General features: G+C 45.4%; 1 protein-coding gene across 1 annotated transcript; it reads left to right on the top strand.

Moving 5' to 3' along the window:
• The first annotated feature begins 34,995 nt into the window (after positions 1-34,995).
• On the top strand, positions 34,996-46,859 carry SCRT2 (scratch family transcriptional repressor 2). The gene is made up of 2 exons (XM_063959120.1): positions 34,996-35,234; positions 43,955-46,859. Exons 1-2 carry the CDS (start codon positions 35,093-35,095, stop codon positions 44,659-44,661), a joined length of 849 nt encoding a protein of 282 aa, XP_063815190.1. The 5' UTR covers positions 34,996-35,092; the 3' UTR covers positions 44,662-46,859.
• Positions 46,860-72,089: the final 25,230 nt, after the last annotated feature.

Genomic DNA, 72,089 nt, shown 5'->3' with positions numbered 1-72,089 from the left:
AACGATTAGGACGCTTCCAAGTTTAGTATAGCCAAGTTGTTGGCTTTTCTTCAGCAGGGCCTGAACTTAGGCCTGCGTCTGGCCTCCCTCAAGGTTCAAATATCTGCCTTGTCGGTGTGGTTTCAGAGAAAGATTGCGACCTTACCTGATGTGCATACCTTTACTCAGGGCATTTTGCGTATCCAACCTCCCTATGTCCCGCCTGTGGCTCCTTGGGACTTGTCGGTGGTTTTGGAGGCATTACAAGAGTCTTTGTTTGAACCTCTTGGTTCAGCTGACCTTAAGTGGCTTTCTGCGAGGTACACTGGGCTACACAAGGCGCCCACCCTGACGCACTTAGCTTCTTTGGGATGGTATGGCATTAGCCGCTGACACTTCTCCTGTCGGGAGAGTGTGGTGTTTGTGGCAACTGGCAGTTGTCGTCTCTTTTACTTGCTACTGCATTGGGCTGGTTAACAAAACTGAGCTCCTGTGCACGGAGGCGGGGTAATATAGGAGGCGGCACTATGCATCTTGGGAAGAAGGTCAAAGCTTTTGAGCCTGTTGGTGCTTCGGATCAAGATCCTACTCTACACCTCTATGTCTATCCTTGTGGAGCCTAGTGTACCTCGCAGAAAGAGTTTTAACAAAGGTAAGTTCTTACCATAAAACTCGTTTTTTACTGCATTTTCACTTTAGTACATCCTGCCCTATATATAAAATAATTCTAATGATTATAAAAAGGCATTCAGCTCTATTTCAATATTTAGACCTAAGGGTTGTAATGTTTTTAATTCATAGATCCATTTTGTTTCCTGCTGGTTTAAGCTCATTACTAGACTTCCTCCTCTCCAATTCTGCACCAAGTTTTTGGATGGCAACACATCGGAGTCCTGTGGGATTCTTGTTATGTTTTTCTAGAAAATGTTTTAAAACACTGTGGGTTGAAAGGCCTCTCTTTATGTTATATGTATTCTCCGCCAGGCGTGTTTTTACTTTCCTCGTTGTCCAGCCTATGTATTGGTAGCCGTAATCACACCCCATTAGATAAATGGCTCCCTCTGTTTCACACGAGATGTGATCTTTCATTTGATAGGTTCTTTTAGTTTGATTTGATTTGAATTCAGTTATCGGTTTGGTATTATTTTTTCCTAATTTTTTGGCCCAATTGACACTATTACCGCTTACAGACCAAGCCTCCAATCTGGGATATTGCTGGGGAAACCCGGGTCCTAGCTTGGTGTGAAGGGGTTGTGTGTCCCGGGATCGATCCGGGTAGTCTTCAGTGTGAAAACGCAACCCAGGTCATCCAACACAGGTCATGCAAAAGCTATGCAGAGAGCCAGAGCACCAGCACATGGAGATTGTGGGGTGTATTCAATAAGATTCGGATCCATTCCGACATGCATTTGTCGGAATGGATCCGACAACCCCTATTCAATGGACGACCAAGGTGCCTCTCATCCCCTTAGCCCACTGGGGTGTGTCAGCACATTCAACTATGTAAAGAACAAAGTATTTAATAAGAATATTTCATTCATTCAGATCTAGGATGTGGTATTTTAGTGTTCCCTTTAGTTTTTTGAGCAGTGTATATATATATATATATATATATATATATATATATATATAGTGCCTTGCTAAAGTATTCACCACCCGTTGCATTTTTCATGTTTTGTTGCCTCACCACCTGGAATTAAAATGGATTGTTTGAAGGTTTGCATCATTTCATTCACAGATCATGCCTACAGCTTTGAATATGTTTTTTTTTTTTTATTGTGAAGCAAACAACAAGTAGGACAAAATAACAGAAAACTTCAGCGTGCATAACTATTCACCCCCCTAAAGTCAGTACTTTGTAGAGCAGGGGTGGGCAATTATTTCAGCTGAGGGGCCACTTGACATTTCCTGTCAGTATCCGAGGGCCACATACAAAATAGCAGCTCCCCCCACTTGCCAAAAATATAGGGACATGGCTTCATGTGGAAGGGGTGTGGGCAAAAAAATAATACAGATTCATATTAGGCTGCACAATAGTCTCCATTATTCAAATTGCGCCACACAGCGTCACTTACACACATTACACCAGGTAGAGCCCCTTTTACACACATTACGGCAGGTAGAGCCCCCTTTTACACATTAACATTTTATTTAGGCTAATTATTGTGCAGCAAGCAAATTATTCAGTGTCTAATGGCCCCTGGGGAAAGGTGGGACACGATGACAGAACACGGGGGGGGGGGGGGGGGGGGTGACACAGTGACAGAACACGGGGTGTGTGGTGACACAGTGACAGAACACGGGGTGTGTGGTGACACAGTGACAGAATACGGTGGGGGTGACACAGTGACAGATCACGGGGGGTGTGACACAGTGACAAAACAAGGGGAGGGGGGGTGACAGTGACAGAACACGGGGGGTGTGACACAGTGACAGAATACGGTGGGTGTGACACAGTGACAGAACACGGGGGTGTGACACAGTGACAGAACACGGGGAGGGGGGGGTGACAGTGACAGAACACGGAGGGTGTGACACAGTGACAGAATACGGTGGGTGTGACACAGTGACAGAACACGGGGGGTGTGACACAGTGACAGAACACGGGGAGGGGGGGTGACAGTGACAGAACACGGTGTGTGTGACACAGTGACAGAATACGGTGGGGGTGACACAGTGACAGAACACGGGGGATGTGACACAGTGACAGAACATGGGGGGGGTTACAGTGACAGAACACGGGGTGTGTGACAGTGACAGAATACGGTGGGGGTGACACAGTGACAGAACACGAGGGGGTGACACAGTGACAGAACACGAGGGGGTGACACAGTGACAGAACACGAGGGGGTGACACAGTGACAGAACACTGGGAGGGTTGGGGACAGTGACAGAACATGGGGTGTGTGACACAGTGACAGAACACGGGGGGTGTGACACAGTGACAGAACACGGGGGGGTGACACAGTGACAGAACACGGGGGGTGTGACACTGTGACAGAACACGGTGGGGGTGACACGGTGACAGAACACGGGGGGGGGTGACACGGTGACAGAACACGGGGGGTGTGACACAGTGACAGAACACGTGGGGGGGTGACACAGTGACAGAACACGGGGGGGGGGGTGACACAGTGACAGAACACGGGGGGTGACACGTGACAGAACTCGGGGGTGACATGGTGACAGAACACGGGAGGGGTTGGTACAGCGAGAGCTAAAGATCTCTCCCCCAAACCTAAAAACAGTCTGACGCCACTGCCCGCACACACAAATATACACACACACACACACACACTTTCTTTCTCTCACTCACTTTTCCCATTAACTTAACTGATCTGGCTGGCAGTGGCAGGAAGGATGGATCTGTAGCAGTCTGGCTCTTGTCCCGTGTAGCCCCGCCTCCTGAGGTCCCGTGTAGCCCCGCCCCTCGACACGTAGCTCCGCCCCTTTTCGGCTGAACACAGCCGTGTCACTGGGGACTCTGGAGGCGGGAGGAGGAGGCTGCTACAACGCAGGCGCCGTGCAGCAGTAGCAGGGGAGAGAGGCGCCGCTGGCAGCTTGGAGGTACTGCAGTACAGAGCAATGACAAGCAGCTCAGCCAGTCGGGCCGCTTGTCATTGCTCGCTGGTGGGATCCGGCCCGCGGGATCCGGACATCCGGCCCACGGGCCGTATTTTGCCCACCCCTATTGTAGAGTCACCTTTTGCAGCAATTACAGCTGCAAGTCGCTTTGGATAAGTCTCTATGAGCTTGCCACATCTTGCCACTGGGATTTTTGCCCATTCCTCAAGGCAAAACTGCTCCAGCTTGTTCATGTTGGATGGTTTCTGTTTGTAAACAGAAATCTTCAAGTCTGACCACAGATTCTCAATTGGATTGAGATCTGGGCTTTGACTAGGCCATTCCAACACATTTAAATGTTTCCCCTTAAACCACCAGTGTTGCTTTAGCAGTATGCTTCAGGTCATTGTCCTGCTGGAAGGTGAACCTCCGTCCCAGTCTCAAATCACAGGCAGACTGAAACAGGTTTTGCTCAAGAATATCCCTGTATTTAGCACCATCCCTCTTTACCTCGACTCGAAACAGTTTATTAGTCCCTGCTGCTGAAAAACATCCCCACAGCATGATGCTGCCACCACCATGTTTCACTGTGGGGATGGTGTTCTTGGAGTGATGGGATGTGTTGGGTTTGTTTGCGCCAGGCATAGCGTTTTCCTTGGTTGCCGAAAAGTTAAATTTTAGTCTCATCTGACCAGATCACCTTCCTCCATACATTTGGGGAGTCATCCACATGCCTTTTGGCAAACTCAAAACGTGCCTTCTTATTTTTAACACTAAGTAATGTATTTTTTCTGCCCACTCTTCCATAAAGCCCAGCTCTATGGAGTGTATGGCATATTGTGGTCACATGGGCAGATAAACCAGTCTCTGCTGTGAAACTCTGCAGCTCCTTCAGGGTTACCTTTGGTCTCTGTGCTGCCTCTCTGATTAATGCCCTCCTTGCCCGGTCTGTGAGTTTTGGTGGCCGGCCCTCTCTTGGCAGGTTTGTTGTGGTACCATGTTCTTTCCATTTGAAGATGATGGGTTTGATGGTGCTTTGGGGGATCATCAAAGACAGAACACGGGGGGGTGACAGTGACAGAACACGGGGTGTGTGACAAAGTGACAGAATACGGTGGGGGTGACACAGTGACAGAACACGAGGGGGTGACACAGTGACAGAACACGAGGGGGTGACACAGTGACAGAACACTGGGAGAGGTGGGGACAGTGACAGAACATGGAGTGTGTGACACAGTGACAGAACATGGGGGGGTGACAGAACACGGGGGGTGTGACACTGTGACAGAACACGGTGGGGGTGACACAGTGACAGAACACGGGGGGGTGACACAGTGACAGAACACGGGGGTGTGACACGGTGACAGAACACGGGGGTGTGACACAGTGACAGAACACGGGGGTGTGACACAGTGACAGAACACGGGGGGGTGACACAGTGACAGAACACGGTGGGGTGACACGTGACAGAACTCGGGGGTGACAGAACACGGGAGGGGTTGGTACAGCGAGAGCTAAAGATCTCTCCCCCAAACCTAAAAACAGTCTGACGCCACTGCCCGCACACACAAATATATATACACACACACACACACACACACACACACACACACACACTTTCTCTCTCTCACTCACTTTTCCCATTAACTTAACTGATCTGGCTGGCAGTGGCAGGAAGGATGGATCTGTAGCAGTCTGGCTCTTGTCCCGTGTAGCTCCGCCCCCTGAGGTCCCGTGTAGCCCCGCCCGCTCGTCGACACGTAGCTCCGCCCCCTTTTCGGCTGAACACAGCCGTGTCACTGGGGACTCTGGAGGCGGGAGGAGGAGGCTGCTACAACGCAGGCGCCGTGCAGCAGTAGCAGGGGAGTGAGGCGCCGCTGGCAGCTTGGAGGTACTGCAGTACAGAGCAATGACAAGCAGCTCAGCCAGTCGGGCCGCTTGTCATTGCTCGCTGGTGGGAGGCAGTGGGCCGGGCAGAATCGGTTTGCGGGCCGCATCCGGCCCGCGGGCTGTATTTTGCCCACCCCTATTGTAGAGTCACCTTTTGCAGCAATTACAGCTGCAAGTCGCTTTGGATAAGTCTCTATGAGCTTGCCACATCTTGCCACTGGGATTTTTGCCCATTCCTCAAGGCAAAACTGCTCCAGCTTGTTCATGTTGGATGGTTTCTGCTTGTAAACAGAAATCTTCAAGTCTGACCACAGATTCTCAATTAGATTGAGATCTGGGCTTTGACTAGGCCATTCCAACACATTTAAATGTTTCCCCTTAAACCACCAGTGTTGCTTTAGCAGTATGCTTCAGGTCATTGTCCTGCTGGAAGGTGAACCTCCGTCCCAGTCTCAAATCACAGGCAGACTGAAACAGGTTGTGCTCAAGAATATCCCTGTATTTAGCACCATCCCTCTTTACCTCGACTCGAAACAGTTTATTAGTCCCTGCTGCTGAAAAACATCCCCACAGCATGATGCTGCCACCACCATGTTTCACTGTGGGGATGGTGTTCTTGGAGTGATGGGATGTGTTGGGTTTGTTTGCGCCAGGCATAGCGTTTTCCTTGGTGGCCGAAAAGTTAAATTTTAGTCTCATCTGACCAGATCACCTTCCTCCATACATTTGGGGAGTCATCCACATGCCTTTTGGCAAACTCAAAACGTGCCTTCTTATTTTTAACACTAAGTAATGTATTTTTTCTGCCCATTCTTCCATAAAGCCCAGCTCTATGGAGTGTATGGCTTATTGTGGTCACATGGGCAGATAAACCAGTCTCTGCTGTGAAACTCTGCAGCTCCTTCAGGGTTACCTTTGGTCTCTGTGCTGCCTCTCTGATTAATGCCCTCCTTGCCCGGTCTGTGAGTTTTGGTGGCCGGCCCTCTCTTGGCAGGTTTGTTGTGGTACCATGTTCTTTCCATTTGAAGATGATGGGTTTGATGGTGCTTTGGGGGATCATCAAAGATTTGAAAATTTTTCTATAACCCAACTCTGACTTGTACTTCTCAACATCTTTGTCCCTGACTTGTTTTGAGAGCTCCTTGGTCGTCATGGTGTGATGCCTCTTTCTTAGTGGTGTTGCAGCCTCTGGGGCCTTTCAGAAAAGGTGTGTTTATACTGACAGATCATGTGACACTTAGATTGCACACAGGTGGACTTCATTTCACTAATTATGTGACTTCTGAAGGTAATTGGTTGCACCAGAACTTTTGAAGGGCTTCATAGCAAAGGGGGTGAATACATATGCACATGGCAATTTTCAATTTTTTATTTATAAAAATTATTTTTTATATAACTTTTTCTCATTTCACTTCACCAACTTAGACTATTTTGTGCAGATCCATCACAAAAAAATTCAGATAAAAAAATAAAATAAAATTACAGGTTGTAATGTAACAAAATAGGTTAAAAGCCAAGGGGGATGAATACTTTAGCAAGGCACTGCATATATATATATATATATATATATATATATATATATATATATATATATATATATAATTATTTGGGAAAGTCCACACTCCAGGCTTCATATACAACAACGATGCGGTGCTCCACAAAGGCCAGACGGCCAGTATACAGAAATTGGAAATGCAGGCACTCACCAGTAAATTCCAACAGGTATTTTTTAATGCTAACTCACAAAGGCATTTAGACGGTGTGTCGATGTTTCGGTCATCGCATGACCTTCTTCAGGACATCATACAAGGACATCAGGAAGGCAATTGTCCAATGGTGTCACATTGGACAATTGCCTTCCTGATGTCCTTGTATGATGTCCTGAAGAAGGTCATGCGATAACCGAAAAGTTGACACACCGTCTATATGCCTTTGTGAGTTATCATTAAAAAATACCTGTTGGAATTTACTGGTGAGTGCCTGCATTTCCTATATATATAGATAGATAGATAGATAGATAGTGTTCTGAAAAAAAAAGTATATATACATTTCATTGCCATTTATCTTAAATCACACATTTCTTAGCAGTCATACACAGGATTAGAACCCATGATCTGTTACATGGAAGGCAGATACCTTACTGATCAAACTGTTTGCTCCTGCGTAGCAAGCCTGCAGATTCTAATTATATGAAGCTACTTAGAATTGTCAATTCAAAACCATTGCAATTAGGCAGATCTATGTAGTGTGCAGTCACACACTACACAGATAGAGTGCTGATTATTACGCTGATAATTATTTTACAAGCGTCATACCCAGGATTACTCATGACTTATTACTCCGCAATTAGGCACCTTACTGATGGAGCTATTTGCTCCTGCATAGGGAGTATGAGAATTTTAAGTATATGACGTTATATGTAAATGTCAGAGAAGTAACTTCATATAGCTAGAATTCTCGTGCTTCCTATACAGCTCCATCAGTAAGGTGCCTGCTTCCAGTGTAATAGGTTGTGGGTTCTAATCCTGAATATTACACTTTTAAAATGTGCATCTATAATAAAGAGAGTGTGACTTGTAAGGTGCAGAGACTAGTGGGGGAGGGGAGTCAGCCACGGCAGAGATAGTGGCGGCTGTCAATTAACTTAATTGAATGGTGTCACAGAATGGGAGGAGAGGTGCCCCCCTACAGAGCAGGAGCCCAGCGGCAGCCGACTCCATTGCCTCCCACAGTTACGCCTCTGGTTATATTGTTTCTGTGCAGGGTAAATACTGGCTGCTTTGATTTTACACTGCAATTTTGATTTCAGTTTGAACATACCTCACCACACCTCTCTGGGGGTCATTCCGAGACGATCGTAGCTGTGCTAAATTTAGCACAGGTCCGATCATTCACACTGGCATGCACAGGGCTATCCCGCCCCGCATGTCAGTGACGCCCCACCCCCACCCCCCGCAGAAGTGCAAAGGCATCGCACAGCGGCGGCCTTTGCACATCAAGAGTAGCTCCCGACCTGCCCCCCATTCGTTCCGGCCACGCCTGCATTGGCCGGCCCGTGCCCCTCCCGCCCAACGACCGCCTCTGCCTGTCAATCACGCAGAGGCGATCGCAGAGCCCGATGGCCTTCGGCCGTCTGGCATGCGCCGGCACACTGCAGCGCCGGCGCATGCGCAGTTCTGACCTGATCGCATCGCTGCGATAAACTGCAGCGTGCGATCAGGTCAGAATGACCCCCTCTGCGCGTTACATCAACCCCACCTGCACTGCAATATTGTTTTGCCCACTTGTGTGCTTTTTTGCTTTGTTAACAAACCTGAATAACCCCCACAGTTTGAACCCGTGTTCAATAACCCAGGTTGGACCCGTGACTTTGGTACATACTGTATAGTCAAACAAAACTATTAAAATACTACTATACAGTATTTTGTCAGGCAGTGAGAGCCCTTGGTTTTTTGACAATCTATATATTGTATATCTGTGTTGGTAAAACTGTGTCAATAATCTGCAGCAGATGCTGGCGAGGGAGGAACCTTCTGAGAGACCCCAGAATAAGGGTTATTTCAGAGGTTCTCAAACGCGGTCCTCAAGGCAGCCCAATGGTCCAGGGGGTATAGTTACTAAAATTCCGAGTTTTTTTTTTTTTTCTAAGTGGCAACACGGGAATTTACTAAGTACAAATCTCGGCAGTGTTGGGTCTATTCGTAATGGTTTTGACGGCAATGTTCAGAAATACGAATGAATAGACCATCGGTCAAATGCGACTGTTTGTTCATACAACACGGGAATTTACTATTCATTCGTATTTGGGTGTTAGTCTCTGAATGCTCAATTGCGGGTGTATTTTTTTGCAATTCGTTAAAAAAAGCAGCAAAAAAATAGACCTGCTTTTTCCAGGCGAGTTTGGATAATCATGCACGAATCAGTGAGATCTGTGCATGGTTATTTATGGGAAAGGGTCTGTTTAGTGTAAAAATAAAAATAAAAAATTGCGTGGGGTCCCCCCTCCTATGCGTAACCAGCCTCGGGCTCTTTGAGCCGGTCCTGGTTGTAAAAATACAGGGAAAAAATTGACAGGGGTTCCCCCATATTTAAACAACCAGCACCGGGCTCTGCACCTGGTCCTGGTGCCAAAAATACGGGGGACAAAAAATGTAGGGGTCCCCCATATTTTTACCACCAGCACCGGGCTCCACTAGTCAGAGAGATAATGATACAGCCGGGGGACACTTTTATATTGGTCCCTGCGGCCCTGGCATTAAATCCCCAACTAGCCTTCCCCGCAAGCTGGTACTTGGAGAACCACAAGTACCAGCATGCGGGGGGGGAAACGGGCCCGCTGGTACCTGTAGATCTACTACAAAAAAAAAACAAAAAAAAACAAAACACAGACACCATGAAAGTAAAAGTTTAATGCACATACATGCACACTTACATACACACATACTTACCTATGTTGACACGGAGTACTCGGTCCCCTTGACCAGTAGAATCCAGGGGTACCTGTAAATAAAATTATACTTACAAAGAATCCGGTGTAGATCGGTCCTCTTCTTAAAAGTTATAATCTACGTACTTGGCAAAACAACAAACCGCTCACCCGAACCACGAACTGAAAGGGGATCCATGTGAATGTCGGAACTCCCCGTGACTCCTGTCAAAGAGGGTCCCTTCAGCCAAACAGGGAGTGCCATGTCATGGCACTCTCCTGATTGGCTGTGCGCGCCTGCACTGTCAGTCAGGCGGAGCACTATGGATACAATGTAGCGCAGCAGCGCTACATTATATCCAATGATGGGAACTTTGCGGTCTGCGGTAGACCATGAGGTTAAGTGGGGTCACTCTTGTGGTTGGCCCCACTTAACCTCGCGGTCTACCGCAGACCGCAAAGTTCCCACCATTGGATATAATGTAGCGCCGCTGCGCTACATTGTATCCATAGTGCTCCGCCTGACTGACAGTGCAGGCGTGCACAGCCAATCAGGAGAGTGCCATGACGTGGCGCTTCCTGATTGGCTGAAGGGACCCTGGACCATTGGGGTGCTTTAAGGACCACGTTTAACCTTTGGGCTATTTCATTCATGTTTATTGCTTAATGGAGGAAGCTAGTATATGGGGTGTATTCAATAACTGTCTGAAACGGCACCGTTACCGACAGCTTTCCATTTCCGACAGGACCCAACAGTTGGAATCAGTAATGCGCGTCATTGATTCCGGTCTATTCAATGCATTTGCATTCCAACACTCCCCTTTGTCGGAATGCAGCCAATCAGTCGGATTGTGGTCAGATTGCTGTCGGATTTCAGCCATTGGGGATCTGTTAAAAGGGCTGTTTGCTGCGTGCTCTGCCACCATTTTGGTAACCTGCAGAGTGGAGAGAGGTGCTGCAGTAGTGCTCATTTGGATACTTTTGCTGTGGTACAGTGCACCTTTTTTTTTTTCCACCTAAAAAATATTTGACAGCAGACTGCTTCCGACAATCTTCTATTGAATAGAGTTCTGTCGGAAAGCTGTTGGAAAGCTGTCGGATTGCCATTTACTATACATTACAGCAATCCGACAGTCGGAAACGAACGGTTCCGACAAGCTTGCTGTCGGAAACCGGGGTTTTGAATAGTCGGAATCCGACAAACTTTGTCAGAAAAGCCCCGGTTTCCAACAGTCAGATCAAATCAGACAGCTATTGAATACACCCCTATGTATCCATATGTAGTCAATAAACAGGTTCTCGCCACTTGTGTCATTAAATGCCATGTAGATGAATTCATGAGAGCCGAGGAAAACTACATACAAATCACTGTTTGTTCCTTTGTTCCTAGAACCTATGATCCAGTATAAAGAAAAAACAGATGTCTGCCTCTACCAGGAGTATATAACAAGTGAGTAAATATTCTGCGGCCACAGATGCTTGTGAGATGCTGCATCTCTAAGGGGTTAAATTATACTAGTGATTCTCAGCTGTGCGCAATTAAGGTACTAATTGCATATGAACAATTGTTCATTTTGATACTCATTGATTTTAATAGGCTATGCCAGGGGTTCCCAAACTGTGTGCCTAGGCACCCTGGGGTGCCTCAGGACACTAGCAGGGGTGCCTTGGATTGGTGGTCCAGGGCCAATTCAAACTATTTTTGGTCAAAGTAATAGACAAAACCAGTGCTTGTGGCGGCCAATTATAAAATATGAGGACAAACAGAAGCAAATATTGTCCTGCAACACACTAAAGAAACTAAGGACACATAAACATAATTTACTTATTGTTTTCTAAAATTCTCAAAGAAACTTTTGGCCTAGGGGTGCCCTGAAAAAATTCTGATAGTCTAGGGCGCCATGATTAAAAAAAGTTTGGGAACCACTGGGCTATGCTATACAAATGATTGTGAATTTAGCCCACCAGAGAACCTGTTAAAATGATGTGTCCCAGCTTAAAGAGATATTATGGTAACCTTATTCCATCTGTGCACAAGCATGGATATCCTTACAACCTGGACTGCTAAGCATGCCATACACCAGACCAACTTTCCTCACACCATCCAACTAGTTGACTGGCTGGAATGAAAATCTTGTCATGTATAGGAGCAATTGACACAGAAATTTGCTTCCAAACTATGGAAAACAGAAATAAATGGTCTTTCTTTCAAGTTGGTTAAATCTGTTTGATTTAAATGAATGCCAATTTTTTGTCCATTTTCTGGTGTTTTGGGAGTAAATGGCTGGGATACATTACTAGATTTTCATTCCAACTAGCCAACTAGTTTGATGAAGGTTGGTCTGGTGTATGGCCAGCCTTACGGTACACTGAGAACCAAGTTTCAAAAACTGGATTATATGATTATTCACTTGATCCCAGCAAATGTTGGACCTTTCTTGGCAGGAATCAGTGGTGAAACTAGTGTTGGTGCACATTTATCTCTATTGGGCCCAAAACTGAAAGCCAAATGCATGTGTTTGCTCCTGTGCATGCTCAGAAAAGCAGAGCAATGGCCACTGGTGGGCCAAACTGTTTTTGAATGTGACCGTAAGATGGAATATTACACCTCTGGCACAAAATATTAAGCCAAAAAATATATACAGAAAATACTTTACTAACTTATTCCTTTCTTTTGTCTAGTTCTGCTACAAGCTGGTGTTTTCCCAGGGCTGCTGTATTTCTCTTACAGCCATAACAGTAAGTGGGGACACATTAGGCTGTTTTTTAGTGACCTGGAATACAATATCGGTTTTGATACATAAGCCCCAGACCAGCACCACCCCAGTAGGAAGCATCACCAAATGAAATTTGAGGTAGAGGCAGTTCCACATAGTTTTTTTAAAATGTTAATATAAAGCACTGTAATCCCTGGCACTGTATGAGCCATACAAAGAAGAAATAATGGATTGCGTAAACCATCTATAATATTGATAGATGCTCGATGGCCAGTTGCTCACTCGTGTAATAATTCATGTCTTAAGCATGAATTGTTTTAGACTATCTAGAGCAGGGGTGGCCAACCTGCGGCTCTTTCATCCGCCGCATGCGGCTCAGCCGGATCCTGGCCACCGCTGCCCTGGCCCCCCTTCCCCCGTGCTCACTGCGCTGCTGCTGTCTGTGAGGGGAGGAGAGCGCAGCGTGCGCCTCTCCTGCCCCTCACTCTCCGGCGGCGGTCCGTGAGCCAATCAGAGCTCGCGGACCGGCAGCTAAGGCTGCCAGACCGCAAGCTCTGATTGGCTCACGGACCGGCGTCTAATTGAAGAGACACAGCCGCCGGAGAGTGAAGGGCAGGAGACGCGCACGCTGCGCTCTCCTCCCCTCACAGACAGCAGCAGCGCGGTGAGCAGCACGGGGGAAGGGGGGGGGGTCATGTATATCTGGCACTGGGGGCATTGCTGGCACTGTGGGGACATATATATCTGGCACTGGGGTCATAGTTGGCACTGGGGAGACATGTATATCTGGCACGGTGGGGTCACTGGCATTGGGGGCATAGCTGGCACTGTGGGGACATATATATCTGGCACTTGGGGGACATGTATATCTGGCACTGGGGGGACATATATATCTGGCACTAGGAGCATAGCTGGCACTGTGGGGGCATATATATCTGGCACTGGGGGCATATCTGGCACTGTGGGGACATGTATACCTGGCACTGGGGTCATAGTTGGCACTGGGAAGACATGTATATCTGGCACTTTGGGGTCACTGGCATTGGGGGCATAGATGGCACTGTGGGGACATATATATCTGGCACTTGGGGGACATGTATATCTGGCACTGTGGGGACATATATATATCTGGCACTAGGAGCATAGCTGGCACTGTGGGGGCATATATATCTGGTACTGGGGGCATATCTGGCATGGGGGCATAGCTGGCACTGAGGGGAAATGTATATCTGGCACTGGGGGCAGAGCTGGCACTGTGTGGGGACATGTATATCTGGCACTGGGGGCAGAGCTGGCACTGTGTGGGGACATGTATATCTGGCACTGGGGGCAGAGCTGGAACTGTGTGATGACATGTATATCTGGCACTGGGGGCAGAGCTGGCTCTGTGTAGGGACATGTATATCTGGCACTGGGAGCAGAGCTGGCACTGTGTGGGGACATGTATATCTGGCACTGGGGGCAGAGCTGGCACTGTGGGGACACTGCATTGGGGGCATAGCTGGCACTTTGGGGACATATATATCTGGCACTGGGGGCATATCTGGCACTGGGGGGACATATATATCTGGCACTAGGAGCATAACTGGCACTGTGGGGGCATATATATCTGGCACTGGGGGCATATCTGGCACTGTGGGGACATGTATACCTGGCACTGGGGTCATAGTTGGCACTGGAAAGACATGTATATCAGGCACTGTGGGGTCACTGGCATTGGGGGCATAGATGGCACTGTGGGGACATATATATCTGGCACTTGGGGGACATGTATATCTGGCACTGGGGGCATATCTGGCACTGTGGGGACATATATATATCTGGCACTAGGAGCATAGCTGGCACTGTGGGGGCATATATATCTAGCACTGGGGGCATATCTGGCATGGGGGCATAGCTGGCACTGAGGGGAAATGTATATCTGGCACTGGGGGCAGAGCTGGCACTGTGTGGGGACATGTATATCTGGCACTGGGGGAAGAGCTGGCACTATGTGGGGACATGTATATTTGGCACTGGAGGCAGAGCTGGCACTGTGTGGGGACATGTATATCTGGCACTGGGGGCAGAGCTGGAACTGTGTGGGGACATGTATATCTGGCACTGGGGGCAGAGCTGGCACTGTGTGGGGACATGTATATCTGGCACTGGGAGCAGAGCTGGCACTGTGTGGGGACATGTATATCTGGCACTGGGGGCAGAGCTGGCACTGTGGGGACACTGCATTGGGGGCATAGCTGGCACTTTGGGGACATATATATCTGGCACTGGGGGCATATCTGGCACTGGGGGGAAATGTATATCTGGCAACGGGGGGACATGTATATCTGGCACTGTGAGGCATATATGTATCTGGCACTGTGGGGACATATGTGTATGTGGCACTGTGGGGACATATGTTTCTGGCAGTGTGGAGGCACCCATTTTTTGACACTTTTATATGTATGTGGCACTGTACTGGGACATTATATGTATTTGGCACTGTACAACATGACTAAAAATGGAGTTATGACACAAGGTCATGCTCCTACAAACGTCATAACGAAAGGTGTGCGCACAAAATGGGGTGTGGCTTTGGGAAAACTAGGCCACACCCCCATTTTTGCACGCGCGCTTTCGGCGCGCGCATGATACTGGCTCTTGCCCTTGACTTCAGATCTTTTCTGGCTCTTTGCCTCTGACTGGTTGGCCACCCCTGATCTAGAGGATATCAGAAAAAAATAATAATAAGGAAGACAGACTATAGTGTATTACTTATGTCCAAAGCATTTAGTGTTCCTTTTAGCACCCTACACCTGTCATCACAAGTGCAGTTCCTCTTTCCTGCATGGGGTGTCGCTCTCTACTATGGTGCTTCTAGCACACTCTGGTCTGTATCTCAGTGTTGGGATGCAAACCAGTGTGTCCTAGAAGCACCATAAAAGAGAACGGCAACCCAGGCAGAAAAGAAGAACTGCACAGGTTGTGACAGGTGCAGGGTGGCTCACATTTGACTGATTAGTACTGGGTTTGTAATCTATAATTTCATCAGAAATAACTTGGAGAAAGATAAAGTACCAACCAATAAGATCCTGTAATTTTTTAAACACAGCCTGTAACACTGTAACATGGCAGTTAGGTGCTGATGGGTTGGAACTTTATCTCTCTCCACTTTATATCTCTGCAAGCTTTGACAAATCTACCCCCCAAGTCACTGATTACAAGCCATCTACTAACCAATCAAATGGGAGTATCACCACTCAAAGAACAATTAACAGTTTATACATAAGTACTACACTGTGGTCTGTCTAATTTCTTCTTTTTCATGACGTCCTAAAGAGAGAATGACTCAGTTTAACACTTTTGCTACAGGGACAGGTGAGCAACTGACTATCTCCTGAGGAATGATCAATTTTATAGATGGTTCACACAATCTATTACAGTATTTCCGTTTCTTTGCATGGTGTGCCAGGGGATATTATAACATAATACAAAATCAAATTCTGTTGTGTTCTCTACCTTGTGATTAATTGTATCCAGAAAACAGCTATATGTCCTATCCCAGGGTAATACACATGAATATCTCTGCCTTATGGTATTATTTTATGACCAAACTCCCATTTTATAGTGTTAAAGTGAAAATATATAATTTGTATAGTAAGGGTCATTTTTATTTCATTATATTCTTCTTCAAGGTGTCAGCTGAAGTTAAGAATATGTGCATGATTCATAGATGGGCACCAATGCATTCACAGCAGCTAATGTGCAAAAATATGCCAATTCTGCAGCAGCTAGGATTTGTATAGAGATACCCACTGGTGGCTTAGCGAGTCCCAGCGTGGCGTATATAGTAGAGATGAGCGGGTTCGGTTTCTCTGAATCCGAACCCGCCAGAACTTCATGTTTTTTTTCACGGGTCCGAGCGACTCGGATCTTCCCGCCTTGCTCGGTTAACCCGAGCGCGCCCGAACGTCATCATGACGCTGTCGGATTCTCGCGAGGCTCGGATTCTATCGCGAGACTCGGATTCTATATAAGGAGCCGCGCGTCGCCGCCATTTTCACACGTGCATTGAGATTGATAGGGAGAGGACGTGGCTGGCGTCCTCTCCGTTTAGAATAGATTAGAGAGACACTTGATTTACTAATTTTGGGGAGCATTAGGAGTACTCAGTACAGTGCAGAGTTTTGCTGATAGTGACCAGTGACCACCAGTTTTATTTATAATCCGTTCTCTGCCTGAAAAAAGCGATACACAGCACACAGTGACTCAGTCACATACCATATCTGTGTGCACTGCTCAGACTCAGGCCAGTGTGCTGCATCATCTATTATCTATATATAAATAATATTATATATATCTGTCTGACTGCTCAGCTCACACAGCTTATAATTGTGGGGGAGACTGGGGAGCACTACTGCAGTGCCAGTTATAGGTTATAGCAGGAGCCAGGAGTACATAATATATTATATAGTGAGTGACCACCAGACACACAGTGCAGTTTATTTAATATATCCGTTCTCTGCCTGAAAAAAGCGATACACACAGTGACTCAGTCAGTCACATACCATATCTGTGTGCACTGCTCAGGCTCAGGCCAGTGTGCTGCATCATCTATATATATTATATATCTGTCTGACTGCTCAGCTCACACAGCTTATAATTGTGGGGGAGACTGGGGAGCACTACTGCAGTGCCAGTTATAGGTTATAGCAGGAGCCAGGAGTACATAATATTATATTAAAATTAAACAGTGCACACTTTTGCTGCAGGAGTGCCACTGCCAGTGTGACTAGTGACCAGTGACCTGACCACCAGTATATATAATATTAGTAGTATACTATCTCTTTATCAACCAGTCTATATTAGCAGCAGACACAGTACAGTGCGGTAGTTCACGGCTGTGGCTACCTCTGTGTCGGCACTCGGCAGCCCGTCCATAATTGTATATACCACCTAACCGTGGTTTTTTTTTCTTTCTTTATACATACATACTAGTTACGAGTATACTATCTCTTTATCAACCAGTCTATATATTAGCAGCAGACACAGTACAGTGCGGTAGTTCACGGCTGTGGCTACCTCTGTGTCGGCACTCGGCAGCCCGTCCATAATTGTATATACCACCTAACCGTGGTTTTTTTTTCTTTCTTTATACATACATACTAGTTACGAGTATACTATCTCTTTATCAACCAGTCTATATATTAGCAGCAGACACAGTACAGTGCGGTAGTTCACGGCTGTGGCTACCTCTGTGTCGGCACTCGGCAGCCCGTCCATAATTGTATATACCACCTAACCGTGGTTTTTTTTTCTTTCTTTATACATACATACTAGTTACGAGTATACTATCTCTTTATCAACCAGTCTATATATTAGCAGCAGACACAGTACAGTGCGGTAGTTCACGGCTGTGGCTACCTCTGTGTCGGCACTCGGCAGCCCGTCCATAATTGTATATACCACCTAACCGTGGTTTTTTTTTCTTTCTTTATACATACATACTAGTTACGAGTATACTATCTCTTTATCAACCAGTCTATATATTAGCAGCAGACACAGTACAGTGCGGTAGTTCACGGCTGTGGCTACCTCTGTGTCGGCACTCGGCAGCCCGTCCATAATTGTATATACCACCTAACCGTGGTTTTTTTTTCTTTCTTTATACATACATACTAGTTACGAGTATACTATCTCTTTATCAACCAGTCTATATTAGCAGCAGACACAGTACAGTGCGGTAGTTCACGGCTGTGGCTACCTCTGTGTCGGCACTCGGCAGCCCGTCCATAATTGTATATACCACCTAACCGTGGTTTTTTTTTCTTTCTTTATACATACATACTAGTTACGAGTATACTATCTCTTTATCAACCAGTCTATATATTAGCAGCAGACACAGTACAGTGCGGTAGTTCACGGCTGTGGCTACCTCTGTGTCGGCACTCGGCAGCCCGTCCATAATTGTATATACCACCTAACCGTGGTTTTTTTTTCTTTCTTTATACATACATACTAGTTACGAGTATACTATCTCTTTATCAACCAGTCTATATATTAGCAGCAGACACAGTACAGTGCGGTAGTTCACGGCTGTGGCTACCTCTGTGTCGGCACTCGGCAGCCCGTCCATAATTGTATACTAGTATCCAATCCATCCATCTCCATTGTTTACCTGAGGTGCCTTTTAGTTGTGCCTATTAAAATATGGAGAACAAAAATGTTGAGGTTCCAAAATTAGGGAAAGATCAAGATCCACTTCCACCTCGTGCTGAAGCTGCTGCCACTAGTCATGGCCGAGACGATGAAATGCCAGCAACGTCGTCTGCCAAGGCCGATGCCCAATGTCATAGTACAGAGCATGTCAAATCCAAAACACCAAATATCAGTAAAAAAAGGACTCCAAAACCTAAAATAAAATTGTCGGAGGAGAAGCGTAAACTTGCCAATATGCCATTTACCACACGGAGTGGCAAGGAACGGCTGAGGCCCTGGCCTATGTTCATGGCTAGTGGTTCAGCTTCACATGAGGATGGAAGCACTCAGCCTCTCGCTAGAAAAATGAAAAGACTCAAGCTGGCAAAAGCAGCACAGCAAAGAACTGTGCATTCTTCGAAATCCCAAATCCACAAGGAGAGTCCAATTGTGTCGGTTGCGATGCCTGACCTTCCCAACACTGGACGTGAAGAGCATGCGCCTTCCACCATTTGCACGCCCCCTGCAAGTGCTGGAAGGAGCACCCGCAGTCCAGTTCCTGATAGTCAGATTGAAGATGTCAGTGTTGAAGTACACCAGGATGAGGAGGATATGGGTGTTGCTGGCGCTGGGGAGGAAATTGACCAGGAGGATTCTGATGGTGAGGTGGTTTGTTTAAGTCAGGCACCCGGGGAGACACCTGTTGTCCGTGGGAGGAATATGGCCGTTGACATGCCAGGTGAAAATACCAAAAAAATCAGCTCTTCGGTGTGGAGGTATTTCACCAGAAATGCGGACAACAGGTGTCAAGCCGTGTGTTCCCTTTGTCAAGCTGTAATAAGTAGGGGTAAGGACGTTAACCACCTCGGAACATCCTCCCTTATACGTCACCTGCAGCGCATTCATAATAAGTCAGTGACAAGTTCAAAAACTTTGGGTGACAGCGGAAGCAGTCCACTGACCAGTAAATCCCTTCCTCTTGTAACCAAGCTCACGCAAACCACCCCACCAACTCCCTCAGTGTCAATTTCCTCCTTCCCCAGGAATGCCAATAGTCCTGCAGGCCATGTCACTGGCAATTCTGACGAGTCCTCTCCTGCCTGGGATTCCTCCGATGCATCCTTGCGTGTAACGCCTACTGCTGCTGGCGCTGCTGTTGTTGCCGCTGGGAGTCGATGGTCATCCCAGAGGGGAAGTCGTAAGCCCACTTGTACTACTTCCAGTAAGCAATTGACTGTTCAACAGTCCTTTGCGAGGAAGATGAAATATCACAGCAGTCATCCTACTGCAAAGCGGATAACTGAGTCCTTGACAACTATGTTGGTGTTAGACGTGCGTCCGGTATCCGCCGTTAGTTCACAGGGAACTAGACAATTTATTGAGGCAGTGTGCCCCCGTTACCAAATACCATCTAGGTTCCACTTCTCTAGGCAGGCGATACCGAGAATGTACACGGACGTCAGAAAAAGACTCACCAGTGTCCTAAAAAATGCAGTTGTACCCAATGTCCACTTAACCACGGACATGTGGACAAGTGGAGCAGGGCAGGGTCAGGACTATATGACTGTGACAGCCCACTGGGTAGATGTATGGACTCCCGCCGCAAGAACAGCAGCGGCGGCACCAGTAGCAGCATCTCGCAAACGCCAACTCTTTCCTAGGCAGGCTACGCTTTGTATCACCGCTTTCCAGAATACGCACACAGCTGAAAACCTCTTACGGCAACTGAGGAAGATCATCGCGGAATGGCTTACCCCAATTGGACTCTCCTGTGGATTTGTGGCATCGGACAACGCCAGCAATATTGTGTGTGCATTAAATATGGGCAAATTCCAGCACGTCCCATGTTTTGCACATACCTTGAATTTGGTGGTGCAGAATTTTTTAAAAAACGACAGGGGCGTGCAAGAGATGCTGTCGGTGGCCAGAAAAATTGCGGGACACTTTCGGCGTACAGGCACCACGTACAGAAGACTGGAGCACCACCAAAAACTACTGAACCTGCCCTGCCATCATCTGAAGCAAGAAGTGGTAACGAGGTGGAATTCAACCCTCTATATGCTTCAGAGGTTGGAGGAGCAGCAAAAGGCCATTCAAGCCTATACAATTGAGCACGATATAGTAGGTGGAATGCACCTGTCTCAAGTGCAGTGGAGAATGATTTCAACGTTGTGCAAGGTTCTGATGCCCTTTGAACTTGCCACACGTGAAGTCAGTTCAGACACTGCCAGCCTGAGTCAGGTCATTCCCCTCATCAGGCTTTTGCAGAAGAAGCTGGAGGCATTGAAGAAGGAGCTAAAAGGGAGCGATTCCGCTAGGCATGTGGGACTTGTGGATGCAGCCCTTAATTCGCTTAACAAGGATTCACGGGTGGTCAATCTGTTGAAATCAGAGCACTACATTTTGGCCACCGTGCTCGATCCTAGATTTAAAGCCTACCTTGGATCTCTCTTTCCGGCAGACACAGGTCTGCTGGGGTTGAAAGACCTGCTGGTGACAAAATTGTCAAGTCAAGCGGAACGCGACCTGCCAACATCTCCTCCTTCACATTCTCCCGCAACTGGGGGTGCGAGGAAAAGGCTCAGAATTCCGAGCCCACCCGCTGGCGGTGATGCAGGGCAGTCTGGAGCGACTGCTGATGCTGACATCTGGTCCGGACTGAAGGACCTGACAACGATTACGGACATGTCGTCTACTGTCACTGCATATGATTCTCTCAACATTGATAGAATGGTGGAGGATTATATGAGTGACCGCATCCAAGTAGGCACGTCACACAGTCCGTACTTATACTGGCAGGAAAAAGAGGCAATTTGGAGGCCCTTGCACAAACTGGCTTTATTCTACCTAAGTTGCCCTCCCACAAGTGTGTACTCCGAAAGAGTGTTTAGTGCCGCCGCTCACCTTGTCAGCAATCGGCGTACGAGGTTACATCCAGAAAATGTGGAGAAGATCATGTTCATTAAAATGAATTATAATCAATTCCTCCGCGGAGACATTGACCAGCAGCAATTGCCTCCACAAAGTACACAGGGAGCTGAGATGGTGGATTCCAGTGGGGACGAATTGATAATCTGTGAGGAGGGGGATGTACACGGTGATATATCGGAGGGTGAAGATGAGGTGGACATCTTGCCTCTGTAGAGCCAGTTTGTGCAAGGAGAGATTAATTGCTTCTTTTTTGGGGGGGGTCCAAACCAACCCGTCATATCAGTCACAGTCGTGTGGCAGACCCTGTCACTGAAATGATGGGTTGGTTAAAGTGTGCATGTCCTGTTTTGTTTATACAACATAAGGGTGGGTGGGAGGGCCCAAGGACAATTCCATCTTGCACCTCTTTTTTCTTTTCTTTTTCTTTGCATCATGTGCTGATTGGGGAGGGTTTTTTGGAAGGGACATCCTGCGTGACACTGCAGTGCCACTCCTAGATGGGCCCGGTGTTTGTGTCGGCCACTAGGGTCGCTAATCTTACTCACACAGTCAGCTACCTCATTGCGCCTCTTTTTTTCTTTGCGTCATGTGCTGTTTGGGGAGGGTTTTTTGGAAGGGCCATCCTGCGTGACACTGCAGTGCCACTCCTAGATGGGCCCGGTGTTTGTGTCGGCCACTAGGGTCGCTAATCTTACTCACACAGCTACCTCATTGCGCCTCTTTTTTTCTTTGCGTCATGTGCTGTTTGGGGAGGGTTTTTTGGAAGGGACATCCTGCGTGACACTGCAGTGCCACTCCTAGATGGGCCCGGTGTTTGTGTCGGCCACTAGGGTCGCTAATCTTACTCACACAGCTACCTCATTGCGCCTCTTTTTTTCTTTGCGTCATGTGCTGTTTGGGGAGGGTTTTTTGGAAGGGCCATCCTGCGTGACACTGCAGTGCCACTCCTAGATGGGCCCGGTGTTTGTGTCGGCCACTAGGGTCGCTAATCTTACTCACACAGCTACCTCATTGCGCCTCTTTTTTTCTTTGCGTCATGTGCTGTTTGGGGAGGGTTTTTTGGAAGGGACATCCTGCGTGACACTGCAGTGCCACTCCTAGATGGGCCCGGTGTTTGTGTCGGCCACTAGGGTCGCTTATCTTACTCACACAGCGACCTCGGTGCAAATTTTAGGACTAAAAATAATATTGTGAGGTGTGAGGTATTCAGAATAGACTGAAAATGAGTGTAAATTATGGTTTTTGAGGTTAATAATACTTTGGGATCAAAATGACCCCCAAATTCTATGATTTAAGCTGTTTTTTAGTGTTTTTTGAAAAAAACACCCGAATCCAAAACACACCCGAATCCGACAAAAAAAATTCGGTGAGGTTTTGCCAAAACGCGTTCGAACCCAAAACACGGCCGCGGAACCGAACCCAAAACCAAAACACAAAACCCGAAAAATTTCAGGCGCTCATCTCTAGTATATAGACGCAGTGTCACTCATAGATCAGTCGATTATCAAACATCTGAATAGACCCCATGGTCGCACAGCATGGCTGCAGAAAGTGGGACAGTAGTAGACACCAGAGTAATTTTTCCTGCGCACAGGATCGCAGACACAGGTTGAGACACGCACCCAAACACAGTCACAACACCCCTGCATTTTTGCTGCCACACCCCGTTACGTCCCCCAAGCCCTCCCTGACTATCAATCACTTTGCAAATAAATACTAATTGCTCAGCTGCGAAAACATGGGGTTTGCGTACAACTGTGAATCAGGCACTATCTACTAATGCATACAAAACTTGTTTCCCTGCATACTTGCATTTAATAATATCTGTACATCGGGGAGTACTATTTTTTTTTTTTTGCAATCTAATCTTCTTATTTGCTTACTTGTGGCAATTGTACCTTTACTTTATAAGGGAGGGGGGGAGAAGAGTTTGCACAACAATAATGTTAATATCACGCTAGTACATTGGTGGTTTCCTTCCCAGAGACCACCGCCATTTCCTCAGTGCAGCTGGGACCCAGACTGTTTAGGACAGGTTATGCAAAGCTGTAGGAGGGCCAAATCATATCCCAGATGTTTAGACTGAAGCAACGTGAGGCAGTTGGACTAATGTACTTCACTGTGGTAGGAGTGTTGTAAGTGTGTGCGCTATCAATGCGGGGCTCCTTACCGGAGGCCATTGCATGCATACAAACAGAAGCCACCTGGCATTCCGGTCTGTGTGTCTGAAACCTTTCTCCCGGAGTCCTCACACATTGATTGCAGCTGAAGGGGCCAAGGAAAGGTTCCAAATCACAGCAGGTACTGAGTTCCTGCTATGCTGAACAAACCATGTGGTTCCCGAGAAAGGTGTCCTTGCTGAGTGTAGAGCACAGGTTCTCAAACTCGATCCTCAGTACCCCAAACAGTTCATATTTTCCAAGTCCCCTCACAGAATCACAAGTGAGATAATTAGCTCCACCTGTGGATCTTTTAAAATGTGTCAGTGAGTAATGAGTACACCTGTGCACCTGCTAGGTGACTTGGAAAATGTGAACTGTTTGGGGTCCTGAGAACCATGTTTGAGAACCTCTGGTGTAGAGCATGGGTCGTAAAATTTGTGGCCCTCCAGCTGCTGCAGAACTACACAACCCAGCATGCCCTGCCTCAGTTTTACTCTACCTTAATAGCAAAACTGTGTCAGAGCATGATGGGATGTGTAGTTCTGCAGCAGCTGGAGGGCCACAGGTTGAAGACCCATGGTGTAGAAAAACGGAAAATGTTGTGCAAAACCCCCAGTTATGGAAAACCACTCAATAAGCACTGTTTAATAGAGTATGCTTTAATCACACAGTCTCAAAATCATATATCTCATAAAATGCTGTTTTGCGTGATCTTCCCATCAATGTGTTGGGGCATATTTGTGTCACAGTTCTCCTTTTATTTCTGACTGATGCACATAGAGGGCTTCTACTATCAGCCTGAATAACACCTGATAGAACAAGAGAGAAATTATTTCCATACAGCTGTCTACAGACGCATTTATAGATCACCAAAGCTCTGTGTAAAGGGGCCATATCCAGTACACTTCTGTGGGTTTTTTATTTGGTGGGTGAAGAAATACTGAGTTAACATTATTAGCCCAGCTTAGTGAGGATGATTGCAGGTTATTATCATGCATTATCTCACCCACATGTCTCTAAAAGGGTCTCCAGTCTTCTGTGTTTTTTTCCCATACTGGCTATTTTTTTTTCCTGAGACCCGAGGACCTAATTAGTAATTACCTCACTTATTATAACATGCCAGCTTGTTAGGAGACAGAGAGGGGGAAAGAGAGTATGTACAGGACTATGGGCTGACAAACCCTTCACAACTAGGGCGTGAGTAATATCCTATCTTGCTAATGCCTGCAAGAAAAGAACTGTTTCCCCGGCACACGCACATACTGACAGAGGGAGACGAATCCTGCCAGCAGAATGATCCTTTAGTGTTTAGTCTAAGAGAAGAAACTGAAAGAGGTGTTTTGCAGATAAAGTGCACAACCTTACAAAGAGGAGATTGAGCATTTAATGTGTGCATCACTGATGGTGAATTAGTTTATCATTCCTATCCCTGACCTACATCCACAGCGCCTGAAATCACTGAATGGCTGCCCAAGAACTGCATGCAGTGTAACTGACATGTGCATTCACAATGACAGATTTCAGCAGTTCTCCTGTAGTCCTATGGAATTGGTGCGATGACAGTCTGAGGTAGACATAATTGGGGAAGTTGTATTTATTATTAAAAATAATAGATCAGGCAAGCTGGAATGAGAATGCACAAATGCATCATGACTGAAACAATGTTTGCATCTGAATGCTGCCTGTTGCCCAAGATCCTCTTCTGTAGATTGGAAATGATTTCTACCAGGACACACTTGCTGATGTGTCATTAATTATATATATTCCCGTCACAGCAATCCAGCTCCAAATCCTCTTGCATAATGGGAAGTTATAAACACTACTTCATACCTCCCAACATGACCCTCTCCAGGAGGGACACAATGCTCTGCTTCTGGACTTTTCTCCTAATTTATTATTGCCGGCACCTGTATTGAACAGGTTAATGGATAAGAAAGGTGTTTCAGCACAGGTGATGGCAATCATAGAGTAAGAGGGAAGTCCAGGAGCAGAGCATTCTGTCCCTCCTGGAGAGGGTCATGTTGGGAGGTATGCTACTTTGTTTGTTTTTTTCACTTAATATCACCATAAATAAATGTGATTGTTTAAACTATTCTTACCACCACATGCCAATTGTATTATTGTTTTAAATACATTCTGCAGCAAGTACATACCAAAGGGCACAGCAACAACATTTCCAGAAATATAAGGCCAGTTATAAACAGTAACGGACATCATGGTTGACTGTTTTTGTGCCAGGAAAGAATACTATCCCCTTTCTCCCACATGCAGGTTAATGTGTGACCATCAAGTGGTTTTATATTGCATTCCTTTATATTAAAGCAAAGATTTATGAAATGAATGGACCTGTGTCTTTTCTCTACTAACTTTGTAAACAGAGTCGGCCCTAACCAATATGATGCCCTAGGCAAGATTTTGGCTGGTGCCCCCTAGCACCACCGCTGGTTCTGCCTCTGACCTTGCACCTCTTTCCCAGGACCATCACCCCTCACCGATAGCAGTCCTTGTACCCCCTATATTTTAAATAGGGACAGTTCGCACATAGGGTGTGATTCCGAGTTGTTCGCTCGCTAGCTGCTTTTAGCAGCATTGCACACGCTAAGCCGCCGCCCCCTGGGAGTGTTTCTTAGCTTAGCAGAATAGCGAACGAAAGATTAGCAGAATTGCGAATAGGAAATTCTTAGCAGTTTCTGAGTAGCTTCAGACCTACTCATAGATTGCGACCAGCTCAGACCTTTTCGTTCCTGGTTTGACATCACAAACACACCCAGCGTTCGCCCAGCCACTCCCCCATTTCTCCAGCCACTCCCGCGTTTTTCTCTGAAACGCCTGCGTTTTTCCGCACACTCCCAGAAAACTGACAGTTTCCGCCCAGAAACACCCACTTCCTGTCAATCATACTCCGATCAGCAGAACGATTAAAAAACTTTGTTACGCCGTGAGTAAAATACCAAACTTTTGTGCTAATTTACTTGGCGCAGGCGCACTGCGAACACTGCGCATGCGCAGTTTGCGACTAATCGCTCCGTAGTGGGAAAAAATAATGAGTGATCAACTCAGAATGACCCCCATTTGACGCACAGCCCAAAAAGGGGCATCTTCTTGCTGGGAAGGGGCATGGCCACACAATAGTAACCCCAATTCCAATTACGCCACACAGTACTGCAACTTTATTCACATTTTATCTTGCGATAGTGTCCATAATTCATATTACATCCCACAGTAGTATCACTTTACCTTATAAACGTTACTCCTCACAGTAGAGCCCCTTATTCACATTACATCACACTGAATTGATCCTTATTCACATTACATCACACCTTATTGCTCTTTTTTCACATTAGACGACACAGTAGTGCCCTTTCTATTTGCAACGCCACATAGTAGAGCACCTTATACACATAATGCCACACATTAGTAATGCATTTATACACAATTCCACACAGTAATGCCCCTTACACATATGAGACACATTAATGTCCTTATAAACATAATGCACCTTACACATTATGACAACCTTTATTAATGCCCTTTTACACATAATGGCCCTTACACATATGCCGCACATTATTAATGCCCTTATACACATAATGACACACATAGTGCCCCCTACACATTTGCTGCACATTATTAGTGCCCCTATACACATAATGACACACATACAGTAGTACCCTGTTACACATATGCCGCACATTATTAATGCCCTTATACACATAATGACACACACAGTGGCCCTTTACACATATGTTGCACATTATTAATGCATTTTTACATGACACACATAATGCTCCTTACACATATTCTGAACACTACTGCACAACGAACCTACTCACATGCACACAGCACTCACACTTCCACTAACACTGTGACCTCTGCCTCTGCTTGGATACAGATGTGTCCTCACAAATCTTGCATCAATGCTAACGTTGGGCACTTTTTTTTTAAATGAAAATGCATATTATTTGCATTGCTATGTGGCTAGGATGCACAAGCAGCTACTGCTGATTAAACTGATATGCAGCATGCCAATATACTATGTGAGACTGTGGCTGTATCTGCATATGAAATGCTACATACAGAATATAGACATGCCGCATATCATTTTAATCAGCAGAAGCTGCTGATGCCCCTAGGCATACCAAATGCCCTTGGCAATTGCCTAGTTTGCCTATGCCTATGGCCGGCTCTGTTTGTAAACATATATTAATTAGGTGGAACTTTCTTGATTTCTGGCAAGTGGATTATCATAGACCAGGGGTTGGCCCCAAGTTCGTGTCCAGGTGGGCCACAGAGACTACCCATTTCCTGTTTTTTTTCTTGGCAGGCTGCCTCCTCTCTTCTCCATCTGTTCCCTCCACCAGCTCTCTGCTCTGCCCACCTCCACTCTGGTCCCAACCACCTCCTCTACTCCTCCTGCCCACCTCCACTCTGGTCCCAACCACCTCCTCTACTTCTCCTGCCCACCTCCACTCTGGTCCCAAACGCCTCCTCTACTACTCCTGCCCACCTCCACTCTGGTCCCAACCGCCTCCTCTTCTCCTCCTGCCCGCCTCCTCTCTGGTCCCAGCAGCCTCCTCTACTCCTCCTGCCCACCTCCACTCTGGTCCCAACTGCCTCCTCTACTCCTCCTGCCCTCCTCCTCTCTGATCCCAGCAGCCTCCTCTGCTCCTCCTACCTGCCTCCTCCCTGATCCCAGCCGCCGCCTCTACTCCTCCTACACACCTTCACTCTGGTCCTAACCGCCTCCTCTACTCCTCCTGCCCGCCTCCTCTCTGGTCCCAGCAGCCTCCTCTACTCCTCCTGCCCACCTCCACTCTGGTCCCAACTGCCTCCTCTACTCCTCCTGCCCGCCTCCTCTCTGGTCCCAGCAGCCTCCTCTACTCCTCCTGCCTGCCTCCTCTCTGATACCAGCCACCACCTCTACTCCTCCTGCCCACCTCCACTCTGAGGGGGCTGGGCAGCATATCGCCTCACAGTGCGGCATATACTGGTATAAAATATACTACAGCAACGTGGGTTTGGTAACTGCAGCACAGGTTGAAGATAAATGTGCTCATTAGCAATATAAGCTGCTGTCCAATGAAAACATGGTTCTTTTTATGTGCAATCCCATGCTTACAATCCCTACAAAGTTTTGTTTTCACAAAGAAATTAAAATGAGAAATATTGTTTCATTAATACTTTTAAATGTAACTAAGTTGTAAAAAAAAAAAAAAAAAAGTCAATAAGAACTACATTTGCTCAGCTATGATCCCCACGAGGTAAGAATTTACCAGATCAACAGCCAACTGGGACACCTGGCAGGATTGGAGGGAAGGGGGAAGGGGAAGGGGAAGGGGAAGGGGGGGATAATTCCTGTCATAGACAGACCAAAAAAATAAAATAAATAAATAACACTTGCACCATGGCACACAGTGACTTTGATTGCATCCTATTTGCAGATCACCTCACAATCCTTCTGACTTCTTGGGATTTAAGTCGGAGGTGGCAGGAAAGTTACTTATATAACTTTACTTTCACATAACTTTATTAAGCAATCAGTTTGGCTAACGTATCTAACAGGCTTGGGAAAAATCTGTTTTCAGGCACCAAAATATTATATATAAAACATGCCAAGTATTTCCACTTTACATACTTCTTCTAGCACCCTACACACATGTGGCACTGTATAACAGCTATACATGCATCCATGCAGCAACAGTTGTCTGAAGCATCAGTCAACATCACTTGTTAACGTGTATAATGATCAGGGCTGAATTGTCCCAGAAGCATCACAACTGAAACCTGCCTTGCACTATAGCAGGAGGTGACATGATGTAGAGCATGGGTCTTCAACCTTTGGCACTTGCTGCAGTAAAACTACATATCCCAGCATACCCTGCCATAGTTTTGCTTTTAAGGCATGCTAAAACTGAGGTAGGGCATGCTGGGACGTGTAGTTCCACAACAGCTGGAGGGCCGAGGTTGAAAACCCATGATTTTAGAGGGTGGTTGATGCCCAGCTACCTGGTACACTAGCCTTCTTCCTACTACAGCAATACTCTTGTGCTAGCAGATATAATACAACTGTTAAATATGTCCTAATACACCTGTACAATGTGTCAAGTCACCCATTCCTGCATGTTATATCTAGAAAAATAGGGCCTGACTGATATCTATATCTAGAGAAATTGGGCCTGACTGATATCTGCAGACTGCACATGTGCCATACCATGCATATGCACATGGATGGACATTGAAAGTGTGGATGGATGGATGGATGGATAGATCCATTCATTGACGGATCTTTCTTTGTGTGAAATGGACATTTCTGGATGGTAATTGGCCAGTTACCCTGTTGATACATGGAATAGAGCCATCATTTATTGCCACAGGTGTGTACACTGACTTGTGTGCTTGTTTGGAGCATGCAGACTGTCACAACTGAGGGTTGGGGCTGACGGGAGGAAGCCTCAGTTGCAGAGGAAGAGGCATAGTGAAACCTGGGTGGTGGTATGGGACTCTTGGACATGCAGTATCCCAGCCCGAAGGTTTGACCACGACAACAGGAGTAAAGTTTAAAAAGTTTATTTCAAGCACTGTTCAGGTGGTACACCAACAGAAACATGGGATATGGTAAAATTATATGCAATACACAGTTCCTGTGAATACAACAGAGATGCAGATGGTACTGGGTGTGGTAATATTAGGTACTCGTCTAGATAGACTTTAGGAGATGGAATGTCCTTAACCTACACCCAGTTGCTGAGTGGGGTAATGAAGACAGGAACTGACCAGCAGATGGTTCTCTGGAAGCTGGTTGTATTGTCGGAAAGGTGAGTTAGTTGCTGGGTAGGCCGGACGGAACCGGACTGAATGATGAAGTGAACAGAATGTTTGATGATCCAAAGTAGCTGGAGAATAGCTAGATGCACAGGTGATGCTAGAGGTCGTTGGAATTGAGTAGACGGTGACAGAGCACCGATGATGGCTGGTATTCGATGGCAGAGCACCGATGATTACTGGTATTCGATGACGGAGCACCGATGATTACTGGTATTCTATGGCGGAGCACCGATGATTGCTGGTATTCGATGGCGGAGCACCGATGATTGCTGGTATTCGATGGCGGAGCACCGATGAGGGTTGAAGACAGAACACCGCTGGAAGCACACTGCTGGAAGCCGGTGTTTGGGCACTGCCAATTGCAGCGGACAGTGTAAGGACACTGCGGAGTCAGGCTGCACTGCTTGATGTTGAACTGGTGCGGGTCTCTAGTGGAGCTGGAAGCAGGCTGGAATACCTGGAATAGCAAACAACCACAAGCAAGGAGACTGGTAACACTGGGTTGACAACCAAATCACTGACAACTTCCTGGTTCAGGAACAGGACCTTTTACCTGCAGCAGTGCAGGGATTGGATGGTCAATCAGGCAGAGTTCAGCGGTGCTGTGGATTGGTGGAGATAGTGTCATGTGACTAGAACCAACATGGCTGCGCCCATACTAGCATTTGGAGGGAAATCAAGCTTGTTGCACCATGTGAGGATTTGCAGTAATGGCGGCGGAGGACAGCGGACGCCAACTTGCGCCCCTGATTCACAGAGCTGGCGGCAGAGGCCGCAGCGGGCGAGAGACGCCATGCAGACTTGTTTGCGCATTTGAATTATAAGGATTCTGGCAGAGGCCGCAGCAGACAGGAGACGCCATGCAGACCCATCTGAGTACTGGAAGTGCAGTAATGGCGGCGGAGGCCGCGCGGAGGGCTAGAAACACCAATCTAACTACACAAGTTCATTGTGACAGCATCTGCGGACTGGCAGAGAGGAGATGTGAAGTGAGGATGTCAGAAGCATGATTGATACCCGGGCCTGGAACGCTGAGCCAGCCTCAGGAGACACCTGAAAGGTAGATAATGGCGTCCAGTAACCCGGATCGTGACAGCGACTGAAAAGGGATGGCTGTTTCTGACAGATGTTTTGCACACAGCATGGAGTGGGTGTTACTTTTGATGACAGATGTGGACAAAAACCAGTGGGCAGGGTTAGCTGTACAATAATTACCAAAGATTGCTGCCATTTTCTGACTATTGAGATTCCATACCCAAACCAATCCAACAAGTCCTAATCATAAGTGTTACTTGCACATCCCTGTAGCAAGCGCATCCTCACAGGCATATTTGCCATGTGTTTGCATGAATATGCCATCACTGACATTTGCCTACAGGAGAACGCCTCTTAGGTTGTAAGGATCGATGTGCCAAAATTACACACAACTTTGCATAAACTAATATATATGTGCTTGTTTCCTGTGCAAACAGGCAGCCCTGTATTGGGGATGGTATTGGGATTCCGGCATTTGGGATGCCAGCTTTCATTATACCAACAGCAGCTTCCCGACACTCAGGAGCCTGACACCTAGTAGGAAAGTATTATATTCCTTACCCCCAAGCCCCCTAACCCTATCCCTCCTATTCTGCAAAATGACTGAAACCCCCTTCCCTGCAGATTAACCCTCACCGTTGGTGCCTAACCCTAACCACCCCATCCCTCAAACTAAACCTAACCCAACCTCCCCCCACAGCATAACCCTCCTCGAGAGTGCCTAACCCTAAGTCCCACTCCCTGCAGCCTAACCCCTCCCCCGCGCAGCCTAACCAAAACCCACCCCCGCAGCCTAAATCTAACCTCCACACACACACAGCTTACCTCTCCGCAGCCGCGGCAAAATCTTGCTCAGGATTATTGCGCCGGGATAGTGATCAATGTAGGGATCCTGGCACCAGCATTCCGAGTAGTGTCGGGATTCTGGCGTCTGTATTTCGACTGTCGGGATCCCGACTGCCAGGATCCTAACCGGATCCCTTGTATTACATCACATGTACGGTGACTGATCTGGAGTCTGATATCACAAAATAATGGTATTGGGATTCTGCCATTTGGGATGCCAGCATTCATAATACCAGCAGCAGCATCCCGACACTCAGGATTCTGACATCTAGTAGGAAAGTACTATGGAGGACATGTACTAAACAGTGCTAAAAGTGGAGAAGTGAACCAGTGGAGAAGCTGCCCATCGCAACCAATCAGCTGCTCTGTATACATTTATGGTATGCAAAATGTTACATCAATGCTGATTGGTTGCCATGGGCAACTTCTCCACTGGCTCACTTCTCCACTTTTATCACTGCTTAGTACATGTCCCCCTAAATTCCTTATCCCTAAGCCCCCTAACCCTCCTATTCTGCTAAATAATCCAACCCCCTCCCCCCCCACCCCCACCCCCGCAGCCTAACCCTAACCACCCCAGTGGTGCCTAACCTAACCCTAACCACCTTTTGTAGGTCATTTCTCTAAACTCACCTGAGCAGCCCCTCCCTGGTGTTTAATGGTCTAGCTGGCTTCTTCCACAACTTGTTGCCCTTAATAATGCATTTTTGTGCCCATCCCCTGACAATTAATAATAATAAATCAATGAGTTCAGGCATATTGCATTCCTTGGATCGGGGAGACACTTGGTCAGGAAAGGGTTGAAAAACACCCAATAACAATAACTTTGGAGCCCTGCGCAAGCCACAGAAGTGTATATATTTCTAAAAACCTATATATGAAAATATATATTGACAAATCAGTGAATTCTTACCACTACATTTTGTATAAGTAAATAAAAATGATTTGCTAAAACATAAAAAACAGAAATGGAATTGTTGAATGACCAATAACGGACACTGATACATGTGATGTTGCTCTCACCTGTGCAATAGCATACGTGATTTTAATATATGTATAAATTCCTATGAATAGCATTTATATAAGGGAGATTATTGATCAAATAGTGCACATTAGCAATTATTAGAGATATGCCTTCTGCAATCATTTTTGTACATTATCCAGGAATAAACATGCTCCTTGTTTTAGTTTATAAGGATACTATAAATAATACTGTATGAAAACTCCTGCCTGTGACCTCATTCTTCATATAGTCAAAGAACTCCTCAATGACCTACTATAAGAGACTAGAGGGAAAATCATACAATACAGAAAAAAACAAATTAACTGCACAAAATATAGTCAAGCAAATGAGCTTCATAAATTCACATATGTATTTTTATATACATATACACACATTACATATATATATATATAGGTTATATAATAAATATATATATATATATATATATATATATATATGTTACTAGCTGTGTGTGTGTGTGTATATATATATATACACACACACACACACACACACACACACACACATAACTGTGTAGGAAATGTTACATTGTCTGTGGTATGACAGACAGGACCAGACCTAAGTTGCCAGCTATACTCTGCTCCTCTTTGTATAATATAGAGATGGAGAGGCTCTCTTCTTTTGTTGCAGAATTGCAAGGGTCACTGTTTATTGCCCACCTTGGTGGATGTGGGATATTAAAATGCTCCCTCCCCCTCCCCCGTCACCATATGGACTTTCCCTGTATGATTCACAGGCTGTTAAAACACACTGGTTGCATCAAGACAAAGGAATCAGAGTTCATCTACACAATGCCAGTCTTCCTGATCTTGGTGGCCGTCTCCCCTTCTCACCTCTTCACGTGTTGTATAATGCTTGCTGATCTATAGCAAGAATGCAGAAATAACACAAAAATGCAATTGTTATGGTAAAGCAGCACAATGACAACATCACTTCATATCCTATTATCCACTCTCTAAGAGCCTCTTGCAGCCTACAAGAACTCTCAGCAGCAGATGATTTCTCACAGGGCATTGTTCTTGCGCTATAAGTTTCTCACTGATCCTTACATGCAGGACATACCACAACTTAGTTGCAGGGTGCAAGTATGGACTGTATTTAGATAAAATAGCTTCCCTTTCCTCCAGCCATGCTGCACTGCATTACTTCTTTCCCCTGCATTGTCTATAAGTAAGTAGGCAGGAGGCAGTCTCTTTCTCTATGTCTGCACAGCCGGTTCACTGGTAATGTGATGATTGTCCTGGGGGACATTTGATGGATTAGGGAGCTAAACAGCTCCATTGCAAAGCACCACCTGATCTCAGGCCTGCGTCCCATATAAAGACAGCATGAGTGCTGAGCTCAGCTATTGCTGCCAGATTCCCCCCTCCCTCCTTCCCAGCTCCCTTCATCTCCTTTCTCTCACTCTCTCTCCACACTGCAGAAAGTAGGAGCTGTCCAGTGCTGAATGTGACACACAGTCCCCTTCTCTTTAAAGACTGTAGCTAAACAAAAGGAGATCCTTGTAGAGCTCACCATGCCACGCTCCTTCCTTGTCAAGAAGATAAAACTAGATGACTTTTCCACATCAAATTACCACCACTTTGATGATCCCTGTGTCCTGGGGAAGTCGCTTACCAGCACTGTGGGAAGCTTGGTGGTCCCTGTTGCTGAAGACGGTAAGTCGACACCATAGATACAAATGGATAGATGATTTAGGCATACATTAGTATTGTTTTACAGAATAACATAATACATATTCACCTTATTCTCTATAGGATAACATTACTACAGTAATCTCACGCACCCTTCGGAAAGGTTATATCCAGTATATATATATATATATATATATATATATAACATTTTCTGTACTTTCTTACTGGTGGTTAGGTGTGTACTACTGGACTGAGATGTCAGAGATGGCTGTTATGTGCATGTATATGTGGGACAGGCTGCTTGTACAGAGCCTTTGTGTCCTGCTGACTTGTGGAATATGTTGTCTCTGCTAGGGGCAGGATGCTACATCTATTAACCATAAAGTATGGTTTTATCCCAGCCTTTCTGAGTGGCCCTGGGTTTAAACTTAGATTAGCTTTGCAGTGCACCAGAAAAAGCTCCTGTCATGAAGCGCAATATTAAACACTATAACATTTTGAACACAAAGCAATTAACAGAAAAACTATGTAAAAGTTAATCAATCTTGAGGCATAGCTAATGTCAACACAACAATTGCGGTGTACTACAAAAGGCATATGTTACTACTATATTAGCACTTTCACCTGTGGAATAGGAGTTATATTAACCATGTTTTCCTGTATTTATAGTACTTTGCTTCCTCTATTAATTCCTGTGCTATCAGGCCCTTGATGTCTTTTAGAGGAATGAATACCAGAGCTTTACAGATGGGAGGACAGAAAGGGTGGGGGGAGGGGATCTAAGCTTTCTCCGGGGACATCATTGTTCATGCGGCAGCCAAAAGACTCTCTCTGAAGCCTTTTAAGAGGCACCATCCTGAGGTCTGCTTGGTATCAGGGAAGAAACTGCAAGACGGTCTTTACTGAAATTGTCATTCATTTGGGAATCATTTTTGAAAATGTATACTGTATTGGGATCATTCGGAGAAGCAGATGTGTGTGTCAGCATCGTGGTTGTGTTTGGCTCATTGTGTACACTTTATAGAATAGCCTTGTACTTCTGTTCCAGAGATATAAGTTGCAGTCCCAGGGCAGGAAATTAGCAAGCTAAGCACATCTTGCTCTAAGATTAGAATCTAAAACACAAATCTTTCTGCGCTGCAGCCAGAACTGATGCCTCTTTAGTAAAGGAAGACATGCTGACACTAGCATGCTCTGGGAAGGGGCAGCCACTGTAGTCATGTATCCCTGGCACGGCACAGAATCTGCTTACAGCAAGTTTGGGCTACCTGTAGCTTTACCACCAGAAGGGAACTACAAATCCCATCACATGGAAGGATGACAGGCTATAGGTTGTCCACCTAAAAGCTACACTGACCAGCACTAGCAGGAGAACAGTCTCCTAGCTGAAGTGGATCCTGGTACCAAACAAAACAAAAATAATAATAAAAATCCAAAATTCAAATATAGAATTTACAAAACAAATGTATAATGATCATTCTCGTACAGAGCACATTGCAGTAAGATTAATGATGGAAAGTCAACCAAATGTATAAAGATAAATAGAGCACAATAAATGCAATGAGGGTCAATAACTAATTTTGAGAATGAATTCCATGACTTTAGATAACAAGTGCAGTCATTTATACTTTTCCACAATTGTAAGCAATAACTGTATGGTGGACCTGGAAAGCACACACATGAGGCTATCAGGGAAAAGCAGAGGTGAACCATGCACAACTAAGCCTCTTAGTCCAAATAAAGTCAATAGCGCTTATATTAAATCACATAACACATTTTAGTAAACTCCTGATATTCCCAATTTCTATTTCCGGGCACAAATCTGGTTCTGGTATCAACGTTAAAAAGTTTTATGTTCTGGTACAGCCTTTGTAATGGAGGCTGTTATAGATAAATTTGTGTTGTAAGATGAAAAGAGGCATCTTAAAAAAGGTATATATTTAAATGGCTTCAGATGAATTCAGTGGTTGTGGAAGCCTCTTATTGTACCATCAAATGTTATTACAGCTCTAACATTGGGCCCTGCACTCGCAGTGTCTAATCAAGTTTTTTCACCATGTATCCCAGCTTTACTATTATGTTTATTATTGCTACAGCATTCAGCATAATGCGCTACAGTAGCAAACAGACATTTACCAAGACACCACCTAAATTCAAACAGGTGTCACGAGGACCTCTGAGTAGAGATTAATGATACAGTTACAAAGATAAGGGAGCAGGAAGGAAGGTGTTGTGCCTCAAAGTCATGTTCTTGAAAATAACCTTGCTATGTGCTTTGAGAGGTGTGAAATATTGCTGAGGAAAGCTTTTTGTACCTGAAGCATGTGACTGCACATTCTGCAACCAAGGAGGCAGGAAGATGACTGTTATAGGACGAAAAATAACAGGTTGTGAGCAGAGATGGATAGACTGTGAAAGCATTGTCTCTTTATTACAGCAGTGGTGTGCTTCTGAATGTACTATGCCTTTACAAAATTGCTGCCAAAAGCAGTGTCATTTGCATTTTTCAAGCCTAAGGCAACATATGTAATTGAGCAACAAGATGTATACTATCATGGATGATATACAGTAGCACAGGGCACTATCAAACTGCATATGGTAATATAGAACAGTATAAGACATAAAATGTAAAAAAAAAAAAAAAACATTTTAGGACATCACACGGCATGGGCCCACAATAGAGAGTGATAGCTGTTGCACCACTCAGCAGTCTGTAAACCTAATACAGAAATATGTATAAAAGCATTGTAGCATAGGGTGGGAAATGCAATTGGTATAAAATTAAATAGTGACAAGAGTCCTTACTGCATACAGAAATCCAGCTATTGATGATGCAGATTTCTAAATCTAATCCTTAGAGTCTATAAATTCTGTAATGTCCAAACTGATTATAGCTTTCCATGTTAAAAGTGTCCTTCAGAAGGCAAGGCTTAGCAAAACAAAAATGAATAGTAAAATCGATCTTGCACTCCAAAACCTACGTTGAGAAAACAGGTTTAACATTCAGGGATGTTAATTTTCTAAAGAACCCACAGACAATGAGCTGCTAGATGTACTTTACTTTGGATACATGAAATCAGCATGAGCCAAGATTTGTTCGCAGGAGATTGGTCCACTTATCTGCAATCCTTATCTATTATGGCTGGAGCAGCAGATCTGGGAAGAGTAAAATCCTCTCCAACGCACAGTGCTGCAGGCCAGCAAGCAGAGATTGTCTATCCATGTGTCCCCTAGTGTCACCTTGCTACCATGAATTGAGCATCACTCGGTCACTAATAAACCACATGTGCTGAGGGAGGGCAGCAAGCATGCCTGTAGTACATTTACATCAATGGCACAATATTGAGCATCAGCATGCACACACAGACTGGGTGAAAGGCATTATTAATGGTAGAAAGTCATGTTTGTGCATTGTGGTGGAGTCGTTGCGTTTGCTATGAAGGTACAGGTTTATATGAAAGCTTATAAGAAGACTACAACAAGATTTAACTAGTGATGTATTTATGAATACAAATGACAGGATGACAGGCAGCGCCAGACCTTTATCTATGAAGAAGATGTGCTGTAACTAGTGAAAGAAAACTGAGTGGACAGCACATTTGAAATGCCTGACCCCAGCTAATGCTTGCATTAAATAGAGTATTGACTACACACTAATGGTTTAAGTCAGAGATGCAAGAAGATAAAGGGTCACTTTGCCCAGTGCTGAAATATTCCACAGTAGAGAATGTACCTCCTACTGCACTGCTGCCTCGTTGCTAAATATGAATGGGAACCAGGGGCCTTGACATCTAAAATGTGGGCAGTGCCCATTTAAGGGGCCATACACACAAAGAAAGCAAACTGCATCTCAACAGAGATTATCATTCTGCGCTGTTCTTGAAAAGGGCTCATCTTGCAGATCAATAGATCACTCTTATCGACACAACAGTCCAGTAAATAATGTCACAGCTGGGAGGACAAAGGGAACAGGTGTCATGGAAGTGTTGCTGAGAAAGAACGTTACTTAGAAAGATAAAATTGGAGAAGCTAAGCCTTAAAATATTATGCTTACTGTGTTTTTCTGTTTATAGATTTGACATTAAGACTAGTTTACCCTGTACAACAATGTATTGAAAGACAAGTGACTAATCATAAAATATAATGCAAAATCTTTACTTCATTTTGGGCTCTGGATCACATTAAGTCAGTGGTTCTTAAACTTGGACCTCAGGACCCAACCAGTTCACATGTTCCAGGTCACATAGCAGGCACACAGGTGCAGTCACTGACACATTTTAAAAGATCCACAGGTGGTGCAAATAATTTCACGTGTATGAGTCTGTGAGGAGACCTAGAAAACATGAAGTTTGTGGTCCTGAGGACAGATTTTGAGAACCTTTGAATTAAGAAATACCTTTTACCTGTATTTACTTTACCTGCCTTTGGAGATGCAACCCATAAAGGGGCAACACCTCTTGCAGCTCCCTTACATGTTATACCATAATATACTGCTTGATGACACTTTACACTAACTTGTGCCTTTATATAATGTGGTTGTTCTGTTACCATAGGCCAAAATGTAAATTGTGTGCTATTCTCTAGTACACAAGTCTTATGGTGTGTACACCCAGCGCTATTTGCCGTAAGCCCGAAATTGACTATTCGTCGGGGCTGGAGCCCGGCTCTGCCGATATAGTCAATGTTGGGCTACCTGCACAGTCTATTTTTCCTTGTGATGCCGATCCCGCGGGACTGCGCATCGGCATCGCAAGGACTATACACACGGTGCTATATGCACTAACTTTCCTTACGATTTTGACTACATAGTCAAAATCGTAAGGAAAGTTAAGTGTATATCGCACTGTGTGTACACACCTTAAGTTACACTAGTAAACTGGGGTTATACAATTGATTGTACAAGACTATTAATATGCTACATTCTGCAGTAGGGTGTTTAGTCATTATAGGAATAGCTAAACAAGGTAACAGGATAACTCATTTTGTTGAAAATAAAGATTTATGTAACATGAATCATGATGATTTTCTTAATGAAAGATATTTTCTGGATGGCCGTTCATTTACAGGAAGGTGGTATCACATTTGGCACACTCATAAACATATTATTTAAATCATAGGGTTTACTGTTAGGATGACACATTACTGTTACATTTTCAGAATGAGCTTAACTTTATGCCCTGGAAATTTGTGATGATATTACTAGAAAGCAGTGACATCACACTCCATCTTTCACTAAACAGAGTCTCATGAGCTTCCCTTTCAAAATCATGGTGAGATTGTGTAGAGAAGTCCAGGTATGTTCTCAGTTCCACTGTATAGTAGCATCTCTCACGACGTCCAGGAGACTACCGACTCTTGGGTGGAGCTCTTAGACTCCCATAAATCTGGGTAAATCTCTGAGGTCCCCCTCCCCTTCAAATTTCCTGAGTAAAGTAAGCAGTCTAGCCGTCTTAATGACGCAATCCATGTTGAATTGGGTATCGCAGACCTGTCCCCAATTTACAATGCCCTTAGTCATGGCACTGTTAAGCAGGGGCAGGGTCACATTGATGCCTCATGCACCACCCACTTGGTTGCACCACGCCCCACCCGGTCTGTCGACCTGGTTGCCCCTTCTCTTTCTTTCTACTTTTTCTGTAAGACTTGTTTTGGTTGCTTGTGGTAGCTCTCCTAATCAAATCTCAGGAGAAAAATGGTATCCAGAACTGTAAATGACGACTTTGGGTTATAAACACTATACAGATTTGAAATCTCTGCCTTGTGCATGAAGTCACTTGATAGATATGGTACAATCCTCCTGGTGGTGGGCAACCAAAAAGTTGACAGGCATGAGTAAGTTTACAAATGTCAATTTTGACCTTGTTTATAGACACATCATATTCTTGTCACTGACACTACAAAAATCAAATGGGCAGATGTATTAACCTGGAGAAGGCATAAGGAAGTGATAAACCAGTGATATGTGCAAGGTGATAAACGTACCAGCCAATCGGCTCCTAATTGTTAATTTACATATTGGAGATGATTGGCTGGTGTGTTTATCACCTTGTACATATCACTGGTTTATCACTTCCTTATGCCTTCTCCAGGTTAATACATCTGCCCCAAAGTTCCAAAGAAATTTCATAGAAGACTTGTTATTTCCTAACACCAAACAATCAGCACTCTAGAATAATTAATAAACATGCTATATACACAGAAAACTTCATATATCTGAAACTTTACATTCTCTTTTTATTAGTATGAGTTAAACAGTGTTTAATTAATTTTCTGATGCTATTGTCTGATAATGTTAGTGATCATACATGAACCCTATGTCTTGTCACTACTCCCTAGTGAATTGGTCAAGCCCACAAAATGTCTGCCTTCAGTATACTGTATGAATTCTACTACGTAGGTTTGCCAAGAGTTCTTTTATTTGGAAGCAATTGGCTATAAGATATTGCCTACATTTACAAAAAAACTCTTTTTCATTTATACATTAAAATACATTCTCTATATTTTTTTAAGCAGTTAAATGAGTAGCCCATTGTCCTGATTCCTCAGCTCAGTGGTAGAGGTAACATGAGGATTCTTTATGTAAGATTAAACTTGATGGTCCCAGCATAGTGCACCCACAATTCCATGAGAAATACTGACTGCACTACCTGCTTTCACCTCTGAATATGTGATACCTCTTTCACACCACACAAATAACCTGGATCGCTGTGCTGTGTGAAAGGGGTCACTACCAAATTCTCGGTTCACCTGACCCCGTAATTCAACCCAGGAATAAAGAAGGGTTATTCCCGGGTTATTATCGGGTCAGGTGCAGTGTGAACGGGTTTTCGGGTCAGTGCAACACGAGGCCCATTCACAGTATAGGCAGAGGCAGCATGGAGATGATCTCATCTACCAGCGCCTCCTCCTGATCCACCCCCAATGCCGCTGCAGTTCCTGCCCCCAATGGCATATTGCCAGGTCGGGAAGCCAGTTTGTAAGGGTCCAATGCCGGGGCGCACCCAGGAAAGACTCGTTTCCAATTCCCGGGTGCGACCCGGCATTGCGATCAGGGACGGATTATGGCTTCGGGGGACCCAGCGCACTTAAAACATGTGGGCCCTCCCCCCCCCTTTGCCAGTGACTCCACACACAGCTGAACGTTTCAGGGGTGTGGCCTAATCACGGACGGCATGGTCACGCCCCTTATGCAAATGACCGAGAACTACATTTTTTTCATAGATGTGGCCCCCCAGCCAGGGTCAAATCCACAGGGGGGAAAGCGATCAGTGTGATCGCTTCCCCCTGGCCCCTGCACAGGCAGAAGAGGCTGCTGCTGATAAGCTGCAGCAGCCTCCCTGCACTATCACAGACTAGCCAGCACACAGCAGCGTGTACTGGCTGGAGCACAATACTGCTGCTGGCACGAGGAGGGGGGGAGACTGAGTACCTACACCATGCTCACTGAGAGATAACTTCTCCTTCCAAGCCTCCCCGGCGCACCACGTGACACTGCTGCGCTCCTATTGGCCGCTGAGCCCCGGTCACCACTCACTTATTCATGAGCTCTTCCTCGCTGCGCTTTACCAGGCGGACACGTGTCCTCCCGCTCCATCCCATCTCTTCTGCGCTGCAGTGTGTGCAGAATTTCTCTCCCCCTCCATCTCAGGTAGCGAGGAGATTCACTGATTCTGTCATCTCCAGCCTCCGCTGCCGCTGGAGATTACAGAATCATTGAGTCCCTGCGCTGTGACATAGCTGCTCCATCGGGAGGCCCCCTAAAATAGGAGGGCCCAGGAAACTTACCCCCTGGACCCCCCCCTTATTCCGGCTCTGATTGCGATGTGAAAGTGGCATTACTTTCCCACTTAGGAAATCCAGATCAGCCTGTCTTAGGTCTGGTCCTTAAGGTCATTATCTTTGTAATGTTCGTAAAACTATATGAACAGAGAGCCATATTTTACAGACAATAAGGCATAATAGTAAAAAACATTAAAAAAAGGATGTACATTAAGTTATCCTTACATTTTATACCACAGCAGTGCTAGGCAATAATATGCTGCTTCCTGATTGTATCCCCTATCTTTCAGATACAGAAGTATCAGTTCTCAATCCAGAACATATTCATTTCATAATGTAATACATGGCTGTTTCTGTTATGGCAGTCATTCATTTTGGATACAGTGCACAAGGTAAAAGTGTAAAATTCCACATCACTCCCTTTAAACACACAGCAATATTATCATATTTTATTTATATGGTGCCAGTACAGTGGAAAATTACAGTGAAATACAAACAATTCAATATAAAAAGGTACAGGCAGACAGTATAAGGGAGACAAGCAGTAAAATATGTAGACAAATGAGTGAAAATCAGTAGCACAGTGACCTCGTGCTCTGGGAAGGGTGGACAGTAAGGATGAGAGTCACTGACAGTGAGTAAGGTCTCACTGGGGACAGGGGTACTGCAGAGAGAGAAAGGGAGGGCGGAGGCCCCTGCTCGTGAGAGCTTACAATCTAGTGTTTATCCCAATGGTCTTTCTTGTGGCCCCTGACAGAGTGATATAAAGCGCATTCTTACTGGACTTAAACATGAGCATAAGAGTGAGGGTCCAGCCATTGAGGATGATAACATGTTCCTTTATGTGCTCATACAAACAAGTCATTTTTCTGCATTGATATTCCTTTAAGTTAGAACACTTTTCTTTATATACTACAACAATGTACTAAAACACTGTTCCCATTTATATGTTGTCCCTGTCATAGGTTATACACCACATTGTATTACATCTTCTGACTACCAGGATGGAAAGAAAAAAAAAATCAGGAAAAACAGCCCACCATCGGAAGCGGAGTACACACCATTGCAGGATGATTACAGTGAACCTGACAGCCCCCAGTCTAGCCTCTCTGCTGGATATTTCAGTGGGGAAGCCGCAGTCACAGACAGCTACTCAATAGATGCTTTCTTCATCACAGATGGACGTTCCCGAAGAGGCAGTGAAAGCCGCGGCAACCAGCGCCACACGTGCAGTGAGTGTGGTAAAACCTATGCCACCTCCTCAAATCTTAGCAGGCACAAACAAACACACCGGAGCCTGGACAGTAAGATGGCAAGGAAATGTCCCACCTGTGGCAAAACATATGTGTCTATGCCAGCACTCGCCATGCATCTCCTCACACACAACCTGAAACACAAGTGCAATGTATGTGGAAAGGCCTTCAGTCGTCCCTGGCTACTACAAGGCCACATGCGCTCCCATACTGGTGAGAAGCCCTTTGGTTGTGCCCACTGTGGCAAAGCCTTTGCTGATCGATCCAACCTTCGAGCACACATGCAGACACACTCTGCCTTCAAACACTACAAGTGCAAACGGTGCGAGAAAACATTCGCTCTCAAATCCTATCTTAACAAGCATTATGAGTCAGCTTGTTTCAAGGGCTCGGAGCATGAGTGTGCCATACAAAGTTAAAGCCATGTGCATGGAGAAAAACTGTACACGAGGAAACAAGGCACAAAGCGTTGTGCCTTCCCGCTCTCTTGGATGGCACAAGGCACCAGAAACTGAAAAATCAGGGTACTTGGCATAAAACAGTGTTATACTTGGTTACACTTCACCTGTCTGTGAGAGCAGCATCTTCAGATTCCACAGCATCAAGTTCCTTTTTTAAATATGAGTTGACATTATTTATTTTAAACAGTGCAATATGAATCTTACAACGGAGAGTTCTGACTTTTTTTCAAATAATCCTTCCATCTCTCTTTTCAAGCTCTTAATGAACTTTTATGTGCAAAGCCAAGCTTTCTGTGGATAAAACACATGAAATGTGACGTGTCATTAGTACAAAAGGGAATTCATCTTGAACAGAGGCCCACTTCAACACAGACTCAGGTGCCACGTCTCTGTCCTGCATTATGCATTGTCTTGTCATTTTATGGCTTTGCTGCTGAAGCAGTGTTTTCCTTTTCTATTTTGTGCCATGCTTCTTCACGTCTATGTACCATGCAGAGGAGGAGACTGATCATCATTTATGCAGCACAATAGATTTCATGCTGGCTACGCAGCAAACACATGAATGTCCCAAAAATGGATTTCCAGTGCATTAATCTGCCTGTAGCAGTAGGGTTTGCAGTGTCTTGTTTTAATATTTGGAAGCACATAAATATATATATTTAAAAACTGTGGTGAAAAAAACTGTGCCAACACCTTACAAGAAGGGAGATAAGAAAATGGCATCCTTCTTCAATGAACTTGTTGCAATTTCCCAGGAAACAGTGTTACCTCTAGTGTTTTCTAAAACTATGAGAATATGCACTATGTTGAGATGACTGATACACATATTTATTACCCACGCGACACTGAGAGGGGTAATTTCATGACTATTATTATTTATTAACCTCTGCATCATGGACATACTGAACATTTCTTTCAAATCTGACCTTCCCCATTAAGGGACAGGGAACTATGAGATTCAAAGCAATTGGTATTACGAACTGCTTATTTAAGTGATGTAATTTATACAATTTGTTATTTATTATATTTATTTGCCATTTACTTTTTTTATTATTGACATGATATTGCGAATGAAAATGAATGGATAGGGTGTAGTTTAATGGAGAGAAAGGTATAGTGTTTACATGCACGTTACAGCGGAAGTCCACAACAAATATTTTCTGTCAAATTTCAGTGTGTTGAACAGTCTTCCTCCTAAGTTCTGCTACAGCCAGAGAAAACACATGCGCCTTCTTCAGGCTGCATGTCTGTTCTTCCAGGAGATCCTGGGTATTATTGGAAAAGCCTATGCAATTTCTCATTGATTTCTTACCTCAGAACAACTCAGAGGAAGCCCATGTATAATGTCACAGCTTGATCAAGCACTTTTTTCAAAGTGGGGGGCTGTGTTTACTTTGTGACTAATGTCTGCTCATGGGCAAAGCCATGGATCCTGAAGTACAATTTATTAATGGCTGCCCAGGCCGGAACTACTTCTAGGCGACAATTGTGACAGGAACCTGGGTCAAAGTCAGTCAGTGATCATGAACAGAAAATAGAGACAAAAAAGAGAAAAAAGTGTCACTTATGATCGTACTGAGGCAAATGTTCTCTGTGAAAGTGTGCAAAAAACAAACTTATTGAAGTTTACAGAGTTATGTATTAAAATGTGACAAAATGAGCCTTGCAACTACATTATGCATAGACAGCACTTGTTTGGGAATACTGGGTTATCTCAATGTTACGAATAATGCAGTATATTTATACACATCACACATTATAATGCAAAAATCTGGCAAATGAGAATTCATTTCTTTACTCTCGCTGTGTTTTTCATAGGACCTACTAATAGACAGTAGTAGTAATAGTAGGAGCAAATGTTATACAGGGTGCAAGGGCACTTTATGTACAATACTTGCCTACAAAATGAACCTAGACAATGCTCAGTGTTGCTTTCTGTTTACTGCATGCCAGAACTAAGCAAGCCTTGTGTTAAGAAACAATAGAAGCCTTAATTGCATCATCAGTATTAATAAATTGCAAGAAAGAATGTATCATATGGGTAACATAATCTTTGCAATGGCCTCAGGTGGTTATTGTATACAGGCATTTTAGTAACAATTCCCAGTAACAAAAATAAACAGTGTGCATGGGGATACCTCATTATTCTAATAAAATTTTTTTTTTTGCTGTACAGCCATAGAAATACCAGTACTTGCACTTCATGATCAAGCAGACCATATATAATGATATAACAAAACTATTAGCCACTAGTATGTACATTTTCTAGGGCATACAAGGGAGGGGGGAAAAGTTGATTAACTGATCTGTAATAAGCTGGTTCCTTTGTTATTTATGCAAATATTGGCATTTCTAATGAATGGCTGACTGATTTAGCAATTTGATTACATGCAACTAACAGGATACACATACCTGTATCCTGATAAATATACCTGTCTGTGATGGTCAGACTTCCTGCTCAATTCCAACACACTTAAACATATTTCCAAGCAGATGCAGCCATAAGCAATGCCGATGATTAAAATGCTTGTGACTGATTCCAAATAATCATTACTTTGCATCATTATGACACCTAACACCATGATAATGACAACCAAAAGCAGTGCTTTCATATCCAATTAGCTCATTCCTATAATCATCCAGCACATTCTTGCAAGGTGACAACAGAAGTCTTGGACTATGTAATAAGATGTTCCCCTGCAATTCCTTCTTTCATCCTGCCTCTCTTACTTGCTTTTGTTTTGCAGCAATAGAAGGCTACTGAATCTGCCTGCAGAATTTTAAACCTGTTAGCACAAATCCTGAAACATGTTTCATTGGGCTCACACATTTCACAAGACCCTGAGGGCTGGCACCTGAATGGGTTAATTCCTCGTAGTAAATCATGAGTGCAGATTGGAAAAACTGCAAAATAATAAATAACTTCCTTTCATTACTTAATTCAGAGACATACATTTGCAAAGGACGGCAATCGCCGGTTCATCACACTGTAAGCTGCCTTGGTACCTTCCAAACAATCCTGTATGATGCATTTTTAAATGTAGATGTAGTAAACTCGCCGTTCTTTGGTATTTATACTGTAATTAGAAAGAAACAGCAATAATTTTAAGTGCATGTCAGATTTTCTGGGGTTTTATTTTCCAAAAGGTTTTGTAACTGAAGCTGACAAAGCCAGTTCTACATGTCACCTTTACTGTATTAATTCTCATGCAAATCAGGGAAATTAAAGAGTTTATGATTAACTATATCTGTGTTGTTGTCTGTTTTATTCTTCAAGCTATTAAGCAACCAGAATACTACAATATCATTACTCATTGCTATAGATGGGAAACATATTCTGTCTGCACCTGTTCTGCCTGATCAGTCAACTAGGGGGTTGAGAATATGAAGTAACTAACCAGTTTATCACACAGACTCCTTTAAGACCTACATTTACATGACAAAGCTGTCCGCATATGGTGGCCTGTCTACAGTAGGGTGAGCTTGTCCTCTGTGTAAGTCACTCTGTAATAATAAGCAGCCACTTTGCCTAATTGGGCTCCACGAGACTCAGCTGCACTACCTTCCCCCAGCTCGCTGTATCACGCTTCAGGGGTCGCAGGGGTAAAATATCTAAGGCCTATCTAAAAAAAATCAGATTGGGAATAAAGTCCTTTGTGCACAACAGAAGCAGCAGCAGCAGCTATTTCTAGCAGTAAAATAAATGCAGACAGAAGCAGCTGCGGTGACTTGTGAGCTCTGATTGGCTGCTCTGCGGACAGAATGTGCCACCTGCAGTCCTTTGTGTGATGTGACTGAATTACATTACAAGACGCTTGGCTTTGATGGGCTCCTACAAAATTGTATGTTCCTTCTGCAGAGAAATGCAGAGCAGGGAACACAAAAGCAGACAGATTATTAAATGGGCCTACTGGACAAAGACTGTGCAAGTTTCATTTCAGAATATGCGCAGTCAACAGAAGGACAAACCCTTATAAAAATGCAGCACCCTGCAGGGGATTAAAGGTCTTTTGCTGCGCTGAATGAAAAGATCTGACAGATTTCACCTGTCAAGAAAGATGATCACACATTTTGACCTGGCTATATTTTTGTGTATGCAATCCACCACAACAGTCTGCAACCTCACACCCTGAAACTTGCTGAATTTATTTATCTAAATGATGATCTTGCATTTCCTGCAACAACAAAAAAAGATGCTTCAGCATTACAGCAATGTTGATCCACATTCTGAGGGTAATAAGCCCCTGGGTAGAGCCCTACAGGTTACAGTCGCTGGCAAACCCATTATTAGGATGTCCTGTTCTTTTATATAAAAGGCTGAGTGTAATTTACTGAATCAATCACAAATACTAGTAAAGCAACAAACAACATATGTGTGTCTAGAAAAAATATTTTATAAAATGTGATAAATCTGTTTTAGAAAAAGCATCTAATCGCCACATAAACCATATAGGTGGCTTTAATAACAAAAATTATTTATCTACAACAGTGGTTCTCTAATCTGACCAGAGCAGAAAATGTTACTGTGCCACCAATACATACCGAAGAACTGCTTCACACTAAGAACTGGAGGGCGGCTAATGCTATGACTGGAAGAAACGTAGTTTTCATCTCCATAATCTCCATAAAGATTTCATCAAGTGCTGGTGAAGATCACAAAGAGATAGTGTAGAGATTATGAGTATAATTACAGTACTGTTAGGTTAATTCTGCCCCACACAGATCAATAGAATGTCCATCTCACTCAAGAAGCCTTAAAGGAGGCTTGGTATACTTTCATCAGTACACATGTGCCCAGGGCTGGTGCTAGGGTGTTCGGCGCCCCCCTGCAAACTATAAATTTGCGCCCTCCCATACTTTACAGAGGGATGGCACGCAACGGAAAAGGGTGTGTGGTCTCACAAAGATGGGGCGTGGACACACAATAGTATCTCCATTTCAAATTACTCCACACAGTAGCACAATCTTATTCACATTACACCGCACGCAGTAGCGCCTCTTATACGCATAGTGCCCCTAGTAGTACGCCGATTACACGCATAATGCCCCCAGTAGTACGCCGATTACACGCATAATGCCCCCAGTAGTAGCGTTGCTTACATGCATAGTGCCCCCAGTAGTAGCGCCACTTATACGCATAGTGCCTCCAGTAGTAGCACTGCTTATATGCATAGTGCCTCCAGTAGTAGCGCCACTTATACGCATAGTGCCTCCAGTAGTTGCACCGCTTATATGCATAGTGCCCCCAGTAGTAACACCACTTATACGCATAGTGCCCCCAGTAGTAGCACCGCTTATATGCATAGTGCCCCCAGTAGTAGCGCAGATAACATGCGTAGTGCCCCGAGGAGTAGCGCTGCTTATATGCATAGTGCTCCAGTAGGAGTGCCGCTGACATGCATAGTGCCCCCAGTAGTAGCGCACTTATACGCGTAGTGCCTCCAGTAGTAGCACCGCTTATATGCATAGTGCCTCCAGTAGTAGCACCGCTTATATGCATAGTGCCCCCAGTAGTAGCGCCACTTATACGCATAGTGCCTCCAGTAGTAGCACCACTAATACGCATAGTGCCCCCAGTGGTAGCACCGCTTAAACGCATAGTGCTCCCAGTAGTAGCGCAGATAACATGCGTAGTGCCCCGAGGAGTAGCGCTGCTTATATGCATAGTGCTCCAGTAGGAGTGCCGCTGACACGCATAGTGCCCCCAGTAGTAGCACCGCTTATACGCATAGTGCTCCCAGTAGTAGCGCCACTTATACGCATAGTGCTCCCAGTAGTAGCGCCACTTATACGCATAGTGCCTCCAGTAGTAGCACCACTTATATGCATAGTGCTTCCAGTAGTAGCGCCACTTATACGCATAGTGCCTCCAGTAGTAGCACCACTAATACGCATAGTGCCCCCAGTAGTAGCACCGCTTAAACGCATAGTGCCCCCAGTAGGAGTACCGCTGACAAGCATAGTGCCCCCAGTAGTAGCACCGCTTATACGCATAGTGCTCCCAGTAGTAGCGCCACTTATACGCATAGTGCTCCCAGTAGTAGCGCCACTTATACGCATAGTGCCTCCAGTAGTAGCACCACTTACATGCATAGTGCTCCCAGTAGTAGCGCCACTTATACGCATAGTGCCTCCAGTAGTAGCACCACTAATACGCATAGTGCCCCCAGTAGTAGTACCGCTTAAACGCATAGTGCTCCCAGTAGTAGCGCAGATAACATGCGTAGTGCCCCGAGGAGTAGCGCTGCTTATATGCATAGTGCTCCAGTAGGAGTGCCGCTGACAAGCATAGTGCCCCCAGTAGTAGCACCGCTTATATGCATAGTGCTCCCAGTAGTAGCGCCACTTATACGCATAGTGCTCCCAGTAGTAGCGCCACTTATACGCATAGTGCCTCCAGTAGTAGCACCGCTTATATGCATAGTGCCCCCAGTAGTAGCACCACTTATACGCATAGTGCCCCCAGTAGTAGCACCACTTATACGCATAGTGCTCCCAGTAGTAGCGCAGATAACATGCGTAGTGCCCCGAGGAGTAGCGCTGCTTATATGCATAGTGCTCCAGTAGGAGTACCGCTGACAAGCATAGTGCCCTAAGTAGTAGCACCGCTTATACGCATAGTGCTCCCAGTAGTAGCGCCACTTATACGCATAGTGCTCCCAGTAGTAGCGCCACTTATACGCATAGTGCCTCCAGTAGTAGCACCACTTATATGCATAGTGCCCCCAGTAGTAGCGCCACTTATACGCATAGTGCCTCCAGTAGTAGCACCGATTATATGCATAGTGCCCCAGTAGTAGCACCACTTATACGCATAGTGCCCCCAGTAGTAGCGCCACTTATACGCATAGTGCTCCCAGTAGTAGCGCCACTTATACGCATAGTGCTCCCAGTAGTAGCGCCACTTATACGCATAGTGCCTCCAGTAGTAGCACCACTTATATGCATAGTGCCCCCAGTAGTAGCGCCACTTATACGCATAGTGCCTCCAGTAGTAGCACCGCTTATATGCATAGTGCCCCAGTAGTAGCACCACTTATACGCATAGTGCCCCCAGTAGTAGCACCACTTATACGCATAGTGCTCCCAGTAGTAGCGCAGATAACATGCGTAGTGCCCCGAGGAGTAGCGCTGCTTATATGCATAGTGCTCCAGTAGGAGTGCCGCTGACACGCATAGTGCCCCCAGTAGAAGCGCCCCCAGTAGAAGCGCCCCTAGTAGTAGCGCTGCTTATAAACAGTGTCCCAAGTAGTTGTGCTGCTTATACACAGTGCCCTCAGTAGTTGTGCTGCTTATACACAGTGTACACAGTGCCCCCATTAGTAACTCCACTTAGACATATAGTGCCCCTAGTAATACTTATACATAATCCCCCCAATAGTAGTGCCACCTACAGTATACACATAATCCCCACACAAACATACACATACACACATAGACACACACACTTTCTCTCACTCGCTCTCTCTTTCCCTCCACTTACCTAAATCTGTCTGGCCGGATCAGGAGCAGCATCCTCTCCCTCTTCAACACAGCAGCCTGGTCCGTGTAGCTCCACCATCCGACCCGTGTAACTCCACCCCCTCCGTCCGGATTAGCACCGCCCCTTTTCTCATCCACAACAACACTGTGACTGCTCTGCTACTTTAACAGGAGTGGGGGGACAGACTTTTCAGGCTGCCAGTGCCGATGCCTGTATCTGTAGTAGTGTGACAAGCGCAGCGGCAGCTGGCAGCAGCAGCAGGGGAACTCAGCACAGAGATGCAGAGCAGGGAGAGCGCCTCTCCACCCTGGCGCCTACCTGCTTTGCATCCCTTTCCTGAGCGGGCAGCGCCGGGCCTGCATGTGCCCTCATACACTATTGCTACAGTCGTACCAAACATCCCTTCTCAGAGCACCAGGTCCTGTGTGACTCAGCTTGCACAGAGCATCTTTTTGCATCTCTTACACTTGACTGTGCCTCTTAATCGCAATGCAATATGGCATAACTGCTTCATGAGACTGCACTAATTCATTTGATATGTGACACTTGTATATTTGTGTGTGACTGAGTCTGAATCTGTATACGAATTGCTACAATAAAGTGGCCACCACTCTTTTTCAAGCCAAGTTCCGTTGTGCTTCTCATGCAGATTTAGACTCAGTCACAAATACATATACAAGTGTTGCATCTAAAATTAAGCAATGCAGTCTTTGTGAAACAGTTTTGTCACATCCATTTGCGACTAAGATGCACATTTGAGTGAAAAAGATGGGAAGAAGACACTACAACTGCACAAGGCGTCACGTGCACATTGAGTCTAGGTGTATGAGGACACATGTATATGTACATTCACTGTGATCCTGTGAGTGGGAAAGCAATTAACTGTACAGACTGGGTGCCCCAGGGAGAGGAGATTGGCAAGCATAAAGGCATTTGTCTACGTCTACATATAGATTGCTTCAATATGCTTTTTTAGAACCAAAACAGCAAGGGGTATTCATACAGCAGTCTGGTCACAAGGTGGGACCTAACATAAATAGGGCTCAAAAACCTCACCATATTTTACTTGTTTCTGATGTAAAACTGATATTTCTATAATAGGATTTCCCAAAAGCATAGAAAAATACATGAAGTCTGTATGCTTCACTCAGGGGCATTTCTAGAGAGGAGAAGGCCCATGTGCAGGATCCGTCTGGATCACCTCGTATGTAGTCGGCGGCAACGCTTAACTCTGGGCACTAGGGTTCCTAGGGGACCCTAGTGCTGTCCCAAAGGCCTCAGCACATGCGCAGATCTCTGGGAAATTTTCCCAGTGATGTTTCTACTGCGCATGCACTAAAAACCAGGAAAATGGTGCTATGCCATTTTCCCTGTGATTTCTGCTGCACCGTAAGTAGTACAAGTAATTGGTGCAGGGTGTTCGATGTGGGCCACCCTGGACCCTGGGGGCCCATGTGCACCGCACACACTGCACACATTATAAAAACGGCAGTGGCTTCACTGATGTAATTTGGGGGCATCTAAGATGTATGGTTTAGGAGAAGAGAGGTATCTAAATAATCACACATCCCAGAGAAGTCTTATTTACACTCATTTTATAGCTTCGATAATAGATTAATGTGAATGTACATTATTTCATGTGGTTATTAGGTACAGTGTCACTCACCAGAGTTTTCTTACCACGATCTCTCCCAGCTGGCTCTGAGGTCTGTCCGCGCTTCATCGGCGAATCAGTCTTTGTAGCATGATGTCATTTCCAAGTGTCACCCTCCACAGTGTACCTCTCTCTCCAGTCAGCGTTCTCTGCAACAGGCTGTCAGTGTCCACAACATGCTCCACTCCAAAATTCCTTCCAGAATCAGGGCACCGGACTACTTTCAGCCACTCAGCACACTGCTTCTAGTCAGCTGGCCACAACAACCAATAGACTTACAGAAGTACCTATAAAGGGAGCTTCCTGGATACTCTCAAACTGCCAGTACAACATTGCTTCTCCTGAAGTCACAGCTCTGTGCTGAGCTCCCTGATACTTAGTGTCAGAACGGTTCCAGTCCATTTGAATCCAGTTCCAGGCTGGTTGCTTCATAGACTCTGTTCTATAAACCTGCATGGTTCCAATCCAGTTGCTAATCCAGTTCCACTCTTGTCACCTGTCCAGTTCTAATCTGGTTGCCCGATCAAATTCCACACTGGTTATCTGTCGGTTTCAATCCGGTTGCCAATCCAGTACTATGCTATTCATCATCCAGTTTCAGTTCAGTCATCATCCGGTTTCAGTCCAGTCACCTATCCGGATCCAGTCCGGTTATTAATCCAGTTCCAGTTAAGTCATCATCAAGTTCCAGTCTGGTCACCTATCTGGTTCCAGTCCGGTCAACATACAGTTCCAGTTCAGTCATCATCCAGATCCAGTCCAGTCACCTATCTGGTTATCGGCACGGTTCCAGTTCTATCACAGTTTTAGTTCCTGTACAATAAAGTTATCTTATTTCTTCACCTGTTCACACCTTCAGGACAACGTCTACCAAATTATTTATGACACAGTCCAAGTCCACTAGCCAGCAGCTTCTGCTGATTTCACATTGCTTCCTAACTTAATGAGCAGAAGCTGGATCAAGCCTTACAGCTTTTTCCACGCGCCATCTCATTCCTTCCCCAGCCAGACCCAACCCTCCGATGTGACATACAGTTATTTGTGCTTAACTTAAATGTTATGTGGGAATTCCTGATATGTTCCCATGGTTATTTAATTGGTCAGCCAGTCATCAAGCATTTGGTCATAAAATCACCATGAAGGTATGTTTGTTTGTGTGTGTGTGTGTGTGTGTGTGTGTGTGTGTGTGTGTGTGTGTGTGTGTGTGTGTTTGTGTGTGTGTGTGTGTGTGTGTGTGTGTGTGTGTGTGTGTGTTTTGGGGGAGGGGGGGGGTTTGGGGAGTGATAACAGTTGATAAAAGGTATGACAAAAGGTTAATTTGATCTATTTCTACAGTACCCTTTCCGTGAAGTAATTTTTCCTCAAATTTCCCCTTCCCCTGAACCTACCTCCCCCCAGTTTCAGTGCATGTCCTCATGTTCTAATAGTTCTCTTCATGTGAAGAATGTTTCCCTCCTGGACTCTTATTGTAAGCTAAGATACTATCTGAGTTTGGAATTGTATGAAATATGGAATTGTCCTTGGGCCCTCTTTCCCACCCTTATGTTGTATATTAAAAAGGACATGCACAGTTTAAGAAACCAAGCGCTTCAGCAACAGGGACTTACACTTTTGTGGCTGAAGTGCTTGCTTGTTTGGGCCCCCACGAGACAATTTTTGGAAGGACTACCTCCAACCACTAATGAGGAGGTTGACAATGAGGGTGTGATATACATTATAATCTTGTAAAATAAATGTCATGAACTCGCCACAAATAATATAACATGGAGGAGTTGCCTAGATGGCTAACGACCCTACCTCTACTAACTTTGATCTCACAAATGGAACAGATGCCTTCACAAACATTGTCAGGATTTGAGTAAAAATAATCCCACACCTCATCACCATCTTTACGTGTACTGCTCCCTGCATGTGCAGATGGTGCAGAAATAGTGGAAAGAAGTGAAAGAGGCTTCTCTATGAGGACAGTGTGAGAATTGTCAGACTCGCACACAGTTAACTTGGACACCCCTAAACGTTCCTCAGGAATGTTTGACGGTTCTGAACACACAGTTTGTTCTACTGCCTTAGTAGTTTTCAGGGTTTTTTTACATCTTTTTTAGACTCTGAGTGAAAAGGTCTTGCATCGTCATGAGAGACAGAAGAAGATGCCTCACTGACAGTTGCAGAACCACTGCTCATAAATAAAGGTCAAGACCTGAGCCTTTCCTTGCCACTGCGTGTGATGAATGGCATGTTGGCAATTATATGTTTTTCACTTCCAAACCTTCCCTTTATAAGAGGTGTCTTTTCCTTTAACACTGTATACTGGGAGTTTTTTTTATTTTAGATGCCCTGACTCAGACCCTCTATGCCCATGAGCATCCACTTTAGTAGATGACGTTGCTGGACTAGTATCGTCATCATGATTAGTGGCAGCAGCTGCTGCACTAGTATTTGGTTGCGGTTCTCCAAACTAATAGTTATAAATTTGTCAAGTCGCAGAACACTGTGTGGATCACAGGGTCTATAGATGCACGTAAACAAAATGCACTTCTGTAAAGCGCACCAACCAACCAGTACAAAAACAAACGATATATATAATTTTTCTTTTTCTATTTTTAACTTGAAGCTCAGTTCGAACTCTGTGGATCAATCACAAGGTTATAGATGCACATGAACAAAATGCACTTGCGTAAAGCGCACCAACCAACCAGTACAAAAACAATAAATATATTATATATATTTTATTATTCTTTTTTTAAACTTGCAGCTTGGTTTAAACTACGTGGATCACAGAGCTTTTAGATGCACATGAACAAAGTGCACCAAACAGTACAATTTACAGCAGAATATAGCGCAGGACACAGCAGCGTGCCCCTATACACAGTCACTATACAGCACAGCCACTTGTGAGTCTGGACACAGCACAGCCAGTATAGCAGAGTATAGTGCATCACGTAGCAGTGTGCAGCATGCCACCTATACACAGTCACTATGCAGCACAGCCAGTATAGCAGAGTATAGCACAGCACACAGCAGAGTGCAGCATGCTCCCTATACACAGTCACTATACAGCACAGCCACTTGTGAGTCTGGACAGAGCACACCCAGTATAACAGAGTATAGCGCAGCATGCATCACAGTGCATTGTGCCCCCTATACACAGTCACTATCCAGCACAGCCACTTGTTAGTCTCGGTATACAGTATGCAAATAGCAGCATGTGTTCAAGTGAAATGGCGCGAGTCCCGGCCGCGGTGCCTTGTATAGAATCCAACACCCATGAGAATCCGATGCCGGGAAGAGGATGTTTGCCTTTCAATGGGAATCAGAGCCTGGCGGAAACACCCGAGCCATGACTCGGATCCCAATGTTCGGAGCAGCTCGGATTCCTCAGAATATGAACCGCTCATCTCTACTGGTTACTGTTATTATTATCCTTTATAATAATAATAACAACTGTTGGGCTCTGAATCGGGCTGGATTCCGTTGTGGGTATAGTGACTGGCAGTCAGGTCCCATAACTACATCGCCTACTAACAACACTAATACTGGAAACATGTGATGATAACCATTTTAATATAGGCGACTGCTACCTTACTAACACCTGCTGCTCTTGGAGCCTTGATTATTAATATCTCCATCCACTTTATCTCTCTCCAAGGGGAGATATTTACTAAGCAGTGATAAGAGAGGAGAAGTGAGCCAGTGGAGAAGTTGCCCATGGCAACATTGAATCAGCACTGAAGTAACATCTATAATGTGTATACTATAAAATTATACAGATCTCTTGATTGGTTGATAGAGCAACTTCTCCACTGGCTTACTTCTCCACTCTTATCACTGCTTAGTTAATGTCCCCTTAAGTACATAGACCCCTGTGTCTGAAATTAACATCAATTCAGCACTGGAAGTGCATACTAGTAATTTGTATCATCACCTAGTCTAACACCTTTAGAGTCTGGAATATATATTCTCAACATGAATGTATACCACTTCTAAATTACTTTTATAGGCTTTCATTTGAGCTAATAAACATAGGCAACTATATAGCTTGTCATAGATATCCTTATTGCACTTGACAGAACACTGGTTCTTTCCGATTTTTAACAGTTGGTTTAATTCAGACGTGACAAACTCGTGGCGCGCAGGCCTGGCCCACAACACTTACTTTTGTTGCCCGTTTACTTTTTTTAAAAATGGAATGCGGCCCACCACTGCCGTATGAGTTACTGTTTGCCTGTCTGCTGTGATCGGAGCTTAGCACCGATCGGGCAGCATTCACCGTTCTGCACATGCAGAAGATAGTGATAGAGATGGGAAAATGTCCATGGGGGAGGCCCTACCTTTGCAGATTCCTGCCCCCAGCTGTATCCCTCCAGCTCAACGATATTAGCACTTAAACCGTCACACCCTGTATGTGTGTGTATTAGATATGTGCGGCTGGCACTTTTCGTGTTTTGTGTTTTGGTTCTAATTCCACTTTCATGTTTTGGTTTTGGATCTGGATGGTTTTTGAAAAAAGAAAAAACCAGCTAAAATCACACAATTTGGGGGTAATTTTGCTCCTACGGTATTATTAACCTCAATAACATTAATTTCTACTCATTTCCAGTCTATTCTGAACACCTCACACCTCACAATATTGGTTTTAGGCCTAAGAGTTGCACCGAGGTGGCTGTATGACTAAGCTAAGCGACACAATTGTGCCACACAAACACCTGGCGCATCTAGGAGTGACACTGCAGTTGCAGACAAGATAGCACTATTCAAAAACTAGTCCCCAAACAGCCCATGATGCAAAGATGCAATTAGGTAGCTGGATGGCCAAGCTAAGCGACACAAGTGTGGGGCACAAATACCTGGCCCATCTAGGAGTGGCACTGCAGTGTCAGACAGCTTGGCACTTTTCAAAAACTAGGCCCCAAACAGCATCTCATGCAAAGATGTAGAAGAGGTGCAATGAGGTAGCTGTATGACTAAGCCAAGTGACTCAAACAATTGGCCCATCTAGGAGTGGCACTGCAGTGGCAGACAGGAGGGCAGATATCAAAAAAAGGCCCTAAACAGCACATGATGCAAAGAAAAAAAAAAGGTGCACCAAGGTTGCTGTATGACTAAGCTAAGCGACACAACCACCTGGCCCATCTAGTAGTGTCATGCAGTGGCTGAATGTCGAGAGTGGGCCGCAATTGTTTGGTCCACTGACAGCATCTCCAGCACGCCCCTGTCATTTAAAAAAAATTCTGCAGTTGGTGTATTTATACAGCAGTACCCCAGGACTAATACAGCAGTACCCCTGGACTCATACGGCAGTGTCAGACAGGATGGTACTTTTCAAAAACTAGGCCCCAAAAGAACCTCATGCAAAGATGTCAAAGAGGAGCAATGAGGACATAGGTGTGCGCAGGGGGGGGTGCCTGGTGCGCACAGGCACCCCCTAATGTCTGGCACCCCGATCTCACATGCCTGATGCAGCGATCGCCGAGCAGGCTGATTACTGTCCCCTCTGCGCTGCACCCTGCAGGACTGCATTACTGACCGGACGTCTGGGTTAATCAAGAGTGCCACTGCCACCGGCTTTCAAACTCCCAGCTCCACCTCCATGTACAAAAACAGCGTGATGTGACGTGATTTCGTAATGCTGCTCGCACGCCCACCCATCACACCGGCCACATGCCCACCTCTCTCCTTCTATTCTATGCCAACGCCAGCCACTGATGAGGAGCAGCATGCAGCCAGTGTTCCTCTTAGGAAGACAAATTCAATACTGGCAGGCGGTCGGCAGCATCATTGACACGTCACTCGTTTTTCCAGCAGCAGCAGCAGTACTAGTCTGCGACTGTCAGTGTCAGTGAGTTACTGACTTATAAGTAAGTTGCTGCAGCTTGCAGGGGAAAGAGAGTGGGAGCCAGACCAGGCTGAGGAGGAGCAGTGTACTTGTAGTGAGTGCCATCAGGGGTGTTTGTTTGGTGCACACCACAACATCTGACAATGTATCTGCTTTATTAGGATTGGTACAAGGGTGGATATTTTATATTGCGTTGGCCGTCAATAGATGGTGCTAGACACGCCCAAAAGGCAGTGCTAGACACACCCCTCCGACGGTGCACCCCCTAATACAATGTTCTGCGCATGCCTATGAATGAGGAGGCTGTATGACTAAGCCAAGTGACACAAACAATTCCCACTGGAATTATACATCCAAATCACTGGAATTATACATCCAAATCACTGGCATTATACGTCCAAATCACTGGAATTATACATCCAAATCACTGGAATTATACGTCCAAATCACTGGAATTAAATGGCAGTACCACTGGACATATATATGGAAGTGTCAGACAGGATGGCACTTTAAAAAAGTAGTCCCCAAACAGCACATGATAATAAGAAGAAAAAGAGGTGCAAGATGGAATTGTCCTTGGGCCAACCCATACACCCTTATGTTGTATAAACAGGACATGCACACTTTAACAAACCAATCATTTCAGCGACAGGGTCTGTCACACGACTATGGCTGAAATGACTGGTTTGTGTGGGACCCCACCAAAAAAAAAGAAGCAATCAATCTCTCCTTGCACAAACTGGCTCTACAGAGGCAAGATGTCGACCTCATCCTCGTCCTCTGATTCCTCACCCCTTTCACTGTGTACATCCTCCTCCTCACAGAGTATTAATTCGTCCCCACTGGAATCCACCATCACAGGTCCCTCTACTTTCTGGAGGCAATTGCTGGTAAAGGTCTTCCCAGGGGAATTTATAATTAATTTTGATGAACATCATCTTCTCCACATTCTGTGGAAGTAACCTCCTACAACGATCGCTGACAAAGTAACCGGCTGCACTAAACACTCTTTCGGAGTACACACTGGAGGGGGGGCAACTTAGGTCAAATAAAGCCAGTTTGTGCAAGGGCATCCAAATTGCCTCTTTTTCCTGCCAGTATACATACAGTCTGACATGCCTACTTGGATGCTGTCACTCATATAATCCTCCACCATTCTTTCAATGGTGACAGAATCATATGCAGTGACAGTAGACATGTCAGTAATCGTTGGCAGGTTCTTCAGTCCAGACCAGATGTCAGCACCTGCTCCTGACTACCCTGCATCACCGCCAGCGGGTGGGCTAGGAAATCTTATCCTTTTCCTTGCAGCCCCAGTGGCGGGGGAAATTGAAGGAGGAGCTGTTGATGGGTCACGTTTCGTTTGAGTTGACAATTTACTCACCAGCAGGTCTTTGCACCTCTGCAGACTTGTGTCTGCCGGAAAGAGAGATACAACCTAGGCTTTTAGTCACAGGGCTGGATGTCCTGCTCTCTGGGTATAGTTCAGCAACTCTGCAGTTCCCGTGCATCCTGCTCTCTGGGTTAGCCCAGCAATTCCGCAATTCCCATGCATACTGTTCTCTGGGTTAAGTCCAGCAACTCTGCAGTTCCTGTGTATCCTACTCTCTGGGATTAACCCAGCAACTCAGTATTCATTGATCACAGCTCTCTGAGTTACCCCAGCATTCCAGTTATTCACGAGTGCTCCACTACTGGCTATATGTGGTATTACAGATATCATTATTTATTTGTTTCGCTGCCAAGTCCTGTCCACATTCTAGAACTTTATGTGCAAGTTGTACATATACCTTTCTACCTTCCTGCATACAGCGCCACCTGTCAGACAGTTACTTGAGTCCAGGATGGGTCCACAATTATTCCAGTTCGAGATAGATAGATAGATAGATAGATAGATAGATAGATAGATAATAGAGCACAGATCCTGTACTCTCATATTAACATTAAAAAGATGTAGGAATACTAGTTTCCAGAAAGCCCTGTAGTAGTGTAGACAGTGCTTTCTTTGTGCCCTAGGCAACATTCCACCCACCGCCCAGGCTCCCTCCAATCAAATTATATGCCATGCATAAGTGTCACCAATTTACAATATGCCACACAGCAGTGTCCTCAATTTATAATATGCCATGCATCAGTGTTCCTAATTCATCATATCAACACAGTAACAGTTTTATATACACCCTTATGTGCAGTTAACATGCATTAGAGGCCTCATCTGTACCAAAGAGAATGAACACCAGTTTCCTCAATGCATATAAAGTAAATAAAAGTGTGGTACATGTGCTGGCGCTTATATGCATAAAGGGGGTAATTCCAAGTTGATCGCAGCAGGAAATTTTTTAGCAGTTGGGCAAAACCATGTGCACTGCAGGGGAGGCAGATATAACATGTGCAGAGAGAGTTAGATTCGGGTGGGTTATTTTGTTTCTGTGCACGGTAAATACTGTCTGCTTTATTTTTACACTGCAATTTAGTTTGCAGATTGAACACACCACACCCAAATCTAACTCTCTCTGCACATGTTATATCTGCCTCCCCTGCAGTGCACATGGTTTTGCCCAACTGCTAAAAAATTTCCTGCTGCGATCAACTTGAAATTACCCCCAAAGATGTTTAAAAAAAGTCACCACTTGCTGCCTAAAGCTGCCTAATGGTAGAGTCAGCCCTGATTACACCATAAAAAGTATAAGAAAGAACAAACAACCACTTAACTAATCATTTTTCCCAAAAAAAATCAGACATTTTCATTTTTTAAATGATTGATGAATGACTGATTAAGAACATTTATTTAAAGTATATCCAATACAATTTTCTTAAAAAAACAAAACCCCAAAAAACTAAACATAGTTTAAAAAACAAAAAAATATTGCTACAAACATTGATTGAACATAATGACAGCCAGAGATTGTGCTTCCAGAAACAATAACGTTTTTAGGTGGTCATACCGAGTTGTTCACTCGCTAGCTACTTTTAGCAGCAATGCAAACGCAAAGCCGCCGCCCTCTGCGAGTGTATCTTAGCATTGCAGAATTGCTAACGAAAGATTAGCAATTCTGCTATTAAGTATTTCCTTGCAGTTTTGGAGTAGCTCCAGACCTACTCCTAGATTGCGATCACCTCAGTCCGTTTAGTTCCTGGTTTGACGTCACAAACACGCCCAGCGTCCGGCCAGCCACTCCCCAGTTTCTCCAGCCACTCCTGCGTTTTCTGCTGGCACGCCTGCGTTTTTTAGCACACTCCCGGAAAACGCTCAGTTACCACCCAAAAACACCCACTTCCTGTCAATCATTCTCCGATCAACAGAGCGACTGAAAAGCTTTGTTCGCCCGTAAGTAAAATAGCATAGTTTTGTGTAAAATTGCTTAGCGTGTGCGTCCTGCGGTGCATACGCATGCGCAGAACTGCCGGATGTTAGCCTATTAGCAATTCTGCTAAAAATAGCAGCGAGCGAACAACTCGGAATGACCACCTTAGTTTTTTCAATATTGATGCGCTTGCCACTGACAATTTCTGACCAGCACATGCGCACAATCTATGCAAGAGGCGATCAGGGCAGCCGGTAAGGAGTGTGCACTTCAGAAAAGAGGTCAATTAGCACTCTTCCTCTTTGGCAAAGCTGCCAATGATACATGCCACCGATGTATGGACCTGCTTTGTCACACTAAATGGGGAAAGCAGGTCCATACAAATACCGGGAGAATTGCCACCTTTAATACATCTGCCCCTGAATTACTGCACTGTTCATAGGCATGTTCAATAATATGAAGATTTTGGACCCTGGTATGATGTTATATTAATCATTATTTAGTTAATTGTCTACCCCTAAACTCTGAATGTGCAATATTTGGCATCTTATCAATAGACACTAAAGTAGCGCAGGGGGTAAGGAAATTGTTGAAAGCTATATCAGCTGTAGCTAAGAAATGTATCCTTCAAATGTGGATTCAGTGGTTGGAGGTCTCTTTACAGAAGGAGAGGTTCACTGAGAGATTTTTCGAGACATAGGAAAGTTACACAGAGACCCTCACTCAAGTAACAAATTTGGAAGTGTTTAGGAATGCACTTTGGTATGAAACACGTGTACCCAGGCTTGGACTGGCCCACAGGGATACAGGGGAAACCACCGGTGAGCCCCACTGCCAATGTGGTGGCAGGCCACACCCCTTCTGTAGACTGGCCACACTCCTAAACATGGGCCCCTACCACTGCATTCCCCCGGTGGGCCCTACATGCCCCAGTCCAACACTGATTACATATACAGTACGCGTCTAGTTTCCCTTCGTGGAGAAGTCCTTTACTGTGCGGTGCACGACGACGTCATCGCGCACCGCACATCATTTCAGTCTGTACAGGGGGCGTAAATGACCATGCCCCCTGTACGTAGCCACGCCCCCTATTGTCGCCCGGGGCGCCCAGCGCCCAAGAACCGGCCCTGTTACATATATACAGTGTTCTAGTGTCTCAGTGCAGGACAGTATAGTGAGGGGAGAGAAGCAGCCTCTTCCAATGCTATATAAGTACATACAGTGTTCTAGTGTCTCAGTGCAGGACAGTGTAGTGAGGGGAGAGAAGCAGCCTCTTCATATGCTATATAATTAAATATACAGTGTTCTAGTGTCTCAGTGCAGGACAGTATAGTGAGGAGAGAGAAGCAGCCTCTTCCTATGGTATATAAATACATACAGTGTTCTAGGGTCTTAGTTCAGGACAGTATAGTGAGGGGAGAGTGTCACGCTCGACGTAAGTTGGGGTACTGACAACCGAGCTTTGGCTGAAGGGACAGCTACCTGTGAGGAGAGTAAATGAGGTGGCTGAATGTAATTCCTCCTCATGGGGTGGAAGCCAAACAAAAAGTGTTAACGTTAGCCGGAGGGCGTAAAGAAAAGGAGGACTTCGTAGGAAGATAACTGTAGTTTTAATGAATAATCAGGTTGTACACGAATATTGGAGCAATTGAAGAAACTGGAAGAATTAGAGTCTATGGTTAAATGACTTGAAGAGTGAAGCTGAAGAACTCCGGTAAAGAAGAACTGAAGACTGTGTTTTTATGATTAATAGACGAGGCTGAAGAACTTGGACTTTGAAGAAATGAGGACTGTGGTTTGTGATTGAAAGACGAGGCTGAAGAACTTGAACTTTGAAGAAATGAGGACTGTGGTTTGTGATTGAAAGTCGAAGCTGAAGAACTTGGACTTTGAAGAAATGAGGACTGTGGTTTGTGATTGAAAGACGAGGCTGAAGAACTTGGACTTTGAAGAAATGAAGACGTCTGCGGGAACCGCCGTTAGCACCTGGAGCTCCTATACGACCTGGGACCCCGTGAGTGCTTCCACGAGTGGCAACGGACCTGGACAGCAGGACTGCAGTAGCGTTTAGGTAACCGATGGATGAGAGCAACCAGGACCAGGGAGCCAGAAGTAACCTGGGAGCACAGAGCTGGTGAACCTTTCACAAAGGAGATAACATGAAGCACTGGAACTCTCCCTCTGAGCCAGCTCCCTTTTGTAAGGGGAGAACACGCAGGATTGGCTGGACACAGATTGGGAACTTCATTGGTAATACTCTGGACTCCAACATGGCTGCCCCCAGCACAAGAGACATACTTAGCTGTTAGCAGCTTTAGCCAGCTTCTGTCTCTGACACACTATACTGTGTCACCACTAGAAGGCCTCACTGCAGCGATCCCCGCAGCAGCACCCGGCTCTCCAGACCCTCGGCCCCCGGCCCTTGGCAGCCGCACATCCGTCCAGAAGGACCCGCCGCCAGCAGCTCTCTGCCGTTGCAGCCGAGCCAACCAGCGGGATGGTAACCCGCGGGAGCACCCAACGGAGGTAAGGCTCCAGAGCCTGACAGTACCCCCCCTATTTAGGGTGGGCTCTGAACACCCTTGTGCTTTCATCGGATTCTTGATATGAAAGGCCCGGACTAATCTTGGAGCATGGACGTCCTCTTCAGAAACCCAGGACCTTTCCTCCAGTCCATATCCCAATCAATAAGATATTGGAGACGACCATATCTTTTACGACAGTCAAGGATCCTATGAACTTCAAATTCTTCTCCCCGAGCAGCTTGAACATTGGGAGGTCTAGGGAGTGCAGCCCAAAAATGGTTCAGTATGAGAGGCTTCAGTAAGGAGATGTGAAATGCATTTGGGATCTTCAAGTACGGAGGCAATGTCACTTTGTATGCTACTGGATTCAATACTTTTTCAACAGGATATGGTCCAATGAATCTGGGGGCAAATTTCTTGGAAAGGACCTTGAGTCTTAAGTTTTGAGTAGAAATCCAGACTTGATCACCCACTTTGAGACTAGGGACAGCCTTCCGTTTCCAATCTGCAAAAAACTTATATTTATTGAATGTTTTAAGCAGAGCCTCATGAACTTGTTTCCACATCTTAGTGAATTGCTGAAGGGCTAACTCTGCAGCAGGTACTTCGAGAGCTGGAAGAGATTGGAAAGCAGGAACACATGGATGAAGTCCATAATTCACATAAAAGGGTGTGGAATGAGTAGCGGAATGGTAGAGATTATTGTGAACAAATTCAGCAAATGGAAGATAGCCCAGCCAATCATCTTGAGAAGAAGACATGAAGAGTCGTAGGAAAGTCTCTAAGTCTTGGTTCACTCTCTCAGTCTGGCCATCCGTTTGGGGATGGTATGCAGAAGAGAAACTTAATTCCATTCCAAGAGCTGAACTCAGTGCTCTCCAGAATTTAGCCACAAACTGAGGCCCTCGATCGGAAACGATCTCTTGTGGAAGTCCATGTAACTGGAAGATGTCTGATATGAACATTTTTGATAGTTGTGGAGAGGTTGGAAGACCTGTGAGTGGGACAAAGTGTGCCATTTTGGAAAATCGGTCCACAGTGACCCAGATGGTGTTTCATCCTCTGGAGACAGGTAGGTCAGTTATAAAGTCCATGGAGATGTGTGTCCAGGCTTTTTGTGGAACAGATAGTGGATGAAGAAGACCCGATGGTGATCCTCTTAAACTTTTATGTTGGGCGCACTTTGGGCAGGCAGCTATGAATTCCAAAACATCCATCTTCAGATAGGAGCGTTGGATGAACTTAAGAGTCTTGAGGCTACCTGCATGTCCCATACATGGTGAGGTATGAGCCCACGTGAGCAGTTTTTTCCTGAGTTCTGGTGCAACAAAGGTTTTTCCCAGTGGCGGAAGCAGAGTAGTACGAGTTGCAGCAAAAGAGGCAGGATCTAGGATGAATTGTCTGTCCGGAAGATCTGTGGACTCATCTGAACTCAATGAATGAGAGAGCGCATCTGCTTTCCAATTAAGAGACCATGGACGATAACTGAGCTTGAAAGAAAAACAGGAGAAGAACAGTGCCCACCTTGCTTGCCGTGGGTTTAAACATCGGGCGGTCTGAAGATATAAAAGATTTTTGTGATCTGTGATTAATGAGATTGGGTGCTGAGCTCCTTACAGTTGTTAGGGTCTCCTGCCCTGTGCTGCCACGTCGTCATGGCAACCGGGAGACAAGTGCTAGCGGAGTAACCTGAGCGCAGCTGATACTCCGGTTCGGGTCTTTTGCTGTGCAGTGGTTACAGGCTCTGTGCACGGCAGGGGATCCGGTGCTGGTTTTTGTGCTCACAGTCTGTGAGGTCTGAGTGTGGCGTGGACAGCACCTGCTATATAAGGCCTCTTCTCAGGTTAAGCAGATGCTGCTGAATCTTTGTTGGTTAGTCAGTTCCTGAAAGTTAGCCAGTTCTGTGTAGCTTTGTATTTGTTGTTGCTTGTATTTGTTGTTGCTTACTGCAAATAGGCCTGGGGATTTGGTACTACACTCTGCCAATCCAGACCTAGCAGTAAGACTGGAGTCAGTCGTTTAACTTGCTGGGGTTCTTTTGCTACTCTGTGAACTTAGCAAGTTTGCGGCTGTATTCTCAGATTTGCCTGCCTAAATCCTGTCTCACTGTGCAAGGAGTTCAGGTGTCAGTTTAGTGGCAGTAAGCTGAACCTGTGCACTGCAAGTGAGGATTAGGATTGTGGAGACTCTCCTTGTGTCTATCATTCCATCTCTGACCAAGGAGTTTACTGCCACACCCGTTGGTAACCCTTTAGGGTTTTGCTGTTGCCCTTAGCAACAGCATTTCGGGTTCTCTACGTATTAAAACACAACATCTTGCTTTTTCCATCTGAGCATTACTAATACTAGGGAGATACCCAGTTTCTTAGCCTCTAGGCTTCTCTGTTCACTTTGTGTTTATTTTGTTACCCTATCACCTTCTGTGTACGTAATGTCATATTCCCCAGTCTGTCTGTAAGTTCATTTGTTTTGCATCCCTATCCGTTCAGACACCAGTACATTCCTGCAGGCACTGGTGTGCATAACAGTTCAGACACCAGTACATTCCTGCAGGCACTGGTGTGCATAACACCAGTAAGTACCTCCACTCTTCAAAAGCAAGTTTTATGGCAAGCAATTCTTATTCTCCAATGGCGTAGTTTTGTTCTGCCGGAGAGATTCTTCGGGAAAAATAAGCGCAAGGATGAGCTTTCTGATCCTCGAAGTACTGGGATAAGACAGCCCCCACTTCTACTGAAGCATCCACCTCCACCTGAAAAGGACGACTGAGATCAGGTTGCCAAAGGATAGGAGTAGACATGAAGGCCTCTTTTAGAAACGAAAAGGCTTTTAGTGCCTCAGATGGCCAAGCTGCAGAATTAGACCCTTTTCTTGTTAGTGCTGTAATCGGGGCAATGATGGAGGAATAATCTTTAATAAACTTCCTATAGAAATTGGCGAAGCCTAAAAAATGCTGGATTCCCTTCAGAGTGGTAGGAAGGGTCCAATCTCTGATTGCTTGGACTTTGGCAGGATCCATCTGTAATTCCCTTCCGGAAATTATGTAACCTAAAAAAGGGATGGAGGGAACCTCAAACTTGCACTTCTCTAGTTTACAAAAGAGTAGATTTTCCCTAAGACGTCTCAAGACTTCTCTGACTTGTTCCCGATGGACTTTCAGATCTTTGGAAAATATTAGTATATCGTCCAGATACACAGCCAGGCACTTATAGAGGAGATCTCGGAATAACTTGTTGACATAACTCTGGAAGACTGCTGGAGCATTGCATAAGCCAAAGGGCATCACCAGATATTCGTAATGCCTATCGTGAGTATTGAACGCAGTCTTCCACTCGTCTCCTGTGCAAATGCGTATAAGGTTATAAGCTCCCCGCAGGTCCAATTTGGTGAAAATGGTAGCCCCCTTTACATGGTCAAATAGTTCGGGAATCAAGGGCAAGGGGTATCTGTTCTTAACTGTCATTTCGTTGAGGCCCCGGTAGTCGATGCAAGGCCGTAGACCCCCGTCCTTCTTTGTAACAAAAAAAACCCTGCCCCGGCTGGAGAAGAGGAAGGGCGAAGGAACCCTTTGGCCAAATTCTCCTGTATGTACTCAGACATTGCTTGGGTTTCTGGGAGAGATAAAGGGTACGTTCGGCCTCTGGGAGGTGTTTTACCAGGCAGTAAATCGATAGGGCAGTCCCAACTTCGGTGGGGAGGCAAGGTATTCGCCCCTTGCTTACTGAACACGTCCAGAAAGGGCTGATAGGCATCTGGGAGATCAGTGGAGTGTAAGGTAAAGAGTGGCTTGACGGTGGATAAACAGCTTTTGAGAACACGACTCCCCCCTGGCGAGTACATCCATAGTTTGCCAATCCAAGCGGGGGTTGTGCTCCTGCAACCACGGGAATCCTAGGATTATTTTTTGAGAGGCTTTGGGAATTACCAGGGAAGAGATAACTTCAGAATGGAGAATACCAACTTTCATCTTCAGAGGAACTGTACGGTGGGTGATGATCCCTTCAGGGATATAACTTCCGTCAACCGCGGTGATAGAGATAGCTCGCTCCAAACGAGTGGTTGGTACTTCAAACTGTCAGACTAAAGCGGAAGTAATGAAACTTTCTGCAGCTCCAGAATCCAAAAGTGCTGTAACATGAAAGGAGGTAGAGGGAAGTTCCAGACATACAGCCAACAGTGATTCCTTCCTGGTAAATTGGTTGGGGAATGCTCCTAGCTTAACCTCTCCTGCGTAAGCTAGGAGCGGGAGTTTCCCGGTCGTTGAATACAAGACTTAACAAAGTGGTCAGCCGCCCCACAATACATGCAGAGGTTTCCCTGTCTGCGTCTTTGACGTTCCTCATTGGTGAGACGAGAACGGTTGACCTGCATGGGTTCTTCAGTAGACGGTGAGGATGGTCTAGGAGTGGGACAGGCCTGAGATTTGGGTCACTCGAACCTTGTTCTCTCTAGACAGCGCTCCTTGTATCTTAGATCAATCTTGTTACATAAAGAAATAAGCTGATCAAGCTTAACTGGCACATCCTGAGTGACCAGGTCATCTTTAATTTTGTCGGAGAGACCGTTTCAATAGGCGGCAATGAGAGCCTCTTCATTCCAACCCACTACAGAAGACAGAGTACGGAATTGGATCACGTACTGGGCGACAGAACGGGTTTCCTGACGCAGACGCAGAATCTCCAAAGAGGCAGAGGTGGTCCGGCCTGGCTCGTCAAAGATTTTACGAAAAGTTGCCACGAATTCCGGGTAATTCAAGAGTATTGGATCAGTTCTCTCCCATAAGGGTGAAGGTAGATCCAGAGCTGGTCTGGTCAGAAGTGAAATGATGTATGCGATTTTGGTCCGATCAGACGGAAAGTTAGCTGACTGAAGTTCAAACTGGATCTCGCATTGATTGAGGAACCCTCAGTATTGCTTTGGACTACCGTCAAATTTACTGGGTGGCGGTAGTTGTAAACAAGGAACTGGAATCGACACTAGAGGATTAGGTGCTGGTGAATTGGAAGCTGGAACTGGAGTCCGAGATGTGGAAATGGCTGTGTGAAGAGAATCCAAACGAGTGGACATATTCTGCATGAACTGTACAATCTGTGCCTGCATGGCCTCCTGTTTATTTAGACGAGACAGACTATCCACAGAAGCATCGCCCCCGGTAGCCTGCTCACTTGCCGGATCCATTGGGCCAGTGCTTACTGTCACGCTCGGCGTAAGTTGGGGTTCCGACAACCGAGCTGTGGCTGAAGGGACAGCTACCTGTGAGGAGAGTAAACGAGATGGCTGAATGTAATTCCTCCTCATGGGGTGGAAGCCAAACAAAGTGTTAACGTTGGCCGGAGGGCGTAAAGAAAAGGAGGACTTCGTAGGAAGATAACTGTAGTTTTAATGAATAATAAGGTTGTACACGAATATTGGAGCAATTGAAGAAACTGGAAGAATTAGAGTCTATGGTTAAATGACTTGAAGAGTGAAGCTGAAGAACTCCGGTAAAGAAGAACTGAAGACTGTGTTTTTATGATTAAAAGCCGAGGCTGAAGAACTTGGACTTTGAAGAAATGAGGACTGTGGTTTGTGATTGAAAGACGTGGCTGAAGAACTTGAACTTTGAAGAAATAAGGACTGTGGTTTGTGATTGAAAGCCGAGGCTGAAGAACTTGGACATTGAAGAAATGAAGACTGTGGTTTGTGATTGAAAGACGAGGCTGAAGAACTTGGACTTTGAAGAAATGAGGACTGTGGTTTGTGATTGAAAGACGAGGCTGAAGAACTTGGACTTTGAAGAAATGAAGACGTCTGCGGGAACCGCCGTTAGCACCTGGAGCTCCTCTACGACCTGGGACCCCGTGATCGCTTCCACAAGTGGCAACAGACTTGGACAGCAGGACTGCAGCAGCGTTTAGGTAACCGATGGATTAGAGCAACCAGGACTAGGGAGCCAGAAGTAACCTGGGAGCACAGAGCTGGAGAACCTTTCACAAGGAGGTAACATGAAGCACTGGCACTCTCCCTCTGAGCCAGCTACCTTTTGTAAGGGGAGAACACGCAGGATTGGCTGGACACAGATTGGGAACTTCATTGGTAATACTCTTGTCTCCAACATGGCTGTCCCCAGCACAGGAGACATGGTTGATTCTATTTCGGAGTGGGAGAAGGGACCTTCTGACGTATCTAGGGGAGGAGACACGTCACCAGGGGGCGGAGCTACGGGCAAACAGGGTACCCGAAATGTACCCTCGCGGGCTCACTCCGCTCGCCACGCTTCGGTCTCGGTGGCTTGCTACGCTCGCCACCTGATTACTAAAGGTAATGGTTGGTGCCGTGGATAGTAGAGGAACTATCCCGCTGGCATAGCTCCTCCCCCTTGTGTCGTAACTCCTCCCCCTTATGGAAAAGGTCCCTTAGCCCACTTGATTCTAGCATCTACCCAGGAGACATACTTAGCCGTTAGCAGCTTTAGCCAGCTTCTGTCTCTGACACACTATACTGTGTCACCATTAGAGGACCTTACCGCAGCGATCCCCGCTGCAGCGCCCGGCTCTCCAGACCCTCGGCCCCCGGCCCCTTGGCAGCCGCACAGCAGCTCCCTGCC

The sequence above is a fragment of the Pseudophryne corroboree genome, chromosome 3, assembly GCF_028390025.1.
Source record: "Pseudophryne corroboree isolate aPseCor3 chromosome 3, aPseCor3.hap2, whole genome shotgun sequence".
In the NCBI taxonomy this organism is placed as follows: domain Eukaryota; kingdom Metazoa; phylum Chordata; class Amphibia; order Anura; family Myobatrachidae; genus Pseudophryne; species Pseudophryne corroboree.
Note: the sequence above shows the minus strand (reverse complement) of the source record. Positions and strands in the feature narration are given on the sequence as shown.

Excerpts from the sequence above, each read along its gene's own strand:
- SCRT2 (XM_063959120.1), top strand. The coding sequence starts at position 35,093 with ATGCCACGCTCCTTCCTTGTCAAGAAGATAAAACTAGATGACTTTTCC. Across the intron at positions 35,235-43,954 it reads GGTCCCTGTTGCTGAAGACG|GTTATACACCACATTGTATT; the intron begins GTAAGTCGACAC and ends TCCCTGTCATAG.